Source organism: Symsagittifera roscoffensis, chromosome 1 (genome assembly GCF_963678635.1).
Source record: "Symsagittifera roscoffensis chromosome 1, txSymRosc1.1, whole genome shotgun sequence".
Classification (NCBI taxonomy): Eukaryota; Metazoa; Xenacoelomorpha; order Acoela; family Convolutidae; genus Symsagittifera; species Symsagittifera roscoffensis.
In genome coordinates, this window is record NC_087062.1 from 35,713,275 (window position 1) to 35,785,363 (window position 72,089).

General features: G+C 33.5%; 1 protein-coding gene across 1 annotated transcript; it reads left to right on the forward strand.

Annotated features, from left to right (window-relative positions):
* The first annotated feature begins 17,321 nt into the window (after positions 1-17,321).
* Positions 17,322-45,322, forward strand: LOC134856700 (uncharacterized). Its single transcript, XM_063872971.1, has 2 exons — positions 17,322-17,550; positions 44,832-45,322. The coding sequence occupies exons 1-2, from the start codon at positions 17,407-17,409 to the stop codon at positions 45,042-45,044; spliced, it is 357 nt and encodes a 118-aa protein (XP_063729041.1). The 5' UTR covers positions 17,322-17,406; the 3' UTR covers positions 45,045-45,322.
* The last annotated feature ends 26,767 nt before the right edge of the window (positions 45,323-72,089 follow it).

A 72,089-nucleotide genomic window follows, 5' to 3' on the forward strand; every position in this document is an offset into this window, starting at 1 on the left:
CTGAGTGTGTTGCAAAAAGGGGTCAAAATAGGGTCTTTATAGTGTTGTGCGTGCTCGGAAAACCCGCCGAGCCCCTTTAGAAAATCCGCCCCCACTCGAGAAATGCTTGGATCCGCTCCTGACAGTGGAAACTAGAACAAAAACAAGTAAGATTCATAAATCATCCGGGCTTTAATTTGGTTTACAGCAAAATAAAACTGAATTAAACAGATTTCAGAAACTAAACAAAACAAGTTTTAAAAACTAAACTTCAGAGATAAACTGCACTAGATCGCAGGGCGCATCGATTTAGGTTCACAAAAATTGTCTTTACATTTGATATATGATTTTTTGAGCCCTTTAAAATCTAATTTTTTGACCGCCGTTTTTGGTCAATTTTTAGATAGATTTGACCAAAGTTTTGCGTTTTTTCCCACAAAAATTTTGGAAAGTCGTAATTTGATGTCGTAAAAAAGTATCAAAATGTTTGATAGTGGCTGTTTCGGTCGTGATATGCTGAGCGTGATATGCTGTAAAAAGTACTAGGGCTTACAAGCAAAAAATAATGAAACTCGATAAAACAAATGATCAAGGAAATGAAATTTTTTGTATTTTTTAGTGAATTAGGTCATCAAAAATTCACACAAAAACTAATCTATCAACTACTGAAACATCGGAACGAAGTAGTTTTTTAAATAGATTATGTAAGCTTTTATATTTTTGACTAGAAATGTGATACGTCGATTGTGTTACAAAAAACGGTAGTGGCCAAGTATTTCGATGGAAAAATTGTAGTCTAAGAAGAAAAAGAGTTTTTTATGCTTTCAATTATGGGGTGGGCGGTCCTAGCAATTTTCCAGTCGAGAATTTCCAAGAAAAAATATGACACTTTTGTTGACCTTTAAAAAGGTTTATAACTTTGTTTTTTTTTAACTTAGAAAAAATGAATAGCGCCTCTTTGTCAAAATTTGGGTGTTTGCGCTGTAGTGTATTTATTTAGTTCATGTGAATAAAATGAAAACTTGGCGCTTTCATGAAAAATTGCTGCAATTTTTTGGCGCATCTTCCCCCTTCAGAATAATATTTTGCCTCCAAAAGCATCATCAGAAATTTTGAGAGTATGGGTTTCTAAAACTCATTGGAGCCATTAAATTTTTCGAATTGCGTATAATTGCGTATAATTACACATTGTATCGACCAAAAAACTTTCGACAACTAAATTTTTGAATCAAAACATGTTTTCATCCAAATAAAGTGTGTTTGACAAAAATGTTGCTTTTTTCCCCACAAAAATTTAAGATAGTCGTAAATAAGTACCAAAAGGTCAATAGTCGACAGTGGGTTGAGTTTCTGAGTAAGGATTGGGGCAATCGTCTGAAACCGCCGCTGTTTCGGTATAAGGAGATGCTAAAAAAACACCATGGCATAGAATCAAAAAAAGCAACTCAATGAAACAAATAATTAAGGAAGTGAAAATTGATTCCTTTGTATTTTTCTAGCTAATTGGGTCATCAAAAAATAAGAATATTTTTTCCTATTGACACAAAAGTTAATCGACAAACTACGGAAACAATGGGACGAAGGAAGTAATGTAAATTCTTAAATTTTTTTGACCGAAAATGTGAGACGTTGATCGTTTTACTAAAAAAGCCAACCAATTTCGATAGGAAAATTTTAGATTATAAAAAGAAAGAGATTTTTATGCTTTATATAAAAATATGAGTGGATCTAGCAACTCTGCAATCGAAGATTTCCACGAAAAAATTTGATACTTTTGCTGGCCTTTTTGAAAGGTTATCACTTTGGTTTTTATTTTTCCTTTGAAATATTTAAAACGGTTTCTTCGTCCAAATTTGGGTAATATTATAGCATAGCACACAAAAATATTCATAGCACACAAAATTTAGTCCCGAACATGACCAATTTGGCAATTTTCAAACCCCCAAAACTGTAGAAAAACAATCGGAGGTTAAAATCTTTTAAAACTTGAACATAGGAAAGCGAGCGATATTTTCAATGGGGTATAAAAAAACGTTTGTTGAAAACTATTGTTTCAATCGCCGAAAATTGACTGGATAAAAAAGCATACGAATATCACACATCCAGCTTAAGTATTCCGTTTTCTTCGAAAGTCAAAGCAATTAGTAATTTGAAGTATAAAAATAAAATTAGGTAACATGTACCATTTACTTAATCACTAGTAAAGGTTGAGAAATATTAGGTACTAACTGAGATTAAAATAAGAGAGCATCTAGGAACCCATTGAAATTTTTTCATAGATTGACTGCAATATTTCAAAAACTTAGCTGAACAATTTAATTTTCAATTAAATTGCATGTAAGTCTTGGCAAGTTTATAGGTAATAAAAATGTTACTTCGAAAACGATGACACTTTAAAAAATTCATTTTTGGTTTACTGACAATTTTTTTTTCGCATTTTTGGTTTACTGATAAAAAATTTCATTCATGGATTGCTGATCTTATCTGAAATTGCCTGTTTTTGGGTTGCTGATAAATTGGCTTATTGACCAATCATCCGGTTTTTTTTCCGACCAGTATTGATTTTCAAAAATAGAAATTTATGAATAATTTTTCTTAGAGCATGAAACGTAGAACTTTTTTTTCACTGTTGTCGCTTTTCTTACCCTTTTTCTATTATCGCAATGAAAAATCAGAACTCTTAGCCGGTTTAGTAATCACTCGAACTTGAACAAGATTGCGCGTTTTTGACTACCCTCTGCGTTTTGGTTAAGAAATGATAAAATTAATTAAGTAAAAAATATAGAAGTTTCATTTTCGTTCCAAATCTTACCGCGCTCAAAATTTCAGTAAAAAAGTGATCAGTTTTTTTAGTATTTATTTGACCCTCGAAATTTTCAAACGTAGTTTATCTCAGTTTGAATTTTAATGGGAAATGACATCACCCTGATTCAAACGTTTTTATTGTTCCGAATTTTGAAGAAAAACAGAAAATTTATGCTTGGTGTGGTTTTTCTATTTGGTCAATTTTCGCCAATCGTAATGATAAATTGAACAAAAAATATTTTTGTACCCCTTTGAAGATATGGACTTCCTGAGTTCAAAAATAAAAAAGATATTTTACCTCAGATTATTTCTTATGATGAAGCAGTAGCGGATTTAGGGGGAGGGCTATTAACGCGAAAGCGGAGACTTAATCCGTCTTAAAAATTGTTCTAAATTGCTCGAAAGAAGCTTTATTGCCATAGTTGCATAGTTGATTGGTTGCAAGGAGCGAAATCTATCCTTTTGTATTTTATATGGCGTGAGGGGGATGATTTTCCCAAGGAAAATACTGAAATTTTAGAAAAAAGATTTTCATTCTTTTAATTACAATAAATTTCGTTATGTTTTTACTACTCCATAGACCTTAAAAGACAGTCAAAACAGTTGAGGCTTCGCCATGATACGGACAGTCTTGTCTGTAAGATTCAAGATTAGCGGTGGCTTAAGAGAAAAGAGTGTCTGGTCGCTGAGGATTTTTTGACGTTGCTTGAGATTTTTATTAGGTTTGATTAAGTTTAACGCATATTTGCATCAACATAAAGAAATGCACTTAATGAAACAACAGTATTTGAACTCTTCTTTTTTGGTAAAATGACTCAGATCAAATCTTTCTGCTATTCTTGAGCAGCAGTTTTTTTTGATATTTTCAAATAGTTTGCAGATTTAATTTAAATTTTGATTGTCGAAAAAAAAACGAATATATTTCCAACGCAAATCGAACCCGCATATCTGGGCCTTAAATCGATTGTGTAAGGCTCCTAATTATTCAGTTCGAACTTGGAGGTAGAAAGTAAAATTTATTAACTTTTGTAGAATTCTTTGTTTTTAGCTTCAAATTTATGCAAAAATACGTGAACTGTAACCGGTAATTTTCAATGGTCGACGCACGCCACCAAAACTGTCGAGGCACCGTAAGGCGGCCAATACACAGCATATTGGAGTGCAGGTGCTGCTGGCGACCTTTTTTTGAGAAATTTGCCTTCGGAACAGAAATTTTGTCAAATTAGGGTCTTTATAGTGTTTTGGGAGAGCTCAGAAGATTTGTTTGGTCGCTCGCAAAAAAAAAGTCGACAAAATTTTCCAAATTTGTTTTTGAAAATCCGCACCCTCCTCGTTAAATTCCTAGATCCGCGCCTGTATTGGTAAGTTTTATCATATTGCTGAGCGCGTAACGCAAATTATTCTTGAGTGGCGAATTAGCCCGCAAAACAAAATCGTTCCAAATTAAGTTGAGGCTAGTTAATTGGTCGTATTAATTTCGTTCGACTCAAAATGTCCCTATTTGACAATTCCCAAAGTGTATAGATTTTCAATATTTTCTTTTCTCAAAATTTCTTCTACTTGAATTAAGGGACAGTCGGAACATTCAGGGCTTTGCGCTGATATACGAGTAGTTTTGTTTCCTCATAAAAAGGGCTCAAGGTCAGAGGAGTTGTTTTTCAATTTAAAATTGTAACTTGCGCTTCTGTTTATTCCTCACGTTGCATTTTACACCAGCCTATTTGTATCAAATCCAGCAAATCCAGATGTGTTTATTTGTCATTTGGTTTTTTGCAACAGACAATTTGCATTAAATCCAGTTCGAGATAGCAGCAGATTGAGGTTTTTTGTAGTCTTGATCGGAACTGCAATTGGAAAAATTGATAACATTTTCCCGTTCTCGAGATTCAAAATGTTTTTTTTTTGTTCCGACTTTTGTAACGAAAGTAACCGAATATTTGTGCTCAGGGTGAGTTTTTTTTCTTCAGACAAATTTCGACTATTTAACTGGCCATTTTTGACGATTTTGTTTAAAAATCTCATTCGAAACTATTGTTGTCCTGAGCTCAAATTGAAATGATATTTCACCTGTGACTATTTTCTCTCATTTCTTCGGCGGCTTTTCTCAATTGATGTTTTTTGAAATTTTTTTCTTCCAACTTTTGATTCGAAATCAACGGAATATTTGTGCTCGGAGTGGGTTTTTTTTCTTCAGACAAGTTTCGACTTTTTAACTAGCCATTTTTGATGAATTTTTTTTATCATTCAAAAGGTCTGAGCTTGAATTTGAAAAGGTATTTTACCTGTGATCATTTTTGTTCAGTTATGGGGGTTTTAAGTTTGCCATTGTGGCCAATTTGAGAAAATCAACGCGCGATACATTTCACGCTATTAACGCAAAAGCAGACACTTAATCCGTCTTAGAAATCGTTCTAAATTACTTAAAAGAAAAATTATTTGGTGGCCCAAAAAAAGGTCGACAAAACTTTCTTCATTTTTTGAAAATCCGCACCCTCCTCAAGAAATTCCTTGATCCGGGCCTGTATTGATAAGTTCAATCATAATGCTGAGAGCGTAACGCGAAATATTCAAATTAGCCCGCCAAACAAAATCGTTCCAAATTAAATTGAGGCTAGTTAATTGGTCGTTTTAATTTCGTACGACTGAAAATTTCCCACTTGGACAATTCCCAAATTGTATAGATTCTCAATATTTTGTTTTCCCAAAAATTCTTCTACTTGAATTAAGGGACAGTCAGAACATTCAGGGCTTTGCGCTGATATACGAGCAGTTTTGTTTCCGCTTAAAAGAGTTCAAGGTCAGCGGAGTTGTTTTTCAATTTAAAATTGTTACTTGCGCTTCTGTTAATTCCTCACGTTGCATTTTACACCAGCCTATTTGCATCAAACACAGCAAATCCAGATGTGTTTATTTGTCATTTGGTTTTTTGCAACAGACAATTTGCATTAAATCCAGTTCGAGATAGCAGCAGATTGAGGTTTTTTGTAGTCTTGATCGGAACTGCAATTGGAAATATCGATAACATTTTCCCTTTCTCGAGATTCGAAATATTTTTTTTGTTTCGACTTTTGTAACGAAAGTAACGGAATATTTGTGCTCAGGGTAAGTTTTTTTCTTCAGACAAACTTCGGATTTTTAACTGGCCATTTTTGGTGATTTTTTAAAAAAAATATCATTCGAAAATATTGTTGTCCTGAGCTCAAATTTGAGAAGATTTTTCACCTAAGATCATTTCATGTGAACATAAAGAAATGCACTTAATGAAACAACAGTATTCAAACTCTTCTCTTTTGTGGTAAAATGGCCGAGGTAAAAACTTTCTGCTATTCTTGAGCAGTTTTTTTTTGAAATTTTTTAATAGATTGCGGGTTTGATTTAAACATTACATGTCTAAAAAACAAACGTATACATTTCCAACGCGAATCGAATCCGCATATCTGGGACTTAAATTGCTTGCGCAAGGCTCCTTATTAATCAGTTCGGACTTGGAGGTAGAAAGGAAGGTTTATTAATTTTTGTAGAATTCTTTGTTTTTAACTTCAAATTTATGCAAAAATGCGTGAACAGTAACCGGTTATTCTCAATGGTCGACGCACGCCACCAAATTGTCGAGGCGCCGTAAGGCGGCCGATACACAGTTTATTGGAGTGCAGGTGCCGCTGGCGACCTATCGTCTCTGGAACTGACAATTTTTGCACACGTTCTCAAAATGTATTGGTGTTAGCAAACCCGGGTTTTTTCCATCGTGATTGAGTTCCCAAAATCTCAAAAACGAAGATCTGGAAAAAAAAATTAGATTTTGCTTCCAGAAAATGGAGGATTTAAACTAAAAGAGTACGCGTAATTTTTTGAATGTTTTTGATTGCGTTTTTGTTCCCACTTTCGTAACGAAAGTAACGGAATATTTGTGCTCGAGGAGGGCTTTTTTCTTCAGACAAATTTCGACTTTTTAACTAGCCATTTTTGACGGAATTTTTAAATATCATTCAAAAGGTATTGTTGTCTTGAGCTTAAACCGTAAAAGATATTTCACTTGTGATCATTTTTTGTAAAGTTATGGGGATTCAAAGATCGCCATTTTTGGCTAATTTGAGTAGTAGATGTTGAGGCTGATCAGGGGGGTGCATGGCGGACCGCATGTATTGAGATACGTTATAGATTTCCGGTCCGCCATGCTATGTATTAAGATTGGGTATAGAGTCTACAATGTATTGAGATAGGGAATACCGATGGTAAGGTTTCAGTGTGATGGTAAGTTAATGGTAAGAAAAACGTAATTTTTTGGTTTTTGTCTAGTTTTTTTGCAAAAATGTTGGCGCGTGTTAACTAATTTGTGAATATCGAAGGTTAATTACGTGTAGGTTGTGTAATGAAGGACTTTTGATTAGTTTTTTGATACATGGTAAGTCAATGGTAAGAGTTTTTGGGTAAAAACTTGGAATTTTTATAATAAATTTTCAAAAAAAAACTTCAAAACACGATAAGATTAGCTATTATTTAACCTAATTTATTAGATAATCTTATTTCTATCTTCTTGAAAAAATGCTGAAAACTACTGAGGTTTCGAAAAATTCAAATATTTTGAGAAAGAATTGCAAAAATTTCAAGTATTTGGAAAAAATTGCAAAAATTTTAAGTATTTGGAAAAAATTGCAAAAATTTCAAGTATTTGGAAAAAATTGCAAAAATTTCAAGTATTTGGAAAAAATTGCAAAAATTTCAAGTATTTGGAAAAAATTGCAGAAATCTCATAATTTTGATTAATGTATTGTTGTTTATGATCTAATTTTAAACATACTTTTACGTATTGATTTCAAAAATAAGCTAAGACTGTTTTTTAATTGGCATTATGTTGAGACAATGATACAAAATTTTGAATAATAAAATGACTTTTTCCACAATTTCTTCTCAAAATATTGAAATACGATGAAGTTTACCTTTATTTGAGCTAAATATTTGGTTATACAATGCTCTAAACACTGAAAAGAAGAATCATAGTAGCAGAATCATTATTGAAACTTCCGGAAAACAGTGAAATTAGTGAAATTTTCGAGAGAGTAAAATGAAAATTAATCAAATTTACATGAAATTTTCCATTTCGAACCTTTTATTTTGGTTTTTAATGTTTTTTTTGTCCAATTCAGGGAATTTTTAGGAATCTCAATTCAAATGAACATTTGGGTAATATTCTATGAAATTTCTAAATCAAACTCCATGATTCAACTCCTCCTCATTTTTTTTCTCATTGAATTACCCAAGTTTGTACAAAAATTACAACTTGTGAGAAATTTTTTGTGTTAAAAATTAAAAATTTCAGATTATTGATAAAAAATGAACAGTTTATTGCTAAAATTGTTTAAAATGGGATAAAAGTTTCTTAAAGGCTTATTCGATATTGGCTCAAATTCAACAAAAACTTCTTCATAACTGATGATTATCTCTCTTTTCAAGATTTTCGGTAGAGTTTTTCCATGTTTCAAGTTTATTCTTGCTTTCTGTTTAATACATGTTTTCGCTATTGAACACACTTTACTAGAAAATTTAGTCAAAACTGGAGAATTTAGGAGGAAAATAGTATCAATTGAACGAACAATTTGCTGGCTGAGATGAAATTAGAACTGATACCGTATGAGTATTACAATAAAAATTTTAAATACCTTCTTCAAGGTTCCCCTGTTCAGTTGCTATCGTAAACTATTTAAGCAAAAACACAACTTTGGGATCAATAACTATCACTTTTCTTGCAAAATAGTTATTAACTCGCTTTTTATTCTTAATTTATGATGGAAATTTTCTCAAGACTATCCAAGTGAGAAAAAATTGGTGCTAGTTAAAGCATTCAAAAATATATGTGTAAAATGAGAATATAAAGGTGTATTTTTACGATCTAAGAAGAAATTAGGAGCAGCTCTATTAGTTATAATCTGAAAATCTCTGGAAATACGCAAGGGAACTTAGATTCTAACATCTACAATATAAAAACTTCTGAAAGAGCGAGTCTCAAAAAATTGATTTAGCAAAGCAAATCAAGGTGCAAACTGGAACAATTGTGTAATTTTCCGACTTCTATTAAGAAAAAAACTATGTAGTAAAAATGTAGTAATGTTTTGTATATAGTGTTGTATATTCTATGTAGTATTGTGTTTGTATGTAGTTTTGTGTATTGGATATAGCAAGGAAATGTAGATCTTGAAAGCAAGTTTTTGATTGATGCTTTATGTATCTTCTTCCAAAAGATGTCGAATTGGGTTTGCTTCACAAAAATTATCCTCAAAACATTTGATCTTTCATATAAAGTACCTTATATATCAAATGATAACAATTTTTTCTAATGAATTACGCATAAATATAAGACTTTGAAAATTTGGTCGGATTTTTTCTCAAGATATACTTTTTAAGCTAATTTTTAGTAAAATTATCTCAAAACTCCTAAGGAATAAATTGAGTTTCTATCTCATTTTAGCATTTTCTCAGTTTCTGCTTCATCTACTATCTACCAAATGAATCCAATTTGGCAAATTTTTACTTGAAAATTGATTTTTAGATAGAAAAATGTATTGTTTCAACAAACGTTCAATAATCCGAAGCTGAATTAACACCATAAATCCTTTACTAAAAGCCTTTAAAGGGTTTTCTCAACCTCATAACTGTATGATGCTGTTGTAAATCTGAATTTCTATTTTAGACTAAATTTTTAGTTGGAATGATGTATATCATTATCTTAAAACTTTCAAAGTTTAGCAAAATATACATTTTTTAAAGATCATTTATCAATTTTTTTTCTGAAATCATCAAAAAAAAAAACAATAGAAAACATAATTCTTAATAACTCAAACCACATTATCTGCTTAAAAAGACTTTTTCTCCATTAACACTTTTACAAGCACTAAACAAGGAAAACTTCAAAATAGTAACTACAAAAAACCTTTCAATTAGTTGATGTTTTCCAAATGTCCAAGTTTTACAATTTTTAGGCGAACACTTAAATACTCATTAGCAAATGTTATGCACTCTACTACAAATTTATCACAACAAAGTCTCCGCAAGCTTGCAACCAAGGGAGTTTTTACTGTTGATTAAATGTTTTCGGATCGAGTTCCATGGAAAGCTTCACGACGATTTGAACTCGATTTTTGTTGTCTTTAACATCAATCAAAACCTTTGAAAAAAAAAATGACAGTTCAGGTAATGTAATGAAAACACTGTATAATTTCTGACTAGATTTGTTACAATTGCTGAGACCTTTCAGATTCAGTAAAAACTAATAATCATAGTAATTTCTATGTTTTTTTTAAATTAAAAATTTTACCTTCACCTGAAGTGTGTTTGGAGACTGCTGAGCACATAATTTAACATTATGCTGAAAGTGCTTCTTCTTGAAATGATTAGCGAGTTCCTCGCTGCTATAAGTATAAAAATTCCAGTTAGAACACTTCAAAACACCACAGGTTCTACGATGTCTTGGTGCATTTTTGTGAGTGTATTCCCTGCCACAATCAAGACATGCAACTCTTTCGTTTCTATTGAGTGACGGCATCTCAATAGTAATGAAAAATTAAATGGGAGATTTAAAATGTACCAAGTTCTTAGATAAGATGAGTTGAATAGCCTCAAAAAAAGAATAAAAGTAAATAAAAACAGCAAACTTATTAACCAATTGTTTTTAACGAGAAAGAAAATCAGAATGGATATGCTATTTAGCCTAGCTGAAATAAAAATCATCCAATCTAACCATGGAGTTTTCAAAAGTATCAACCAATCCGAATCGAGCATTAATTACAAGGAAACTTTTATATTTTCTGATATCAACCAATCAGAATCGACCTTCAATAGTCGTGTAATCTTCAACAAATTCAATTTCCACCAATCAGAATTGAGCCTCAAAAGTCATGTAAATTTCAACAAACTCAATGGCAACCTATCAGAATTGAGCTTCAAAGGTCATAAAATTTTCAAGAAATTTAATGTCAACCAATCTTAGTTCAGCTCTTCTTCTCATGAATTTTTCAACATTTTCTTTATAATTTGTAGAATTTGAGGATACTTTCACAGACATTATTTGTGTTAATAACCAATCAGAATGAAGTACTATGTTTATGAAACTTCTTAATCAATAAATTTTTTTGAATTTTTCCAACATAAATAGGATTTGAAGTTTGATACCCTTGTGGGATAAATGAGATTTCTTGTCTAATTTATATTGTTTTTTCGATATTAAATTCAAATTTTGAAATTTCGATCAAAATTTTTTCGATTTGTTCTATTTCTAACCAGTGAAATAGAAACTACCAAAATATACGTTTTTATCGTTTTCTTTTTGGTATATTGTAATATAAACAACCGGAAGTCTATTAAATTTGGATAAACGATTAAAAGATATTCTGACAAATCTGGATTTTGTATTTGTATCAAGTTCAAAACAGTAATCGAAATGATGTTCCTTATCTCCAATTTTTGTTTCATAGGCTCTTCCATTGTTTTGTTTTTTACTGATCGACCACTCAATCTGAGTTAACTCTTCTAAATAAAAACATTGTTGATAAGTCTGACAGTACTCTTCTTTTTTGTAATCTCCTCTCCATCTTTTTAACAAAACTATTGGACTTTTAATACAAGTTAAAACTAATACAATCTCCATCAACTTCATCTGTCCACCACTCTTGTAGTTTTTTGTAGTAGTTTAGTTTTAAAATCTGATAAATGTTCAATTCAGACATTGAAAACGCTTTTGATGGAAACATTTTTCTTACTGAAATATATGAAGAAACTTAAAAAACTCGAATTGTTTTATCATTTTTAAAGTATTTTGTAGTAACAGTCACCGTAAATATTTTTTAATTATTTAGAGTCTAATTAGTTTCAAAGAAATTCATGTAGCCAATAAAAACCTCAAATTAAGGCAGAAAAAAATTGCAAACAACCAATGAAAATCAAAAAAATCTAAAAAAAACAATGATACTGTTTTCAACTAAATATACATTCTTGTTTGTAATTTTCTTAAATTGAGGCAAAATTTAGCTAAATTTTGATGAAAACAGTTATAATTCATAAACTATATTTCATTCAAAGTACAGTTGACATATGCAACTTGCATCAAGTCTTCATTTTCCTTTGCAGTGAAGAGTCGAATCTGAATGTAGGGTGACTTGCTCACGTTGTACTTCTTGATTGTGACACACACCCTCCTCATGTTGTACGTTGCTATTTCATATACTCTATTACAGATGTCGAGCATCTGATCCATAGTTGATTCTCTGCCAGATTTGGCTTCATATATAGGTACGAGTCCAAGATTTTCAGCATCGTGAATAACAGTATTCCGTATTGCGGATATTGCTTCGCCTTCTTTTTCACTAAGATAGACTTGTTGAGACTTTTCAAATTGTCCCAAATCATTTATTGTTAATAGTTGATTTAGTGCAAAAATTAATGTAAAGTTTTTAACATGTTTGCAAAAATTGGTTTAATTTTTTTGCCATATTCCTAACAAAAATCTATAAAAGTATCTAGCAGATGCATAATTAGTTTCAATTTTAACAAAGTTTTACCATTGAAACTTCTTAATAAACTTTTCTATGATCTCTTTGTTCCTATCTCTTGAAAATAAATTTAGTAGGTGCAAAGAAATTAAATTACAAAGCACAAGACAGTAACCAATTTATTTACAAATCAAAGAGCTGTCGAGCAGCTGAGTTCTCAAAACTTTGCAAGTTCTCAATGGAGCGCAAAGCTGGTCTTGCCTCCATCACTGGTGGTTGTCTTGGTGGTTCGCTGACTGGAGTTCTTGACTCAGAGAACCCCTCATCCTCTTCGATTGTAATTGGGTTGTCCACAGATCCCTCTTCCCAAGGAAAGAGGAAATCGTCGATTGGTTGAGCCACATATCTAGAGTCAGGAATTTCGGGGTAGTTCATTCCCACATTTCTCCAAGTGGATTCTCTGTAGGGGTACTTGCGTTATATGATGTTCGTTGAAATCCCTGCGCATCACCTCCACCATATGCCAGACTTGGATTGGGATGTCCATTCGTGCCAGAAAAACTCCACAAACTGTTTCTCGCACATGGATTTGTACTGAATCAGCCGAAAATTCCACCGAGAACATAAGGTTGTTTTTTTTTGTACTGAGAAGATCGTTTTGAGCAATAAGTTGAGTTAATGAGTAAAAACAAGATTTACAGTTGAGAGGGAGAAAGTTGACGGTGGTTAAGTTGAAATTATTGTATTTAGAGCTGAGAGAGGAGGTAGTTGACGGTAGTTAAGTTGAAAATAAAACGATTTTTAATTAAGAGAGAGGGGTACCTTCAACTGGAATGTGTGGGTTTAACCAATCAGAATGGATTTTCCTTATTTGGATTGTACTCGTGTCCAATCAGATTTTAGTTTTCTTTTATGGAATTCTTATAGAAAACTCGTGTCCAATTGGAGACAAAGCTCCATTTTACACATTGTCGTTTCCAATCACAAAAATGTTCATTTTTGTTCAAGTTGTCGTTTCCAATCAGAGGAACCTTTCAAGGACTTAAGTCTTCCAAATAAGTAAAAATATACACAAGAGCAATCGCAAAAATAAATGACCAAAAGTTGTTTGCTGTAAAAATAAGAAATATTGCCAATATAAGTAACAAAAGAAGAAAAATTAATAAAAGTAGCATCTCTGCAAGTCTTCTCATCAAGTTAACTGAATTTTTTGTAAATAATCGATGAGAAATTGGAAATTGTTGATTTTTCAGCAGATATTCAAATTCTTTGATTTTGATGTAGATTTGAGATGATAACTCAAAGTTGATGAATTTTTCAAAGCAAATCTCTGGAAATCTGATACCAAACCTGATCATGCAAGATTTTGAACTTTCAAAATCTTTGAAAAAATGTAGGAATAAAGAACTTTGCTGGGGAGTTTTGACAAAATTGGGAGTTGGGTAGGGAATAAAAAGAGTCTTTGAAATATTATCGTACGACTTTTTTTATTAACTTCAAGTTTTCTGAAGTAAATAAAATTTCTTTTCTAGTCAGGTGTAACTCAGCAGTAAGTTTATAACTTTGATACGCAATATGTGGATCAAAAATAAATTCTTTAATTGAGTAAGTTTCCCTAAAGAGACCTTTACTTAGTCGAAGAACTCTATTTTGGACAACATAAACGTCCAAAAAATTGTGAAAAAAGTAAGAACAGCCCTGCAAATAAATGTCCATGGATTTTTTACTTCGACCGTTTAAATCATCTAAATCCTCTAGTTATACTGTTTGTGTTTTCGTTAACTTGTAAGCTGTCCGGCATGGACGATTGCTCCAGTAATTTTTGAATTGAGCAATGGGGTTTGGATTCAAGTCGACCTCAGAAAAAGGGGTTGTAAATATAGTACATATTTAGAACTGGATTATTTTCCAGGGACTACTAGTAGCTAAAGTATCTGCCCGCATCCAGTTTCAAGCGTTAACAATCGATTATATTACGATTTTAGTACCAGTCTTACTAAAGTTGAGAAAAAATCGGTTTTAATCAATTAATAATCTATTATAATCTCTCTTTTTAAAATCAAATTATAAATGATTATAATCGATTATAATCGATTATTTATTTGTCTATTTTTCGATAAAATTATAATCGATTTTAATTGATTATAATCCATATATTTTTTTCAAATTTCTATTTCATTAGTTTTGCGCAAAATCCCTTATAATCGAATATAATTGATCATAATCCCTTTTGTTTGTCCATTTTTGTCTTCGAAGTTGCATCTAAATTGCTTATATTTTATGCTTTTTGTGGGCGTTGGTTCCTATGAAAAATGAGAAAATATTTTTGTTCCGACTTTCGATAGGAAAGTAAGGAATATTTGTGCTCGGGTGGGTTTTTTTTCTTCAGACAAATCTCGACTTTTTAAATAGCCCTCATTCAACAAGTATTGTTGTCCTGAGCTTAAATTTGAAAAAGTATTTCACCTGTGATCATTTTTCGTAAAGTTATGAGGGTTTAAAGATTGCCATTTTGGCTATTTTGACCAACTTGGGACAATTAACGCGCGATTTAATTCGCGCTATTAACGCGTAAGCGGAGATTTAATCCGTCTTAGAAATTGTTCCAAATTGGTTGAACGAAGCTTATTTGCCATAATTGATTTGTTAGAAGAAACGAAATCTATCTTTTTGTACTTTATATGGCGTGTGGGGGGATAATTTTCTTTAAAAAATTTCAAATTTTACAAAAAAAATTTCATTTTCTTTTATTTTATTTAATTTTCTTATGTTATTACTGCTCCATAAACCTTAAAGGTCGGAACATTTGGGGATCGCCCTGATACGAGCAGCCTTGTTAAAATTTTTCCACTTGATTCAAATTTTAAAAGTTTTCATTTTATTTGTTCTTTTTTTCATTTCTTCCCCATTAGAGTTGTTTTGAGATGCATATTTTAAGCTTTTTTCAACACCAAAACATCAGCAAATTGATTTAGTTTCATGTTTGATTCGGAAAGTTTTTTTTTCATCTACTGCGAGAACCTTTCCACTCATATGAAAGGATCTCTATGAAATTTTTTTTTCGTGGTAAAACTTTGTGTTCAGATGAACCAAAGTGTTCAAGAGATCTCTCTTTTAGAGATTTTATTATTGACACAAAAATTATAACCCATAAGATATAATTCGAATACAGGAAAATTTTGGCAAAATAAACGATTATAATCGATTATAATTGATTTTAAGGGTTTTTAGTAAGAACTATAATCAATTATAATCAATTATAATCGATTATAAGAGATTATAAACTCTTGGAAAATATCACGATTATAATCAATTATAAATCGCATTTGGTAATAATAATCGATTATAATTGTCAAAAAATCATCATAATAATCCGTTATAATCGATTATTTACGCCTAAACTTGGATGCGGGTGTCTACATGCTGGGTTGGAATCCCGGTTGCAACCCGTTTTTTGCTCAGTTACGTATCAGTTGCATGTACCAGCTATTCTAATATGAATTGTCGTTTCTCCCTCATATTGGTAATTTTCTGGCGAATTTACTATTGTCTTAAATCAATCAACTGCTCTAATTGCTAATCAGAGTTCTTATGTTGTTTCACAAAATTATCTCAGCAGACAAAAGTTTTCAAAAATTTTGCACGATTTTCACACGATTTTTACATGATGTATAAAATTAGAAGATATTAGTTTTTCTTTCTTCAGATGTTTCTTCTCGCCTTGGTAAATCTCTTCGAAGCTACCATCTGAGGCTAGGAATTCAAGGAAATTAGGATTATATGTGCAAAATAACGCGTGTTCAGGTCTTTCTGCAAAATTAAGTATGACAAAAGAATGTTTGATGGAACATTCGATGGAGTCGCTTGAAGATATATTTTTAAAGCTTCAACCATTATCAGCTAAAGTTTCATAAGTGTTTAAGCTAAAATTCCATCATGGTGCGAAAAAAATTTCACTATCATTTTAAAATTCGATCAGTGAGAACAAATTGTTCCTGTAACCAGTAAAATTGTTGGGTGTCTCAAATAAATTTTGCCCTATAATATTACAGGTTCTATGGTTTTTCTTTTTGAAAAGCAAGAAAAAAGTTTCTCAGCGCCAAAAAGTTTTGAGGCTATCTTTACGCCGTTGAAAGTAACCAAATATATTTTATAGTCGTGTTCACCTGTAATAAAAGTCATAAGACTGAATTCGCCAGTTTTATTACCTGCTTGACACGTTAATGCCATGCTAGAGTGCCCCGCTGTTTTAAGTGTATACTAGAGATCTATATAGTTTCACTGTTGGGCTCTTGGCGTTTACTAGTATGGTCATTTGAGAAAGATTAGCATAGTCAATTGGATTCCACGGACGGAGAGAGCAGGAGTTCCTAAATTGAATGAAATATATTTTATAGAGTTATGCCTGCAAAGGGTTAACATTGTTTACATAGAGTTAAGCAAAACTTGGATTGAATTTGACAGAGAAATGATTGTCACAATTGATAGTTGTGTTTTTCATAGAGTTAACTTTTTTTAATTGCGGTTTTTTATTTCACCAGTTTTGTTATTTAAATAGAGTAGGGGCGGATTTTAGAACTGTTAAAATTTGATCACAAATGAAAATTTTTGGATTTTAAAAATAGAAGACAATCGATAGAAACTTTGAAATGTTTTTTTTTTGGAAAAGCCAGCAACACAGAATTGTAGGTCAAACTCTCTTTTTCGGCAGAACAACCTTTCAATTTGAATTCGATTCTGAGGCAATTAATCTCGGACAATACCGAAAGCAATACAGCCGGGTAGTCATAGGATTTCCTCAAAAGGACGTGAGCTCTCCAAAATACAATTTTTGTTGCTTTTTAAAACACTTTCTCCTGATAACAATATAAATGACGCTTTTAAATTACCTTTAGGGCTAATCAACGAAAAATCGATTTGGTATAATATTGCCAGCAAACCTTTTGTACGCGAGGTAAGGATGTCGAATTCATAAAAATGGGAATCGTCCTTAACCCCGCCCTCTCCTCGCCTTTTCCTGTATTCGCTACCCACTTCAGCGATAATTTTGTAATTTTTCAGGTTGTTTGAGAGATACCCCGAAATCCAGGCCTCCTTCTCCAAAATAGCGAACGTGAATAAATCCTCTTTAAACAGCAATGTCATGCTACATGCTCACAGCCTACACATCATGCACATGATCGGAAAACTGATACAGCTGTTGAATGAACCGGAGAACCTGCTGTCCAAAGTAGTCGAATTAGGCGAGAGGCACTTCGACCGAAAAGCCAACGACGAACTTCTACAGGTAACGTTAAAGGCACAAGTGGTGGCGAACGCAGAATTTTTTTGATGGGGAGGGGGGGGGGGGTTGTTTCAAAAATTTTTGTGTTATTTAGGCCAGTCATTTTGATGTACTATATTTCTGCCGAAACCACAAAGTGACAGTGTTTGGCAATAATTGTCCCAACCCCAAAGCCCCCCCCCCCCACCATCCCTTCCTCACCCCTAGGCACGCAACTGGACAGAAGTTATTCCTACGGTTGCTCTCTGCTCTCTCGAGTTTGATTCCGAAAAGCAACCAGTAATTTTGCACGCTTTTCGTTAATTTGTGCTACTATCAATCTTCTCATGTTATCAATTCTTCACAAATCTATTTTCAGGGTCACAACTTAATTCTTTAAAAAACACAATTAAAACTCTTTCGATTGACGCTTTTTGATGGACGATTTTTTCTTATCTTCGTTTTTACTTTGTATTTTTAGCCTAAGGTCTAAGGACAATTAAAAGAAATAAATTCTATTTACTTTTGCTTCAAAGGCTGTTTTGATGCCATTTCAAGCGAAAGAACTTCAAACTCTGTGAAGTCCTCACCTCCTGTTCTGACGTACTTTCAAATAGCAGTTAACTTTGCTGGTTGGAGGAAAAATTCAGCGAAATATGGTTAAGAGACTTGCGACTCTATATATTTTTAAAACACAATAGAAAAAAACCATTGAAAAAAGCTTTTAGCTCCAATCAATTTTTTTTTTTTACAAGATGCGAAGTAATTGTTGTCAAAAGACGGTTAACTGCTGGCTATTTACAGGAAGCTCAATTATTTTTTCAAAGAAGTGAAATTGGTAAGTATTTTTTTCTACATCGAGCAAAAAAGAATGAACTTAGTGAGCTTAGAAGAAAACTGAGTGAATTGTGGGAAAGAGGAGGAGCTACAAGGGCGGCGACCTTTTTAATCATGCCGACCGATCGAAACTTTTCATTTTCTTTTCTGCCTCCCAAAATATTAGCAATCGATCAATGGGGCGAAATAAAAGGGTACCATTTTCGGTGCTTTTTCCTGGTCATGAAAAAGGTTTTTTATTTTCATCAACTATAGTAGGTTATGACCTCACATAAAGACCTCACATTCTGTTTAATGCGCATAAATTTTCATTAAAAATAGGGCACTTTTCCGCTCTTAAATTTCAACTTCAAAAAAAAAAAACTGAACGTTGTCATAATGTAATGAAATTCTCTATGGTGAACAAAATAACTAATCTGAAAACACGTTTTTTTTCAAACACTACTGCAAAATATCACGCATTCAGCCAATAGCATGTAAAAACACACTGAAACGTGAAAACTTTCTGGCGAAATTTTTGTAAGTTTATGAAACAATTGCATTTAATTAAAGTCTTCATTTCAGTCTCTGTTAACCCAATATTTAGAATTTACACGGTAAAACGTATTTAAAAATCATATGAGGGGATAATGTAAAAAAGCCGTTTTCATTTTCTTTTTTTTCAACTTTATGGGGAAAAAGTTACCGAAAAATGCTAAAATAGCTACAATTAAAGAATTTAAAATCACGGTAAAACTTTCCAGATGATTTCTATCGAAACGTTAAACTCTACTGAAAGGTTCTCCTTTTAAGTTTGCGGTTTAACCACTGCAATTTGTGCTTGAATATTCTCAGAATACCTTTTCTTGTTTCATTATTGCCTCAGGAAAAAATTTTGTCACAATCTGAAATAAATTTGTTTTTTTTAAGACTAAATTGCATACAAAATGACAATTGAAGAGATACCGCGATGATTTCCCTTGAGTTTTTTCTCCCATTGTCAAAAAAGACCTCATGATAATTGCAATAGCCCCGAGGAATTCTAGAAAGAAAAAAGAGACTCTTTGTTAGCTCTCTATCACTTTTGCTCATCAAGATAAAGTGCAATTGCCTGTTTCGGAAGCGATAAGATTAGAGAGTGGAAATGAGCAAATGACAAATTTAGAAAAAATCAGGTTCTGATTCCTAACAAGAAAATAATGGAGGGTTTAAACAATTAGAGAAAGAATTGTGAGATTTAAAAAAAGTATTTCAAATGAAAAACCCAATCAATAAAACGTGAAAGATGCATTAAAATAATAATAATTTCATCTTAGGTATCTGAAATGGCAGTAATGGAAGCAGAACATACCAATCAATAATTTTACTTTTGAGGGAGGTTGAATTCGAATGTGATTTATCATGCGAATCCAGGTAACATCTAGAATTAGGTTTTTCCGCTCGCGATATACATATTTTTTGGGTTTCGACGAAAAAAAAACTCGGCAATAATTTTTGTATTGTTCTGAACACTAAACTGTTTTTCTTAATGCAGTTCTACCCCTAAACGCATCTATAACTATAAAGTGATACATTTTGAATTTACAAGGGTATCAATTACACCAATTAGCTTGCCCAAATTCGAACTAGATTGATTCTCAACCGTATAAGTTACCCGCGCTCGCGTTGAACTACAATCACAAATTTGTTTCCATTTTTTTTACAGTAAATACACTTGGAAGGACGTCTAAAGGCAGCTAGCATTTCAAGGGATCCTCAAAACAAAGTAAAAATTAGCAGTTTTTCCGTGCGATGCATGTTTTCACTGGAACAAGAGCAAAGAAAATGGTATATGCATCTATTTCAGAGCGGTAATTTACTTGATTCTGAAATATTTGAATCTAACAGTTTTTAATTTCATCATTTTAGCTCACCAAAAGTTTGTTGTTAAGTATGTATAAACCTTTCAAAAAATTTATCAAATGCAACAAATCATTTTCCTTTAGTTGCATATCTTCAGTTATAAAACTTTTATCAATTTTGATAAGAATTGAAACATTTTCTCATTTTTGTAGTAGTTGCTCTTAATTTAACCATTGTAATTTTTTCGACCGTTCGCAATTTTTTTGCTACTCATTTGAAATTATGCTATTGATGTTGATATTTTAGTCAACTAATAGACATAAAATTCGCTGCTTGATTAAGTTTTTGTAATCCTTTTTAATTTTTCGTAAATAATCATGTTTTTTTTAAAGTGAAACAAATGCGCAAAATGCAATTTTACGATCTTTTTTATTCTCCTCTGTTTTATTTGCTAGTCCACATAACAAAACTCCATATTTTAGCCGGTTTTTTACGCTTTACAAGGTCTAAATGAAAATTGAAGATTGAAAGTAATTTGTAGTGATACATTTTGGTCGTAAGCAATGAGAGTTTTTTTATTAAGTTACATTATATGCTACTTAAAAAAGCTTCTCATCAAAAACTACAACACAATTTTTTTCGTTTTTTCTGATAATCTTGCTTACGACCATTTTATAGATCCTAGAAAGTGGATGCTTAAATTTTACCATAAAAGGAATTTGCATTTACAAAAAAAATAACTATTTTCTTTAATTTTTTGTTTCCTGTCCAGTTGGTTTTTATTTTTACGCCAATCTTGACTCCAGTTTAGGGAATAGTCACAAAATGATGTAAAAATGTTTATATTATGTGCAAAAATTGTCACACGGCCGCTTATGCAAATATCAGGCCAACCTTTTAAATGAAAAAAAAAATTATTTCTCGTTGTTTTGATTAAAAAATGTTAAAATTAAAAAAAAAAATTTTCTCGTTGTTCTGATTTAAAAATGTTAAGTCTTTTATAATAATTTATGTTTGTGAGGTAAGATTTCAAAGTTTCATGGATCGGATAACTGAAAACGTATGCAGGAGTTTTTTGAAATCTTTAATATCTACCGTTTTGAAGACTTTTGAATTACTAAAATTTACTCGATACAACAACGTTGTTTGTAAATCTAACAATAACGTCTTGTAAAATATTTAATATTGCATCTACTATTGACCTCCTACTTCTGTAGACAACATGAAGCGGTGGTGTTTTTAATTTTTTTCATGACCAAAATAGCTTTTCTGATCCTAATTGTTTTTTGAAGACACCGCTGATAACAAGTAGCAATAAAATTGGCCTACAGTTATCATAAGCAAATTTGAATCCACTCTTATTGAGAAGAAAACACAACTGCTCGTATCAGAGCGAAGCCCTGAGTGTTGCGACTGCCTTTTAAAGTTTATGGAGCAGTAAAGCAGTAAAAACATAAAAAGTTACGTGTAATAAAATGAAGAAAAAAAACTTCTGAAATGTGAATTTTTTTAAAACAAAAATGATCTCCCCACACGCCAGTTAAAGTACAAAAGGTTAGACTTTGCTCCTTGTAACAAAATATTTATGGCAAATCAGCTTCTTTCAACCACTTTGAAACAATTTCTAAGACGGATTAAATCTCCGCTTATGCGTTAATAGCGCGAAATATATCGCGCGTTAATTGTCACCAATTGGCCAAAGTGTCAACTTTTAAACCCCCATAACTCAACAAATAATGATCACAAGTAAAATATCTTTTCAAATTCAAGCTCAGGACAACAATACTTTTAAAATGATAAAAAAAAATCATCAAAAATAGCTAGTTAAAAAGTCGAAATTTGTCTGAAGAAAAAAAAACCCACTCCGAGCACAAACATTCCGTTACTAATGTCGGAACAACAAAAAATTTAAAAAACATCAATTGAGAAAAGCCGCCGAGTTTTGACATGCTAATAAATTTTAATCCGTCTTTCGTAACGAAAGTAAGGGAATATTTGCGCTCCGGGTGGGTTTTTTTTTCTTCAGACAAATTTTGACTTTTTAACTAGCAATTTTTGACGGATTTTTTTTTCATCAATCGGAAGCTATTGTTGTTCTGAGCTTAAAATTGAAAAGATATTTTACCTGTGATCATTTTTTGTAAAGATATGGAGGTCTAAAGATTACCATTTTGACCAAATTGGAACCATTAACGCGCGATATTTTTCGCGCTATTAACGCATAGGGAGACTTAATCCGTACTAGAAATCGTTCCAAATTGATTCAAGGAAGCCTATATGTCATAATTGATTTGTTAATAGGAGCAAAAATTATCACGTTGTACTTAATATGGCGTGTGGGGGATGTTGTCTCAAAAAAATTTCAAACTTTGTTTGAAAAAAAAATGTTTACTTTACTTTATTACATATAAGTTTTACATGTTCTTGCTGCTCCATAGACCTTAAAAGGCAGTCGGAACATTCAGGGCTTCACCTTGAAACGAACAGTCTTGTATAGTTTTCAAAATGAGTGCAAATAGTTCGATTTTATCATAAGACTGTTTGGTGTCCTGTTTTAAGTTTGTTCAAAAATTAATGACTGTTAGCTTGACCTAGCAGTTTTGACAGAAGTCTTATTGAAAGCAGGTGTCATGTTTTGCAAGATCGGGACCTAAATTCTCAAATTGTTCATTGAACAACCATAAAGCAGTTTGGCTCTTCTAAATCTTTGGCTAGTTCAAACACTGTTTTTGAGCTGTTTTTGAGGTAGAAATTTTTCATAGTGCTATGTTTTTACCTTTTTCACTACTGCATTTACTTTATTTCAATATTTCGAGTACTTTTGCGACGCAGCGTCTGTTTTGTTTGCAAGATACTCTCGTGGACTAATATGTTTGGTTGATATGTTTTTTTACAATTTTTTTTCACTGTGTTATTAAGAAGTGAGTGTTATTGAGAAGTCAAAAGAAGATTTCTTCCTTGTTTTTTTTTCAAATATAGTTAATCGAAGAAAAATGTTGTGGTTAAGTTATATTTTTTTCAAATGTGCTCAAAAAAGTTTTTTTTCGAATTGTTTGCACTTTTTGTTTTCGTTCAAATTTTTATGCTGAGAAAAATCAAATAAAATTGACGCTCATTTTGAAAAACTTTAAAGAACAAAACAAACTAAAAAGCCTTTGTTTAAAGACTATTGGTCCAAAATTGAGTTTTTCTTCTTTGATATTTTCAGATGGCAGAAAAGTTTCCGTTAAGAAACGTTTAAATAAAAAAAGAGAATTTAGTTTGATTAAAAACGCCCCAAGCACTTCTGTAAAAGCCGGGAAGAAACGGATAGGTTATTTCTTTGGATCGGAAAAACAATTCTAGAGGTTCATAGAACTGCACCTGAGAAGCGTATTTCTAAGACAACCACCGGGATACTACTCACGGGCCAAATAAGGCATGATATTACTCCCTGGACAAAATCCCAACAGATATAGTCCCCTATAACCTATAATTAAATACCCCTTTAGAAAAAATCCCCCTTAGACTAAAACGAACGTTATTGTTCCGATTTTCGAAGAAAGTGAGGACTTTTTAGGATTGAGGCAGCCTTTTAATCAGACAATCTAACAAAGTTCTTTGCTCTCTCGGTGCATAGATCCGGTAATCTTTAAGGGCTCAGCCGCGTGTGCACAAAACAACGCAATACCCGGGATGACCAAAAACACTAGTCATACAATTTCCATATATGGAAAAATGCTAGTCATACACTTTCCATGCAATTCCATACGTACAGAAAATTGCATGAAAGGTCTATGATTAGTATTTTTTTCATATATGAAAATTGTATGACTAGCATTTTTCCATAAACCAGAAATTTTGATTTTTGTACATTTTAATTTCTCAAAAATTTTTGGTTGTGTTCGTAACCGAACACAAATGACATAAACCTTGGTTACTCAAACGTAGTAACAAAAGGTTTGGCCGTCTCGCATTAAAAAGGCATTGGAAACAGCCTGATATTTGTTACTTCTGTCTCACACAAATAATATAACGAAAGTAATGAACTTTTAAAATTTGGCAATAATTTTCAAAGATGATTATTTCTAAAATTTGAATTTTTAAATTACCAGACATTAATCAAGGCATACAAAAACATGTCATACAAAAGAAAGAGGAGTTTTAAGCGTTTTTGAAAAAAGTTAAGAAGAGAAGAGAAAAAAAAATCCAAAATTAGTATATCCAGGAAAAAATGTTTGTTTGAATACGAAAATCAGTTTGCGATTGAAAAAAAACACAAAAAAATTTTTGGGGGCAATTTCAAAAATACTTTGAAAAATTTTTGTCGTCGCCATCAAAAAAATGCTAGTCATACAATTTCCATATATGGAAATTGTGTGACTAGTGTTTTTTTTTCAGAAAACAAAAATAAAAAAAAAGTCAAAGTTTTCAGTTGTAGCGGCCCAAAAAGCGCTTAAATGTTTTGCCAGAGTTGAATTGATTGTTCAAAGCTTTTTTTCACATTTTTTTAAATGCTTATCATACAATTTCCATATATGGAAATTGTTTGATTAGCATTTTTTTCATACCATTTTTTTTTCCTTTTTTTTATGAAGAGATACCAATTTCGATACCAAAACAACTATAAAATACCTTTGAAATTCGATTAAACTCATTTTGCAAAAAAAGTATGAAATTTGTATGACTAGCATTTTTCCATAGACTAAGTGTATGAAATTGTATGATTAGCATTTTCGGTCTATGGAGGCTTCCTTTCTAAACCGCTGGTTTCATAATTTTCATTGACAAATTATCAAGTACTTCAAAATTGTTCCTAATTGAATTGAGGAAACAAGCTAACTGGTCTTATTACTTCCATACAAGACACAAACTGCCTTGGTACAAAGAGTTTTACTGTTCCGACTTTCGTAACGAAAGTAACGTAATAATTGTGCTCGGGTTGTTTTTTTTTTCTTCAGAAAAAGCGATATATTAATTCTTCTTAATTTGTCTAGAAATCGTTCTAAATTGGTTGAAGGAAGCTTATTTACTATAATTGATTTGTTGCTAGCGAAATTTATCCCTTTGTACTTTATATGGCTTGTGGGGGTATGGTTTTAATAAAAAATCTTAAATGGTAAAAAAAAGTTAATTTTTTGTTTGTTACTTTTAGTTTTTTCATGTCATTACTGCTCCATAGACCATAAAAGGCAGTCAGATTGTTCAGGGCTTTGCCCTGATACGAGCAGCCCCGTTGTATTTTAACTAAGATTCCAACTTTCGAAAGAAGAAGGAATATTTGCGCTCGGCGTGATCTGTACTTTTTTTTCAGAAAATTTTTGATTCTTTCGCTTTTCAGGAGTTTTCCAAGTTTTTTTTTACAACTTTAACGATCTCAGCTCATAGAATTATTGTTTCGACTTTCGATACGAAAGTAACGGAATATTTGTGCTCGGGGTGGGCTTTTTTCTTCAGACAAATTGCGACTTTTTAACTAGCCATTTTTGACGGATTTTTTTTGGATCAATCGAAAGGTATTGTTGTCCTGAGCTCAAATTTGAAAAGACATTTTACCTGTGATTATTTTCCGAGAAAATATGGGCGTTTGAAGATTGCCATTTTGGTCAATTTGAGACAACTAACGCGCGATTTATTTCGCGCTATTAACGGGTAAACGGAGAGTTAATCCGTCTCAAAAACCGTTCCAAATTAATTGAAAGAAACTTATTTGCTATAATTGAATTTTTACAAGGAGCAAAATGTATCTTTTGGTACTTTATATGGCGTGTGGGGGGATAATTTTCATTAAAAAAGTTTCGATTTTCAGAAGTTTTTTTTTCATTTTGTTTTATTAGTTTTAACTTTTTAATATTAATATTGCCCCATAAACCTTAATAAGCAGTCGGAACATTCAAGGCTTCGACCTGATACCAGCAGTCTTGTTGTTCCGACTTTCGATACGAAAGAAACGGAATATTTGTGCTCGGGTTGGGTTTTTTTTTCTTCAGACAAATTTCGACTTTTTAACTAGCCTTTTTTGTCGGAATTTTTTTATATCATTCGAAAAGTATTGTTGTCCTGAGCTGACATTTGAAAAAATATTTCACTTGTGATCATTTTTTTCGTGAAGTTATGAGGGTTTAAATATTGCCAATTTGACCAATTTGGGACAATTAACGCGCGATATAATTCGCGCTATTAACGCGTAAGCGGAGATTAATTCCGTCTAAGAAATTGTTCCAAATTGGTTAAACGAAGCTTCTTTGCCATAATTGATTTGTTACAAGGAACGAAACCTATCCTTTTGTACTTTATGTGGCGTGTGGGGGATGATTTTCATTTAAAAAATTCAAATTTTAGAAAAAAAAGTTTAACTTTATTTTATTTCTTTTAACGTTTTTTAATGATATTACTGCTCCATAAACCTTAAAAGGCAGTCGGAACATTCAGGTCTTTGCCCTGATACGAGCAGTCTTGTTTCATTTGTGATCATGCGTTAAATTATCTTGGTGTAGAAATTGCGTAGTTTTCATTCTGTGACTATTTACGCGCGTTATAATTTGTTCTTCGAACAAATCGCTGATTTAACCTGGCTCAAAAGCGGTTTCAGCTTGTATGGAAGCAAGCTATTCGGAATTATTAATATGTTGTTTGGCGCTAATGAGATCATTATTTACCTCAGATAGATTTTGGAAAACATTTTCAAAAAAAGTAATCTAAAAAATAATCATTGTTTGGTTTCTGAAAAAATTAATTAAAAAGATGATTTGTAGCTTGAACGTCAAGGAGCGATCGGAGCTTGCAAAGTTTTGCACTGATACACACAGTTTTGTTTCCTCAAGCATAAAAACAACACCGAAAGGTACATTAACATAGGATACCATTAGAACTGATACTAAAGATGAATTGTTAACTGAATCATGTAATAAGTGTGTGATGAAAGCCAAAATTGGACTGCGATAGCTTTCAAATCGTTGGTCTTCTTATAACTAAACTCTTAACGTACAATGAGATTCGTTGTAAAAAGATTGGATTTGAACTTATTATTGCTGAGTTACAGGGCAACCAAATTGTTTTTCCGAGCTCTGTTAAATCCCTAAAAAGAACATTTTTGGGCCAGTTTTTGGGTCGCGCGTAAGTTTTTGAAAAGACAGGCTAAAAAAAATTGTTAGCCACTTTTTGAACAGTTTTGATCAAGTGTTTTTTCTCCCCCTCAAAAGTAGTATACACTGGCTCCTCCAATAAACCAGCAAAAAATCGAAGTCTAAATACAGAAACAAAGGAGGACCATTTGACAAGTCAGGGGGTCGCACGACTGAAACAATGTGTAAACCCACTCCCCTATTTAAACTACTGGTTTACTAAAGCAAACTAAGCTAGGTTAAAAGAATAAAAGTAAATGTATTAAATTACAACTGACTGTTGACTAAAAAAAACAATAGTGACGCGAAGTAAAGCACAACTGCCTGGTAACAAAATAATTGGTAGAGGTCAAGGTTAGTAACGTAAAAACACACAATCACAACATTCACATTTCCCAATACAAGAAAAAAATTATATCTGCACTTGTACTAAGTAGCCAAAACAACACACATACTCCATTTTTCCTTCACCCCACGGGATACGAAGTTTGAAGCAAAAAGAGTCAGTTTATAGCCTTAATGGAATTTACAAGAGAATATACAAATGTAGACGGAGAGGAATATGAGATACAATGTACAGGCTACATACAATGCGATACAGACTTATACAACAAATGAAGCAGAAAAAAAATGATATATAAAATTGTGATTATGCATAAAATAAACAAATAAAACAATAAAGAACGAACTAAAAATAACCATTTCGATAAAATTCGGTCAAAAAGAACCAACCAATGTGTTTACAAGAGTGAGTAACTGAAATTATTCTGAATTTAGCAAACGAATGTGGATAAGCCAATGGTAAATAAAACGGTACATATTCATTCTGAATAAGTTTTGAGAGTTTCAATTCGCTGTGTTAAATTTTTGATGAAAATTATCTGCTTCCGTCCGATTTCCGTGTCTGTTTTTGAGGAAATATGGCTCCTTCCATTGTCTTTCTCCTCCAATGGGAGTTCATGAGCAAATGAGCATAAAACCTTTGGTTTCGAGTTTATCGATGATGTGGTTAAGTGGGATCCTTGTGTTGTCTCAGCCACTAAGGTTGGTCTCATTTGGATGTGCGCCAATGGTGACAAGAATGGTGAGGGGACTCAAAGGTGTCGGTGGCTTGTCATCTGTTGGTTGAGGTGAATGCAATTAACGGTGCCTCTTCTGAACCCACAACGTCTATTGCCGCAACGAAGGGTAACACTTGCTGGATGAAGCGCCAATAGAACTTCGGAGGCCCTGGATTCCTTCTTGGACGTGACGTGCTGCATGATGGGATGTCTAGTACTAGGTCTGTTGGCTTCTCAGGAGACCTCGCTATAGCAGTTATGTTCTCGCTCGTACCCGGAGTTGATGAAGTGAAGTTCAAGATTGGTTGATTGCCAGAGATGGTTCATCTTGAAAGATCCTGCTTCGTTTGAGTCCTTCCTTTTGGTAAGCAAATTTCTCTTTCTCTTCACTGCTATTTCATTATTATTAACTAACGTATTCGGAAAAATCGTAAGTTTACTAGGAGCCATTAGTTGGTTTTTCTTGAACGCAAGGTCCGTTTTTCTTAGTAGGTGGCCATTATCTAGGATTATCGTAAGTTTAGTGTCTGAAATAGGTTTTCCAACAAGGGGTTTAAAATATGGTCAGCCTTTCCTTCTGTTCACTGTCTGGCAATACTATTTACCTCCTTGAGTGAAGGGGATCGACAACGGGGCTCTCGGTGCGACCTGCTCTGTTTTGTCCGTTGGAACGCTCTCGTATCCTCTAGTGTCAGGTATGGTTTCCTCCAAGTATCGCTGATCTCTGCTGTCGTTTACCACCAATCCTGGGCTATCTTTTTCGAAATGATTGACTTCGCGTTATCTAAATCAGTGGCGTGTGAAACTAAGGATTTCCAGAAGGTGTTTTGCGATCTAATAAAATGTTTTAAGAAAGGTGTACATCCAAAGGATGGTTGTTTCGTTGAACAAAGGTTCCAAATAATTTTATCGATCGAGTCGGTTTAAGTTCGTTAAAAAACATTGCCATAAGTTTCGACTGTGTAAATTAGACATTTGTACGACTCCATTTGATCTATGATCTCCCACCTTACACAAAATTAACATAAAACTAATCTTCTCGCAGAAAATTTTGAATTCATTGGAAAGAAAACACGACCAATGGTCCACTCTGATTGGTTTCGGAAATCCATTAAAACTTCAGTAATCCGTCTGAAATGTAAGTATAGAAGACGCTGAACTACTATTTACTACCTTAGCAGAAGGAAATTAGGTGAACCTATCTAGGCAAAAAAGTAAATATTTTGATGTTTCCCAGTTTTTATCCAATGGGCCTGCGAAATCCAGGTCCATTTCTCCGTTAGGTTCTGATAAGTCTCGTAATTTCTGCGTATTAGTCGCGCCCAGAAAAATTTTAAGCTTCTTATCAGCTTTTATACACTGCACACAGTTTTTTCCGTGATGATAAATTTCTCGGTATAAATGAGGCCACCAAATATTTTTGGCCGGATCTTTAATCCCGAACTGTCCTGGATGGGTCTGATGTAAAAGCGTCATGAACGGGGATCTAAGGGCTGCTGGGATGAACAAGTCGTCGAATTATGTTCCTTCCTTCAGATGGATGTTCCATTAAAATGTCTTCAAATAGGCCCCGAATCTTTCTAGTAGTCATCCTTTTTCCACATCTTCTTCACCCATTCTGATAATTTTCTTTGAACAATGGTCCATAAACACAAACGGGGTGAAAGTAATTTTATTTCCCCTTAAATTTGCAAGTAATTTCTGGTGCTTTTTCGGACATAATGTCGATCTCAAACATCACTGAAATTCCTTAATTTTCAGCACGAAGTGATTATTTAAGCGATTGTACTGAGGCTCAGAAGCCTGAAAATTCAGATTTGTCTTCTTAATTCAAATTTGACAAAAAATGATATTTTTGAAGGTATTAAAAAAGGTGAGATTCGTCTGATAAAAAAATTTGGTTGAAAACAGATTTGGAAAAATTTAACGAAATGCAGCTGCTCCTACAAGACTCTGAACGCGTGTGATTGGAATTGCAATTTGGCAATCAGTCTGTTTGTAATTAGGAACATTCTCGAAGAACGACCGTTGATTGTGTTGTAACTTTTTGTATTTTCCAACTATTGGTTTTACCCAATCTAAGTTTGTTATACTACTTACACTGGGTACATCCACTGGATTATCAACCGACAAATCGTTCTTTATACAATTATCCTTTTTACAGTCACTATTTACGATTATGGTTTCTTCTAGAAACTTTCACTATTTGTTGTCATAATGTGAGGTTGGGAGGGCTTTTCCTGAGGGTAATCTAGACAATAGATTGGAAAACCCCGTTTCTTTCCCTGGGATATGTTTGATTTTGAAATTAAAAGGCCAGAGTTGGTTTATCCAAAGAGTCAGTCTACTCTTTCAAAGTCTTTTGAAATGATTGTGTTTGTTAATAATTGTATTCGAATGAACTTTTTAATTACACGAATTCGGAAGAGATACGTTGTTCACTGGAAGTAGCGGTAGTTTTTGCGCGATTTCTATTTCGATTCGAGGTAAGTTGTCGTTTCCCACGATGTGTCCAGTGGTGATAAAAAATGGAGTTTCTTCTAAATTCAACCATTAGATGGTTTTCTGACTAAATTTTGTGCGATAACGTTTATTGTATCGTTAGTGAAGCCGCAGTAAAGTGCCCGGATTTTCTGATCCACGGGTAGAATTTTCAGCTGAGGGTCTTTCAGGTTTAGCTCACTGAGCACGTTCTGTTGCAGGAAACTTCATGGACTAGCTGAATTACCAGGAATATTCTTATTTAAAATTGCGTCCTCATCTAATCCGATATTTACAAGTTTCCTCGTTTCTAGGCCATTGTCGTCGTAGATCGTTCACATGTTCATCACCGAGTAATCATAATTGTCGCTCATTCCCTCCTCTGTCCAGGCATTTATCAATCTACAAAATTTTTCTTGTTGGTTCACTTGTGGATCAACAGGAGAATACGGCTAATTCTGATTATTCACATTTTCTTCTACACTATTTACAACTGGCCTTCTTCATTGTGATTTACAGATTCTTCCAAAGTGTCCTTTGTATTTACAAATGTTTCATATTATTTCCGTTGCTGGGAAACGTTCAAATGTCCTTTGGTAAAAGCATTTCCACATTTCATTCAAGGGTTAGACTTTTCTGTATTCAGACTTGGTTTCTTTTTTACTTATTAAAGTTTTGTACACTCTTCCGATTTTGTTGTTTTTGGCGGTAGTCATGTTTTTTATTTTGAGTTGATTATAGCGGCCAACCTCATCGATAATTGCTTGATTAAGTGCATACGCTGGATTTAGCGTTTCCGATAAGAGTCTCCGTTGGAGTTCACAATTTCTCATATTGAATACAGTTTGGTATTTGTCTCAATTTCTTATATTGGATATTGAATATGAAGCCACTCCTGTTCGGCGTTAACTCCATTTTTGCACGATCTATCTAAATCCGAGAGTGCTCCTCAAAACTGTTCGTAGGACTGTCTACCCTTCTATTTTCGGCTCAATAACGTGTACCGTTTAAACGTAGTATTCGCTGGTTCAACAAATTCTTCGTCCAGAAGATCGAAAAAGTCTTTGAAGGATAAAATTTTCACCCTTGGCTGTTTCGTATCTCCTCATCCCCCCGGCCAAAAAAAGGATGGATTTTACTTTCTTGTCTGCTTCGTTTCTCCTCATCTCCCCGAATTTTCTTTTCTCCTCCGCATTTTCGTTGGCTCGTGTTACTTCTTTGTTTGTGGCCTCCCTGGTTTTTCTTTGCGTTTCAGTTTCTGAATCCTGGGTACCTTCTAAAATAGGTTTTATCATATCCGACTCCAATGGTTATTTCAGCTTATCTCTACCCAATTCCTTATTGGTGTTGATGGCCGAGTGGAACTCGTAGATCCAATTAGTCCATTGGGTGGGTGGTTCTACAGTATGATATGGCCAAAAGTAGGAAATTCCCCTTCAGGTTCGAATCAGTTGCTTGCGCCATAATAAGAAGTGTTCAAATACCACTGGTTTACTGAAGCTAACTAAAATAGGATAAAAGAATAAAATTTTAAACTAAAACTGACTGCTGCCTAAAGAGAGCAATAGTGACGCGAAGTCCAATGAACTTCGTATAAAGCACAACTGATTTCTAACTAACTAGTTGCTAGATTTCAAGTTTATTAACGTAAAAACACGCAATCACAACAGGCCGCAGGCAAGTGTTTGAAAATACAGGCTAAAAAATATTTGTCACTGTTTGGACAGTTTTGATCAAGTGTTTTTTCGTCGCGCTCTCCCCATCAAAAATAGAATACATTGGCATTTCCATTAAACCAGCTAAAACTGGAGGTCTAATTACAGCAACAAAGGAGGATCATTTGAGTAGTCAGGGGGTTGCATGCCTGAAACAAGGCTTAAACCCACTTCCCTATTTCAGCAACTGCTGAGTTATCTTCTCCATAATTTAGTCTACAAAAGTTTGGACCGGCCAATTAACATGTGTGTCGATTAGCATGTCCATTTACAAGATGACTGCATTTTGAAGATTTGTTGTTCGCGTTTTTTCTAGTCAAAATTGCAATTTTTAGCCAAGTTTTTAGTAATGGGAAAGTGATTCTATATCCCCTAAAAAATCAAAATTATCGAAGTTATTTGAATTTTTAGGTTATTTAAAAAGTGAAATTCTATATCCCCTAACAAATCAAAATTATGGAAGTTATTTGAATTTTTAGGCTATTTTTTCGTCTGCATGCAATCTCAGTTAGAGAAATTAGCGCATGCTAATAGGCACTCACGCTAATCCTAGTCGCTACTCTTCCTACAAAAATTTTTATTCAACCCGTAAGTCCTTACCAATTAAATTTTTTTATTGCCCGGTCAATCTGCACTGATTTTTGCCGTTTGTTAAACGAGCTAATGTTCTCCAAGCGCGGCCCCCCATAATTTTTTTCTGAACAAACAATTGGCTCAGCAAATTGTTAAATTTTCTTCTAGGTTTCACTCCAAAACAAAACACTATTCAAGCTAATTGCGAACAATTCGCAAATAGAAGTGAAAATTTTCAAGTATCCTCAATTTTCGGAACTGTTAATCACATTTTTAGTTTCGGCCTTATTGTACTTCGGCACTGTTGAACGCCCCCAGCGTGAGTTATCATTCCTATTAATTCCACTTACGACTCAGATCATAATACTTAAAAATTGATATTAAAGACTAAAATTCATAGTTAGTCAAAATTTGAGTAACTAAAAACTGTTCGTGACCAAATAATGGACAGTGAGAACATTCAAAGCTTTGCCCTGATACTAACGGTCTTGTATATATTAGTTTAGACAACTCGCAACAAAAGGCACCGTGGTTTTTGCTATGTTGCGGTGATTTTATTTTCTAGTTTCCGTCGTTTAAAATTGGAGGGACATAAGACCCCCTTTTCTATTTTGCGTTCAACTTGAGAAGATAATCAAATGCGTAAGCCGGTCGAGTAGGTATGAACCCTCTACCTTAAAAACGAGACAAAAATAAATAGACAGTTCCGTTTCAATTACATAACAATTAAATGTCAGCAGTTACGAAGCCATATGCAAACTTCAAACACAAACAGGCGCGGATCTTGGAGTTTCTCGAGGAACCGGGCGCATTTTCGAAAAAAATTTCAAAAATTTGGTCGAATTTTTTTAGACGACCAAATTGATTGTCTCAGCTATCCTATATCCTTATAAAGAACTTTTTTCGGTCATATTTTTTTGCGCAGAAGGCAATTTTTTTTAATAAAGGCTAAAAAAACGTTTTTAAGTACTTTTTGGAAAACTTTCGGCGCGCTCCTATCATTGGTATACATTGGCGCCAATGGCGCCTATAGAGTCAGTCAAAAATGAATATCTCAAAATAGTACAAAGGAGGACCCTTTGGGTCAGCAGGCGGTCAAATTCCTGAGGAGGGGAAGGCGTCCCCCCTATTCCGCTACTGAGTACAAATGTAATTTGAACTGATTGGGCTCAATTTGGGCTGGCTTATATTTTTGGCTCATTTATTCTTCACATTTGATATATTTATAGAAGCAACAAAAATGAATTCTAAAACTGCATGAAAAATTGGAGCTGTCAGCAGCCTCTGGGAACCCCGTACCAAAATACGCTCAATCAAGTTCTCCTGTCTTTTTTCAATTTAAAGCCAGGAAAAGATTGATAAAATTGGAGAGAAAGCTTGATTAATTACGCCCTATAAAACTGCTTCCAAACACCCAGCGCAGTGCGCAATTCAAGGACGCGGAGGTGTCAAGGGGATGGGCTTATACGTCGTCTTCAACATAGGGCCGAAAAACATAGGACAAAGCGGACGTTTAGATCTCTTTAACTATTCTACCCCTTTTGAGAGGGGGTTCGTCTCAAGGTATCATGGACAGTGAATAGTCCGGTTATTTTTGAGAATTAAATGTAATTATATTTTTTGAGGCTCCGAGGAGCTCTGCAAAAACAATAGTGTAAAGCATCAGTACTGAAATTTGTAGTTAAACTCAAATCTAGACAATATAATGAATCAAATTTTATATATCAAATAAATCAGAATATATCAAAACTGGAAAAGTCATACAAATTTCATATCGGTATCAGTCTTGTGACATGTCTCTTTTTTCGCTGTAAATGTCTGAACCAGACATGTACCAGAATGATAATTATGGAAAAAATCAGATCTTGAGTCAGATGTTATCAGACCTGAAGTACACCTGGGACAGGCCTGACCATACCTGGACCAGATATGTTCATCGAAAAAAATAGCACGTGACAAAATTTCAATTTCGGCTCTTTTTCCTCCCCCCCCCCCCCCCCCCCCCCACCCACCTCACTCAAACATGAATTTTATGAACGAGCGGTCTTACAAGGTTAATTATGGAGACTAAATATGTTTGTCATGGCCTAATTAGTCTACATGCCAATTTTCATGACAATCGGACAAATTGAACGGTAACTTCAAATATAAAAATTTGCAGGTGGGGGGAAAAGGAAAAAGAGCCTCAATTTCTTTTCGAAAAAAAATGATTTTAAAAAAAATCAATTTTTTTTTCGTTTTTCAGAATAGAAAAAAGTTCGAGAAGGGAGTTATGGAAGGGTTTACCAAATGACGTACCTTTCTTATACCCCATTTAATTCTTTATTTTTTCTTCTTGTATTTAGCTGATGAATTGACCTCAGCAAAATGAAGGTGGAAATCTTCACAATGCCTGTGCGTAAATGCTTGTGCAAAAAAAGTGACAGCCGTGAGGATAGAAATATAATCGGAAATGGCATTTGTGGTAGTGACAATAATAGTCAATGCCAATTAAAATCGATGGCTAAAAGATCACTTCAGAGTTTGACAAAATAAGCACAGACTGAATCAAAATGTATATTTCTAGAACAAAGCAGAAATGAAGAGGCAATAAAGATACCGTAAACAGGCATGAAAAAGAACCAATTTTTTAATTCAAATTCTTAGGCAAAGAATTTTAAGTGCAAGTTTCCGGCATTGTACAGAAAATACGTCATTTCTGACCAGGTATAGTCATGTCTGACCAGGTATAGTCATGTCTGACCTGGTATAGCCATGTCTGACCAGGTTATAGTCATGTCTGAGCAATAATAGGCATGTCTGGCCAGGTATAGTCTTGTCTAACCAAGTATGGCCATGTCTGACCAGGTACAGTCATGTCTGGCCAGGTATAGTCATGTCTGACTCAGGTATAGTCTGCAAACGCCAGAAGTGACCACACTGGAAACAGATAAGCAAAGAGCTGAAAAACAGCTAGTGTCTGCCCGCATTTAAGAAAAGTGAAAACACATCGATTATGATGGATTTTTGTGGTCTAACATGTTGTAAGCATAATCGATTCCCATGCTACGCTCAGACAACAAAATTGGACTAAAAATGGACTTTAATCCATTTTTCTCTTCAAAACAAACTGCATTATAATTCATTTGAAGTCCATTATAATGGAACATAAAATGAGTAGAAAATTTTTTTCCAGTTTGTTTTTGTTTTCATTCGTGCAAACTTTTGCAAGAATTTCTGCATTTATCAAATGAGTTAATCGGAAAATTTGCAAAGCGAGTGGCCTAATCCATTTCTAAACCTAAACTCAATTTGCAAAAAGATTCTGTTAAGCTCTCTCCCCCTAACGGTTGCCCTTTTGCTCTGCTCCCCCCAACCTGAAACCTTACGATTGCCCCCTAACGTGTGCCGCCCTAACGTTTGCCCCCTAGCGTTCCCCCCCCCGTTTGCCCCCCCCCCCAATGTGAGGGGGGGCTTGATAAGGTACAAAAGCTGGGGGTTAATGGAAGGGGGTTAGTCCGCTTCCAACTTTACCAGGGGGATAATGTAAGGGGGGATTAGTCCAATTCCAACGTTGGGGGGGGGGCTTGTAAGGGGCAAATGCTTGGGGGGGGGGGGTAATGGAAGGGGGAATTAGTTCACTTCCAACATTGCCACGCCCCTTCCCCCAAAGATTCTAATAATTTAAGAAAATTGATGAAAGGAACAAAATTCGCCTCTTTTCCACTTTCCCACCCCCCTCGAAAAACTACAAAATTAAGCTGTTTAGAAATTATTCACACGACATTTTGCATTTTGCTGACAGGTTTTAATGCAATTTACATTGAGAAAAATCATTTTAAATTGTTCCAATTTTTTGAATTTTACAAAAAAAATTAAAGGGGGAACTGTAAAAGAGCCCAAACTTCAGTTACAGTTCTTGAGTAACATCAAAGAGTAACAAAAACACCAAAGTTAGGCAGAAAAAATTTAGATTGAACAACAAGTAACCAACTTTAGTTTAAAACGTAGGAAAAACTTCATGTGCGTTAAAATTCGCATCTGAGTAAAGTGGAAACAAATCGATTGTAATTTAATTTCATTGTCAGAATCCAAAAAATATTAAAAAAAGCAATTATAATGGATGAAAAAATGATTTTGTTGCCTCGAAAAATAGTAATTTTATAATCCATTTTTAATTGATTATAATCGATTTGTTTTCACTACTGTGGACGTTGACAAGGAAACTCATGAATTCAATTTTTATTCATGGAAATCAAATGCGGATGACATTTGTATGATCAGACGTGAAACTGGGAGGAAAGTTCGATACGGACTTTAATAAAAACGTGACACGCTAGTGAATTGTTATGTTCCCCTAAACCTGATTTCTTCCTGTTCATGACACTTCCTGAGCCATTTCTTTGTAGTAAAAAGCATCAAAATAGTAGTTTTTGTTGTTCCGACTTTCGTAACGAAAGGAAGGGAATATTTGTGCTCGGGGTAGGTTTTTTTATTCTTCGGAATAGTTTCGACTTTTTAACTAGCCATTTTTGACGGAATTTTGTTTTATATCATTCGAATGCTATTGTCGTCCTGCGCTTAAACTTGAACTTGAAAAAATATTTCACCTGTGATCATTTTTTGTAAAGATATGGGGGTTTAAAGATTGCCATTTTGGCCAAATTGTGACCATTAACGCGCGATATATTTCGCGCTATTAACGCCTAAGGAAGACCTAATCCTATTATAAATCGTTCCAAATTGATTCCAGGAAGCTAAAATGTCATATTTTATTCGTTAATAGACTCAAAATCTATCACTTTGTACTTATTATGACGTATGGGGGGATGTTTTCACAAAAAAATCTTTTTTTTTTAAATTATTTTAACTTTTTCTGATTACGTTTGAATTTTTCATGTTATTACTGCTTCATAGATCTTAAAAGGCAGTCGGAGCCTTCAGGCCTTCACCCTGACACAAGCAGTCTTGTAACCTTATATTTTCAAAAATTTGAGGAACAATTTTGGTGAAGTTTTTCAAATAAGAATAGGTCGACATAAAAATAGTGCTTTCAGGCCGAAACTATCTTATAATATCATAATTATATAAACAAAATTTATGCACGATGTGTTCTTTTGATTTTTACTCACTGGTTGTCACCCGCCGCCCTTCTAACGACCTTTACCCGCGATAGAACGGGGCCTTTAGCCGTGATGAACATTTAACAATTTAACTTTAACTTCTCAGGTCCGGAGTGGGAGTCAATACGACATTTTTTTCAAAAACCTTTCTTTTGTTCGAAAAACAATTCAAAATGACTCCTTCTTTTCAACCGTTTCCTCCACGTTTTTTTTCCGACTTTCGATACGATAGTAACCGAATATTTGTGCTCGGGGTGGGTTATTTTTTCTTCAGACAAGTTTCGACTTTTTAACTAGCCATTTTTGACAGAATTTTTTTTATATCATTTGAAAAATATTGTTGTCCTGAGCTTAAATTTGAAAAGATATTTCACCTGTGATCATTTTTCATAAAGTTATGGGGGTTTAAAGATTGCCATGTTGGCGATTGTGACCAATTTGGGACAATTAACGCGCGATATACTTCGCGCTTTTAACGCGTAAGCGGAGATTTAATCCGTCTTGGAAATCGTTCCAAATTAGTTGAAAGAAGCTTATTTGCCATAATTGATTTGTTATAAGGAGCAAAATCTATCCTTTCGTACTTTATGTGGCGTGTGGGGGATGATTTTTATAAAAAAAATTTCAAATTTTAGAAAAAAAATGTTCATTTTGTTTTAATACATTTAATTTCCTAATGTTATTACTGCTCCATAAACCTTAAAAGGCAGTCGGATCATTCAGGGTTTCGCATTGATACAAGCATTTTGTTTTCCATAAGAACATTCAGTTGATATTAGATTTGTATGTATTTAATAAGCTGGAACTTTACGCACAATTATGACCTTTTTTCAGATTTCGGAATAATATTTATATTTTCAACTTCAGAACCAAAAACTAAGTCATCAATTTCAATTTTCGTTATCGTGCTTGTTTTGAGTGGGGTTAATTTTGTGAAAGTTTTTCTGAAAATCGTTCTTAAGCAGTGAAGTTGTACACACCTGTGCTGTTATAAAATTTTACATTTCCTTCAAAAAACATCATATTGAGGCCAAACTGTGCACTGGATAGGTGCACCGTTGGTGTGTGTAGAAGGTCAATAAAATCTGAAATGTAAGTTTATTCCCTCTGAGCGGATTCCACAAAAGAAAAAGGGTTACGCAAAATCGTGATGTATAATGTAGTGATGCAAGAGCATTCCGGTAATTCTAAGTGATTTCCGCAAAAAAAAAGTGTTTTCCCAAAATTCGGCCGCTTTTGGAGCAATTATGAGCGATAATACATTTTAGCGATTTTTTCATGGAACCCAAAAAAAAACATACGGGAAAAGCCGTGCTGCTGATTCACTGACGATTTGGTCTGCAAATAGTAAAGTTGGCAGGTCGACCTCCTTTATAATTTGGCAGGTCGGCCTCCTGGCAGGTCTAAAATTTTTTTGAAAGCATTACACTTCAGACTGTAAGAACTGCCAGCATGTTTCCTATTTAGGGGCGTGTGATGTTAAATAAACCAATCAAAGTTGCAAAAAAAGGACAAAAGTTTACTTTAAATTTTTCAGCAAAGTTTTCCTGATAATAAGCAATAAAGTGGAAGTTTTTGTCTGTAAAATTGAACTAGCAGCAGACACTTTTCTCTCAATATAATAATTCTCAAATGAAGCAACCTTTTTAAAGTTATATTGAATGAAAGCTATCTTTGAACTGCTAGCTCTGTGCATACTAGGAACATAAAGTTTAAGTCAATTGCGCTTTTTTCTTTTTTATTGGTCTTTTTTCTATAAATCAAAAACAAATGAAAAAACAAATTGATGGTTCGACGCAAGCATTGGTGCTAGTCATTTGAACACGTTAAATTAAAAACAAACAGCGGTTTCTAAGCAAGTATCTCAGAGTTTGTTTCACAGAATGAGCAATGAAAGGACAATTCGTCAGGCTTTCGAATAAAATGAGGATTTTGTATACTTTGTATGGTTAATTTTTCATTAAAATATATTTTTTGCTGGAATCGGTGATTTTTGCTGGAATCGGAGTTGTGTTCTATGCTTGATCATATCCAGGGGCATCTCTAGGATTTCCAAGAGGGGGGGGGGTAATGGCAGATTCTCAAACAATTTCGAAAATTTTGTTGATCTTTCTTTTTTATCGGGACTTTTTGGAAAATTTTGACCAAAAAAAGTTGCGCTTTAGAAAAAATTTAGAGTCCGTCACCAAAAATGGATATCTCAAAATAGTACAAACCGGGGACCCTTTGGGTCGGCAGGGGGTCAATAGCCTGAGAGGGGGGAAGGTGAAGCGTCTGCCCCCCCCCCTCCCTAAATCCGCTGGTGATCATATCTCAGCTCTGTACTATAAAAACTGCTCGTTTTGAGGAATCAATATATGATGCAAAAGCGTAACACGAGTTGTTGCGGCACCCAAAATTGTTCTGAATTGAAATTGGGCATTTTATTGTTCCAAGAATTTTTAAAATTTGCAAAAAAATTTATGCTCTCGGGTGGTTTAATTTTCAGTCAAATATCGGCTATCAAAACAGTAATTTTTACCAATTATTCTTATTTCTTATTGAATATTTTGACTCGCTACATTTATATAGACATTTTACCGTCAAAAGTTTTTTGTGATGATCTGGGGGTGTGAATATCGCCAATTTGACCGTGCCCTGGTCCATTGTTTGCGTGCTGAAAACTTATGTTGCTGAAAGCGTAACGCAGTTTAATTATGAAACCTGCATTTCATTAAGTTTTAAAACTATTAAGACTGCTCGTATCAGAGCGAAGCCCTGAATGTTCCGACTGCCTTTTAAGGTTTATGGAGCAGTACCCGCACTGACAAAAATGGTTTCGGATCGATTTAAATTGATTTTAAATCGTATTTAAATCGATCCAAATCGATTAACAATGTACATTTTACGAACTTAAATTGATTTTAAATCGATTTAAGTCGATTTTTTTGAAACTTTTAAATCGATTTAAGTGTCTAAAAAATCAATTTAAACCGATTTGGATGGATTTTCCGACTCACTAAAATCCATCCGAAACTCACTCAAATCATTTTTTAATCGATCTTTTTGAAATTTTTAAATCAATTTAAGTGTCTAAAAAATCGATTAAGATCGATTTGGATGGATTTTCATACCCACTAGAATCATTTTTTTGCTAACAAGGCGAAAATAACACCCTTTAAAAATCGTTAAATTTTTTTATTCTCGATTTTTCAAATATAAACACTCGTGCCATATGTTATAAAGTTCAATAAAATTATCTACATGAATCAAATTTTAAGCTCGAAAAAAGGCAATGTAATTATAGAAAATTATTGTAAATCCTAGGTAACAAACAAGAAAAGGGTCAGAAAAATTAAAATTTGATCTCATTAATATGCAATTAAATCATAGAAAATTTTGAAGATAAATCAGATTTCGGGCAAAATTTCGGATAAAAGGAATCAAGAAACGGATCATTGTAGAAATTTATAGAATTTTATCGATATTTTGACCATTTCGCTTGGTCTTTTTTATGCTACAATACGCTATGGATGTAAAATGAAAAATGATAGGCAATGAATAAATGCAATAAAAATTCGAAACTGATAAATCTCGAAGGCAAAAAATCGATTTAAATCGATTTTAATCCGTTTTAATCCCCTTAAAAATAAAAACAAATTCAGACGGAAAAAAATGCATTTAAATTGATTTAAAATCGATTTCGATCATTTTTTTAGCTGGGATTTAAGATCAATTTAAATTGATTTTAAATCGATCCAAATCAATCTTCATCTTTTTTATTTAATCTTCGTACTTTTTTCATACTAAAATCGATCTAAATTTAATCAACGTTCTTTTTTCACACTAAAACCGATCTAAATTTAACCAACGTACTTTTTTCATACTAAAATCGATCCTAATCCATTTTTGTCAGTGCGGGTAATAACATAAATATCATTAACAAAAAAAACGTAAAAAAATATGAACTTTTTTTTTTAAATTGAAATTTTTTCCATGAAAATCATCCCCCCACACGCCATATAAACTAAAAAAAGAATAAATTTCGTTCCTTGTAACAAAACAATTTTGGCAAATAAGCTTCTTTCAACCAATTTGGAACAATTTCTAGGACGGATTGAATCTCCGCTTACGCGTTAATAGCGCGAAATACATCGCGCGTTAATTGTCCCAAGTTGGCCAAAATGGTAATCTTTAAACCCTCATAACTTTACGAAAAATGATCACAGGTGAAATATGGTTTCAAATTTAAGTTCAGGACAACAAAACCTTTTGAATGATTGAAACAAATTCTGTCAAAAATTGTTAGTTAGTCCGTCACCAAAAATGGATATCTCAAAATAGTACAAACCGGGGACCCTTTGGGTCGGCAGGGGGTCAATAGCCTGAGAGGGGGGAAGGTGAAGCGTCTGCCCCCCCCCCTCCCTAAATCCGCTGGTGATCATATCTCAGCTCTGTACTATAAAAACTGCTCGTTTTGAGGAATCAATATATGATGCAAAAGCGTAACACGAGTTGTTGCGGCACCCAAAATTGTTCTGAATTGAAACCAGGCGAGCTAATTGGGCATTTTATTGTTCCAAGAATTTTTAAAACTTGCAAAAAAATTTATGCTCTCGGGTGGTTTAATTTTCAGTCAAATATCGGCTATCAAAATAGTAATTTTTATTAATAGTAATCCCCTTAAAAATAAAAACAAATTCAGACGGAAAAAAAAGCATTTAAATTGATTTAAAATCGATTTCGATCATTTTTTTTAGCTGGGATTTAAGATCAATTTAAATTGATTTTAAATCGATCCAAATCAATCTTCATCTTTTTTATTTAATCTTCGTACTTTTTTCATACTAAAATCGATCTAAATTTAATCAACGTTCTTTTTTCATACTAAAATCGATCTAAATTTAACCAACGTACTTTTTTCATACTAAAATCGATCCTAATCCATTTTTGTCAGTGCGGGTAATAACATAAATATCATTAACAAAATAAACGTAAAAAAATATGAACTTTTTTTTTTTAATTTGAAATTTTTTCCATGAAAATCATCCCCCCACACGCCATATAAACTAAAAAAGAATAAATTTCGTTCCTTGTAACAAAACAATTTTGGCAAATAAGCTTCTTTCAACCAATTTGGAACAATTTCTAGGACGGATTGAATCTCTGCTTACGCGTTAATAGCGCGAAATACATCGCGCGTTAATTGTCCCAAGTTGGCCAAAATGGTAATCTTTAAACCCTCATAACTTTACGAAAAATGATCACAGGTGAAATATGGTTTCAAATTTAAGTTCAGGACAACAAAACATTTTGAATGATTGAAACAAATTCTGTCAAAAATTGTTAGTTAGAAAGTCAAAATTTGTTTGACTAAAAACACACCCTCGAGCACAAATATTTCGTTACTTTCGCTACGAAAGTTGGATAAAAAAATGAAGGTTTCGACGCTTTTACAGAAGTAAGTAGACTCTGAGAAAAATACTGGGAAGTTTTTGAATACACCTGGAGTGTTGACTGAAGCGTTTTTTTAATGACAAATCACTCCCCCTCATCTGACCTTTTTTTGTGGCAGTTCAATTTGTCTGGAGATAACAAGCCAAACAACTATTTAGTTGCTTCCCTCAGCGTGATCGGATTAATTATCTTTAAAGATAATTCAAAAGAGGCTGTTGGGTGATGGCTTGTTCATACGAGATATGAACAAGCTATCCCTGCTCTAACAACTAATTAATTTGAAACAGGAAGAATTATCCAAATTTTTTTTGTTTATTTTCTTCGCGGAACAAAATTAAATTTGAAAAAGTCGGAGGAAACAGAAAATTTGAATGAAAAGTTGTTGATGGAGTCAGATTGTCTGTAGTTTCTAAATTGGGACAAGCTTTTATTCTCTAAAACAAAAAGGTCAACTTCAAAAGATTACGCTGGGAGACATTTCTTACCTTCAGCATTTCATTAGATAAAAGAACTGTAGTTTCCTAAACAGTTGATGAAAATAACAAGACTCAGAGGCTGCCCTTAATCTCTTAAGCCATTTTGTAAAGAAAAAAAAACAGGAACCTCCAGTTCTGTTTGCAGGCAAAAGAATTATTTTCACCAGTTCCTGCCTTTAATTAGTTTAGGTCAGAAAATAATTACATTTAAATCCCACGTTTTATGCTGCGGGATTTCTCATCTGATGATTTAAATATATAATTATGAGTTCGGTTACGTAGCAGCATTTAGACAACCGCGTATTCGTACTCGTCAGTCAGCAGACAAATACTGTATTAACCAATCAGAATCGAGATGAGAAAGCAAACTTTAGAAATAAATAATAGTTACTTATTTATTTCTTCCTGTCTCGATTCTGACTGGTTGAAACAGCATTTGTCTGCTTACTGACGAGTAGGACTACGCGGTTGTCTAAATACAGACCGCACTCCATAAGTTCATGCCGTCCGTATACGAAATGACGGTTCTTGTTCAAATAATAAAATCAAAGCATCGAAGCAAATATATTTTTCACATTTTAGAGTTTTTAAGCCCCGTATTCAAAACGAATTAAAACTTTTCTATGATGGTATCCTATCTCTAGAGGAAAATTTGATGACGCAGAAAATCAGTTTTTATAAAACAAATTTTCTGCTTCAGTATTTCTGTCCCGCCTACGTGGAGGCAATGGCTAAGAAGGGACAGTGGAAGAAGAAGACTATCATTGCTTGGGAAAAGTTCTTCGATTTCATTCGAGCAGCTATGGTGCATGGCCTCAAGAAGCGAAAAGGACACTCATCCATATCAAACACCACATCCGCATTAAATACTGCCGCTGAAAAGAACCACAACTCACCCTCCTCATCCCAATGACTCATCCGACCCATAAACTTACTCGCATCCAAATTGATGATCAGCCGAAACTGATGATTATACAGCAAAACCTGTTTGAAATGTAATCTGTACTGAACTGATGTGTCAAAACATAATCACGACGTCACTCGATTTTCTTATTTTGGAGTGAACGGATATGCTTTGAAGTCAAAACCAGCTTTCTAACTGCGTTTGTTTTTGTATGAACAAATTTTTTCAAAAGATGTGTATGTTTTGTGAACCATCCTCTTTTAAGTTTTATTCAATTCCAGAAAAAGTGTCCGCTTAAAATAAAAAAATTATATGATTTGTTAATTTTCCAGATTTTTTCAGGAAGGATATTTACTGAGCTCACTAGCTGGTGTTAAGGTACAACGTGTGATAGAGGGGCCCATGAATGTAAAGGGGTCCCTGTGTAAAATTGTGCTTCGAAAGTGTTCAATTTATTGCCACTGTGATGCCATTTAAAGCGTCAAATATTTTAGCGCAAATGAGGCATGTTAATTACTTTTGGGGAAAAAGTCTTGAAAACGATGGAGCAACGTCCATTGAAACACTATACTTTCTATATTTGCGTAGAGTTAGAGTGATTTGGGACCCCTCTGTAATTTTAATGAAGATTAGATTTCAGGGGAAAATAAGTTAGATTTGAACTTTGATGTCTTCAACATCTTTGATGAAATTTTCAAAAATATTAATGAAAACAGGTGCGGATTTGGGGGGGGGGGGGGGGGTATTGGCGGACGCCCCCTTCCCTCAGGGATTCGACCCCCTGCCGACCCAAAGGGTCCCCCCTTTGGTACTTTTTAAGAAATCCATTTTTGACCGACCGACCCTAAAATTTTTCTAAAGGCGCCTTTGGCGCCAATATATACTAACTTTGAGGGGGAGCACGCGCCAAAAAAAACGCGATTTTTTTGTCAAAATTTTTCAAAAAGATTTTTTGACTGTTTTTTCAAAAAGTTGCCTGCGGCGCAGAAAATTTAGCCTATATAGGGGCAAAACAGTGCTTTGGGAGAGCTCGAAAAATCAATTTGGTCGACCAAAAAAAAGGTCGTCAAGTTTTTCGAATTTTTTTTGAAAATCCCCCCCCCCCCCGTCGAGAAAATCCTAGATCCGCCCCTGAATGAAAATGTTTTTTAAGTCTTCCCCTTACACTCAATATATAATATCTTTTGAATCTACTAACACATTGTTTGGACCAATTTTCTTATCTCAAGTCAATTGGGAATAATATCTGATCTTGGTAATTTCACTGGTCTGCAAAATTGCACAAAAAGGCAAATCTCAAACTCGTTACGAAAAATGATCAGAGGTTGAATATGATCACACTATGAAAAATGGTGGTATGAGAAATGAGACCTACATTTTTCACGGTTTTTTTAAAAAAAAATTAGCTCAGGCATCACTTTCGTTCAGATGCTATTGAAAAATTGGTCAAAAACAGTTAATTAAAAAGAATAGTCTGCATGAAAAACACCGCCGCAAGCATAAACATTCCGGCGTCACTTTCTTGGAAATACGGAACAATGAGTGGTTTTTCAGGAGTTAATTACTTCAACAGAATACGACGCCGATTCAATAAAGTACGTTTGATGTTGTTTCTTGCTTTATTTTTTAAAAGCAGATTTTAGTCACAAATCTGCCTAGTTTGTCTATTCCATGTTATATTTTTCAGCCCAATATTGAGACACGGAAGTCAAGGCAAAACACTAAAATCCTTATTTTAGTACAATCTAACATGCTATATAAAAATTAGCATAGCGATAGTTACAATAAGCAACACTCTGAACACCAAATTTTCATCTATTCAACTATCAATTTCTAAGACGCCAGGAACCGGAGAATTTTTTTTTTTCAGTAATTTCGTCTTGGATTAACGCTTTCAATTTGTATATTTATAAAACCTTTTCTAAAATATGGAGACGGAATTTGATATGGAATAATGAGTGTATTCTTCAACCGTATAATTTTGTTCTTTTCATTCTTTCAGTTACTTGAATATGGTTTAATGAAGGTGTAATCTGGCATAAAATCTCCCGGGGGCTAAAGAAGGCGGTCCTTTTCACATTTCTAGTGATATGAATTCTCCTCCGGTCTGGTAGTTAATAGCACCCGTTGAACTGAGGGACTGATATGATCATGGTTGCAATTACAGATAAAACGGACACTTTTAGAAACACACCCTTCATAAGGCTAACTTAGAACGACGATAAAGTTCTGCCCGGAGAAATATAGTTAAACTTGGATAAACGAATGAGTTGAAAAATTTAAAGCTTTTCAAGCTTGTATCAAAGGAAGTACAATGTGGTGTCCTCTGTTTCGACCCCGTAACATTTGACCCCACCAGTTTTTAGCTCAGATAATTTCACACTATGTATTTACATAGTGTGAAATTAATTTTTTTTGTTGTTGCTGCTGTTGATGATATTTTGGTTGCTATTGTTGTTTTGGTTTTGTTGTTGTTGTTGTTGTTGTTGTTGTTGTTGTTGTTGTTGTTGTTGTTAGAGTTTTTTGTTGTTGTTGTTGTTGTTGTTGTTGTTGTTGCTGAAGCTTTTTTGTTGTAGTGAAATGTTCTGTTTTAAGGCAAACCATTTGATCGTAAGCAAGCGATGAAAAACATTTTACACAAAAAAATTCTAGGAAAACGCTTTCTTGCCGTCATTATAAACAGTCCCAATTATCTAAGCTTGAAAAAATTTAAGGAAGTGCTCAGAAATTTGGTTCGATTGGCGCCCAAAGCTTTGTATCCGGACCCTAAAATAATTACGTGTCGCATTGCAAATGTGCTGGCTCTCACGTTGCTGGAACCTGATCTAAACTATATTTTATGATTGGATAAATTACATATTTTACCACTGTAAAGTATTTAATATTGACCAATCATGATCCATCTAACCAACAACCCACTTATTTGTAAGTGCTGAAATTACTTGTAATTTCAGCACCAGAGAGATTTGAATTTAACTTAGAAATTAGTTGTCTCTCCAAGAGAACTTCAGCAGCCGCAACAAACCAGTATACCCTAGATCTATTGAGCCTAGCAGAGACTAGTTAAACACCCTGAGACTAGAAAGTATAAGAGTAAGATTAGGATCGGTATTAGACTAAGAAGTTGCACGAATCTATCCGGCCGAAAATAAGATAGCGTGACGAGCAGACGGTGTACCCTATCCGAAATTACTCTATGAGTTAACCACATCGGTTCTAACTCATCTGGTGCGACCATAAGTCTCGAATAAGACCTTAATAGCTTAGAACTAACCAAAAATAGATTAGAATTCAGACAAAACATTTTCAAAATGTTATACGATAATAATTTAATCGAAATGTCTCTACGACTCAATAGATCAGAGCCGATATTCCGAACAATAATAGAACTATCCGGAATTGGAAGAAGACCTCTTACAAGAGACGACATACGACAAAGTAGAAACTTACCATATAGTTTTATGATAGTACGGCAAAAGCCAACACAAACTTTTATATTGAGAATCTTATTAGCAATGAATTTAGATTTTCATCTGCAAACATAACATTTTGAAGTCAATCTTCATGATCATTTCAGGCGCTAAACAAAATTATTATTGTACAATAACAATTGATAAAAAGATCTCAGATCGTTTTCTTAATTTCTGCAGTCTTATATAAAACATATTTGAAAAATATTTATTGAAAATGAAAAGAAAAATTAGTAGCATGACAATAAATTGTTAGTAATCATAAATCATCTGTTGTCCCAGCTTCATCACTTAAACATAACAGCAATCATAAGCTCACTAATACCATTAGAATACTAAATCTTTTTCTTAAATAAATTAGAACCATTTTAAACTTAAATTCACTTAATTTTAAAATCAGATCATCAAGGCTTATCCTTGGATCTCAATTAATTCTCTATTTCATTAAATTTAAAACCTGATCATCAAGGCCTATCCTTGGATCAAAAAGAACAATTTTGTTCTCCCCCACCCACTTAGCAAGTGTCTAACGATACACTATCCAACCCTTCCAAAAGACCCAAAATTAATAGAAATTTTTAAAAAAAACTAACCATTCAAATTAAGATAAACATTGAAAAACTTCGGTTATTCATCCTTCACGTGAACCCTCCTCATACCAGACCCAGAATAGATCTTAGACTTAGTAAGTTTAAAATAGTATCTAACGAACTACTTGCGTTCTAATTATACCTGAACCTTGTGGATCGATTTACTATTCTCCAACCCTTGAACACAATCACTACCCCTAAGTAAGATTAAGTAAGTTAACACCTTAGCTTAGACTAGCCACGAGAAAGTAAAAAATCATTCTTCGGAATCTATATACTTTTCTCTCCAACCCTAAATAAAAAGACCCAGGTTAAGCTAACCAAAAAATCGTTAGGACTAACAGTCTAAGAAAATAGAAATATCTAACAACTTTCTGCATCTCTCATCCTAAACCTTATGTCATTCAAAAATCTAGGAAATAAGTAAACAATCGTTTTACACAACTGTGAGATAGATAACAAAAAATACGATCTTGTCATCACACCTCATACACAAACAGTTGGATACATTAGAACAAAACGACAAACAATAAAAAGAAAAATTATAAGCAAACAAAGACAAATCACACGAAAAAAATTTTCAAAAAATAGAAACGCATTTTCCGAATCAGAAGCCAGCAATTGAGACGAACTCTACAAATTAAAAGAATCAATTGATAAAAATTGTCCCATTCACGATCAATTATATTTTTCCTATTCAGAAACAATTCAAATTCATCAAAAAGAGGAAAAAGAAGAATAACTGGTATAACTGGAATCAACCAATAAGACACATTGATAGCTATATATTAGCAGTCATCAAACGAAAAAATGAGCCACACTCAAAGTGACGATAGTCCAGATGACGAAGAAGTTTACCCCTTCCTCATAGATGCACCCGATAATAGAGGGCAACATGATTTTTGCAAGAATTTACTTGTAAATTTGTTTGATCCCGGAATCAGTCCATGTAAATAGAATTCCCAGATGAAAAAATCAAAAGACAAATTATTGAACATTATTTGAAAGACATATGTAACTTAACACAACAATATGGAATCTACACCATAGAATTCAGCACACCATATACGAATCATCGTAAATATGTAATTCAAACAGATGATCTTGAATTAGAATTTTCAAAAGTATTCCTAGAATATATCAAAAGCATACAATATCATAACTCATAAAGAGCAAACTCTATATTCACTAATGAAGTTTTTGCAATAATATATACCTATATCTCTATATTAGAAAAAACAGAATTTCAAAGTATCTCACCAACTGAAACATCCAAACATACAAAAGTACGACATGAAATCTCATTATTTTCAACTTTTCTACATATAATCAAAGAAAATTTCACTAAAGACGATGTTTCACAACACACAAAACATGACTTACAAAAAATGTTGGCATGGTTTATAATAGATTATTTCACACTTAATTTAGACTTAATTTCACAAGCAAGAAAAAATTTCAGACCTCAAAATTCAAATGATGACACTGCCATTACAGAACAATCAGACTACGTTTGGGACCCTGAATGGTCTCATGCTACATTTATAAATATCCCACAATCTTTCTCAAGTCAAGCATTAAGTACAATATCTTACCACAGAGATTATGTAAAAGTAGTACCACTAACCATTGATGCAACACCATTAAACTACAATACATTTTTATCTGATACACGAAATAACAGTTTAAATTCGATCGTCATACACAATGAAAACCTTAATTGAACTAGAAATCTTACACAACAAGATATTCAAACACCATCACACTTCATAAATGAAGAAATTGTCCAAACAACAACAACTACACAACAAAGTATTTCACCAATACACCCAAATTTAACAACACCAAGAAATACAAATACTTCACTGACACAAGTAACCTTACAATCAACCGTTAAACCTTCGGTTGTTCCAAAATATTCACATATGGATTATCAAACATATAGACCAATGACAGTACAGTCAAAAACACGAAAATCATTCACAAGAAACACCTTTGCAGAACATAATAATAATTATGCTCACAAACAAAAATCAAACTACCCCCCACGAAAAAATAATAATCATGTATGTTCTCACTATTGGGATAACCCAATGACAACCACCAACTCAGTAAATTTTCAAACTAATTCACATCCTCCACAGGATCCTAGTGAAAATTACCCATTCTTTTAACAAAATAAAAATAAAAAGCAAGCACCTCATCATACGGATTATTTATCATCTGATGATGATTATTTACAACCAGACATTTTTGCACCATATACCCAGGAATATCGCACACAAGGATCCCGACGACCTCATACATACAATAGAATTTTTTCTCCAAACCCAACAGATACACGAAATCAACAACCAATACATATGCCAAATCCAACTAATACACAATCTTTTCAACCGATTCAACCACAAAACCCAATGAATATGCACTCATATCAACTAACTCGAATGCAAAATGAAATAACGCTTCCATATTACCTTCAGCAAGACGAAATAACAAAAAATCAACTTTCACATTTTTCACAAGTGCCAAATGCCGCAGAATCACTACAGATGACAATGAATCCATACCTCATGGGTGAATCATCAAAAAAATCCATTAAACCACTGATGGTATTTACGGGAACAGATTCTCAATATTCTGTAGAAGATTATTTAAATGCAGTAACAGCAAATTTAATTTTAAATATAGGACCTGATCCAATTAATACGCCACTACATCAAAATTGGATACATAGACGCACAGCATTGATACAAACAACCTTAGATGGCGCAGCCCAAAAATTGTTTTCAGTATTACCTATAGAAATAAACTCAGACTGGAAAAGATTTACACAAGAATTTTCAAAAATGTTTGACTCCGAAAGAAATAAACAACACCAAAGAGTTTTATGTAATGAATTTCGCAGATTACCAAATGAAACCATCAAACAATTAGCAGTACGTATCGAAACACTAGTTCGAAAAGCATATTCACTTAATACACATGACTATAAAAACACAAAAATGACAAAAATTTTAATGATGACCTTAACACCTCATTTAAGGAAAATAGCAATAAAAAAGAGAGCATCTCATCCTTCCTCAATTCGAGAGCCAGGTTTAAATTTTCGAAAACTAGTAGACAAACTAGAGCAAACGGAAATCACAATGAAACTTGAAGAAACAGAAAATCTAAAATTACAATATGTTAATCGAATTGAAACAAACACTACGCATATAAATAACATACAGGAATCAGATACAGACCTGGTTGAAAAAATCACTGAAATACTAATTATTTATGAAAAACATCCAAATTTTAAAGGCAAACCATCTTTCAAAAAATGGTGTAATTATTGCCGACGATACGGACACAGTATTTCCGAATGTAGACAAAAACAACAAGATAACCAAAATAAACCTCAAAAGCATAAAGAACCAAATAAATCGTTCTATCAATATATGAAAAAAGATCAAAATCTACCAAACAAAAATATATATAGTAACAGCAGTTCAGGAAAACCACTTCCGAACAACACCAACTACACAAGGAATCAATCACCATATAACTCAGGTTATAGAGGAAGATCACCAGAACGAAGAAATACACAAAATTCTTCACAAAATAATTATATCGATCAAATAGTCAAAATAACTATTCGAGATCAAATTCCAATGCAACACAATTTGTTTCTAGATCCAGTTCCCAATCAAATCCAAGAAATAAACGCTATTCCAATAATCAATCACGAAACTCATCATACAACAGAAATAGAAACTATTCACATAATAGAAATAGAAGTTATTCGAACAATCGAAATCAGAATTACCCGAACAATCGATCAAGAAATAACTCGTATAATAGATCAAACTATCACAGATCAAATGACAATTATCAAAACAAATCACGGAACAATTCACAAAATCGAAATTCAAGTTATAATAACCGTTATAGAAATTATTCCCAATCACCACATAGGAGTAATAACCATTATAATAATTCTAAACATCGATACAGAAGTAGTACACCAAAACATCAAAGACATATTAATCAAGTACAGTCAAATGAAGAAACAACATCAGACCCACCAGCTATTGATGACACAGGAAGTAACGAACTACAATTAATCAAATAAACTGTGGATCATCAGATACAGAAAGTGATACAGAAAATACCATCTCCGTAAATATGATAACAGTCAAAAACGACTATGAACCTATCATATATGAACAACTTTTTACATCACATATATATGAAAATTAATTCGAATTCCTTCACAATTATTATAATGAACCCATTAATACTACACAAACTGCACAAGAAATAAACGCGGTAATTAAACCCGATGAAAAAGACAAAACAAAATGTTCAAACACAAATCAAATTTATCAAAATATACAAAAAGAACAACCCAGAGAAAAAATTTTGACAATACCGTTTCTCTTAGAAAAACCAAGAAACAAAGAATTTCAACCACCATATCTTGAAATTGATTTTTTAATTGATTCAGGAGCAGAATCAAACATAATTAATATTCCCACATGGAATGAAATCAAAACATTACATCCAAAATTAACGCCTCTTGCAACATCTAGTAAACTAGCAACAACACAAGGATCAACATTAGTAAATTATGGAAAAATCCAATTATTCCTTCTCCCCACAAGAACAATGGAGCAAATAAAATTCTAAACAAACCATTTAAACAAATACTTCATATTACTGATATTAAGCACAATATCCTTGGCATACCATTTATATCAAAATATATACCAACAATCAACATCCTTAATAGTAAAATACTAATCAAAGATAAGTACACAAAAACAAAAAATACAGCTCTAACATTTTTTCAAAGATTAAATAAACAACCACCATTCTTCTCAAAAATTTATCCAATTTATAACCAACAACGGAAACACCTGAAACCACTATCAGGAAATATATAATTTTTCAATAAAACAAGTTCACCAATATGATAAAAGTCAAAATAAACAACAACTTTTTATGTCAGACTTTGAATTTAAACCTATTCACAAGTTTTTGAAAATCACGATTTCATCTATAAAATATTTGAAAAACTCGAATTCCGACATCATTTCGTTACACGTGTATAACAATACACCGTATCAAGTAACATTACCCTTAGGACTTTTAGGATATTGCAAAACAAACGCTACAATCTCACCCATACATGAAGTAGCCTACCGCAAAAAAAATATACTCCAATTATTAGATATTTGCCAATCCACAATTCTTAACGAAGAATTATCCATAAATAACATAATAAATAATGAAAAGAGAAACATAGATTATTTCCCAAAAATAACCATATTTTAAACAAACATTCAATATAACAAATTACACAAAAGAACAACAACAATTTTTAACGATGTTTAATTTTGAACACTCACAAATTACACAAATCGAATTTGACAAACTAGCAAAACAACTGTTAAAATATTCAACAGTCTACGCAACATCAAAATTTGATATTGGGAAAATCAGTTCATCACTACATCTCCCGTGAAAACCTGACGCAGTTTTCAAAAAATAAAGAGCTAGTAAAGTACCAATTCATTTACACGACAAAGTAAATAGATTACTAGATATTTTAGAACAATACAAAATTATCTCACCAGTAAATAAAGAAGAACAACCAAAAGACAACATATTTATTGACCCTGTTATCCATAAAGGAGAATCATTAAAAATAGTTTTAGACGCTAGATACCTCAATTCACTAATTGACGAATCGAAATGCAATTGGCCTAATGAACCAATACAAGTTATCTTAACAAAAATAAACGGAAAATACTTTACAACCGCAGATATGATTAGTGCATACAATCAAATGCCACTAGATGAACAATCACGAAGATTAACACAATTTGTTATTGGAAATCAACAATATGAATTTAATCGCCTATTCTATGGAATATCCATAGGACCAGCAGCATTTTCAGCTTTTATGAGCAAAATTTTTCGACCACTAATACTCAAGAAAAACGCAATCACCTATTTAGACGATGTTTTTATGCAATCACAGACAAAAGAGGAAATGTTCAATGTTTTAGAACAATATCACCAAATACTTCATAACGAAAATCTGAAGGCCGCCCCCGATAAATCACACTTCTTTTTGACAAGAGTTAAATTCTTAGGACATAATATAGAAAGAAAAACAATCACTCCATTGAAATCACGTATAGACGCTATTCAAAAACTCCAACCACCAACAAATAAAAAGAAAATCCAAGAATTCCTTGGAATGTTAAACTTTTTAAGCAAATATGTTTATAAAATGCAATTATATCTACGACCATTCTATAATATACTTAGACAACAAAATAATTTTGAATGGAATACAGAACATCAAGCACAATTTGAAGAAATTAAAAAACTTTTGACCGAACAAATTTCAAGCACATTTCCAGATCCAAATCAACCATTCTATGCAATTCGCAATGCTTCAAATTTTGGCATCGGCGCAGCATTACTACAATCACATAGTGGTACAAATAAAATGAACCTTATATCAGCAAATTCCCGATTATTCACACAAGCAGAGCTACGACTCTCAACTCTAATGAAAGAATGTACAGCTATAATTTATACACTTACAGAATATGAATTTCTGATACTTGGATCAAAACATCCAACAGTTCTATTCACAGACCATAAACCAATCATTTTTCTCTTTACACAAAAGTCAAATCCCAATCACCGAATTTATAGATTTCAATTAATTCTAATGAAATTTCCAAACTTACACACAGTTTGGACAGCAGGAAAGAATCTTGCATTACCAGATACATTAAGTCCAAATACACAACCTGAATTACTTACACGAAAAACTAGAGTTGAACTACCCAAAAATATTAAATTTTACCTTGCAAAAGACGAAACATCACCCCGACTAGAATGCAAATATTCAGTAAAAACTGACATTGACCAATCACAAATAAATAACCTACAACATTTCCCACTTTACTTAGATTGCCAAAATAATCACTACGAAGTTGATCTACTAGGAACATCAACTTTCAAACCAATTCCATACTCACAATGGATAAAAAATAACACCCAACAAAAACGAGTAAAACACATAAAAAAGACTTTTTTCCATTAATTGAAAAAGAAAATTTAACTGATAAAATAAATTTATCAGGACCACAAACAAATGATTCAAAATACACAATAAATCAAGTTTTTGACCTCCATGACCCACTTGACACAATTCCCCTATCAAAATTAGAAATTGAAAATATTTTTCTCACTCAAACAGATAAAATTACACTTGAACTCTTGAAACAATATCAAAATCTTGACCCAGTAATTAGACAACTAAAATCATGGCACAAATACAAAACTAAGGCCGTAAAAGCAGATACCACAATTTTAGGAAATAAAACACTCCTCCGATATTTCCGAAAATTTAGTAATACAACAATTATGGAAAACACAGACCTTCTAAAATATCAATTAAACGATTTTACAGTTCCCTGTCTCCTTTTAAGTATGATACTAATAGCTTTTAACATTTCACATACACAAAACACTAAAGGACACTCTGGATCAGAGAAAACATATTCAAATTTTACACAAAATTTTTATTTCCCAAATGCACCAATTTGGATAAAAGTACTATGCAATGATTGTATAGTATGTCAGCTAAATAAACCTTATCCAAATCAAAAACAAATAGCACAAAAACAAGGTTTTAAGGGACAAAGTTTATATTTTAACCATCGTATTTCATTCGATACAAAAGGACCAATTTCACCATCCTCTGAAGGAAACTCCTACATCATGGTAATTGTTGATGCATTTACACATTTTGTAGCACTCAACCCAGTACCACCTTGTAACGGTTATTATGCTAACAAAGCACTTTATGAACACTGGATAGCTAAATTCGGATTACCCGAAATCTTAGTTACAGACAACGGTACAGAATTCATAAATAATGAAATCATCTTACTATGTCACTTATATAACATCAAACACAAACCACGTACATCTCATGCACCTTGGACAAACGGTTTAGTCGAAGGTATGGACCGTTCACTACAAGAATATCTTAGATGTATCATAAATGGAAATGATACAAGATACACAGAATGGTCAGCAGATGTAAAATTATTTCCCTTAGCATATAATTCTCAAATTACGACAACTCTAGGAATGTCACCATACGAAATGATTTTTAATCAAAAGCCACGTAAACCAATTATGTTTACAGCAAACTCTCACAAAAATGCACAAGGTCATTGCCAACCAAATAAAGACTCAGTTTGTTATAACCTACTTTTACACACGCATTACCTTCACCCACAAATCCTTAAATTAGCCTCCGGTACACACACCAAATGGATTTTAAATAGAGATAAAAAACACAATGAAATTTACCAAAGGGTAACAAAAAAATTGTTACAAAGGCAAAACATTAACGAACAAATTAATTCACGCTTTACACCAACCTCAGATTTAAAAATTGGAACAATTGTCTTAATACCTAATTTTAATACACAAAAAGGAATTTCCAAAAACTACAACCCCTTCGCAAAGGACCATACCAAATAATTGCCAAACCCACTGACGTAACATATAAAATCACCGATTCAGACCAAAAAGAAATTGTTCAACATCGGAACAATCTATTGCCTTACTACCCAAAAGAATACGCACTACGCGAATTAACTCAATTATTTTCTTTCACAGGTTTAAAAGTTATTCAAAATCACCCACATACGGAAAAAAAATAAATGAACAAAACGACATTCATCATGGAAAACAAAACACAAAACCAACTACAACCCAAAACAATACAAAAAAGCTAGATCAAAAAATACCTCAAAAAGAAAGGAAAAATATGAAAATGATAGAAAAAATTTTACCACAAGAACAAATCGAGAAATCAGAACATAGAGAGTCATCACGACTTAGAAATCAACCACGTAAAAACTACAAAACATTCATCCCACAATCTAAAATATTGAAGAAAGTTGAATTTCAAAAACAATTTTAATTTTAAAATTAAAAATCTTTGCACCTCTCAATCATTCTAAACTTTCATTTTTCAAAATAAACTGCTGACAAACACGCAACAATTCTAGTTCAAATTTAGCCAATAGGAATCATTCAATCCGTCACCTTCTATAACTATAACAACAACCAATTAGACAAAAGATATTAAACTCCAGGCATATCTATAACTATAACTTTACAACCTCCAGGTCAAAAATAAGCAAACCACTCAAACTTGACAACTAAAATAAATACCACCATAATATCATAACCCTCTCTTATCTAATAACGCAAAGATCAACAATATTTTCCCAACGTAGACCTCAAAAACCCCCAAACCAAAAATGATAAATTAGCCTAAAGTAAAAATACGACCATATTAATTTAGCCTAAAGTACAAAAATCTCAAAAATACCCCAGATCACCTAACAAATAAAAATAAAGCAAAGAAGACCTCCCGAACACCATAAAATTAGCCCCCAACAACTTTTCACAAAACTCAACCCACTTGTCAAAAAATCAATAAATAACTCGACCACACTTGAAAATCGCCACAAACAACAAAAAAATATTCGACCAAGAAATCATTTCTTAAATGCTCTTCTCTCGATCAGTAAATATCTTTAAACATACAATTTTCAACATTTTCATAAACTTTTCTACAATACTTAAACTTTTGTTCATATTTCTCTTTGATACGTTTGACACTTTTATAATAATTTTAATCAATTTTTGCAACATTTTTTAAATTTTCTACTTCCTATTTGAAATCTATCTCCAACTTTCCCAAATCATTGACCATATTCACAGGTACGATAACCCAAAGTTTATTTAAATGATACGAACAATTTTTAGTAGAACAGATATTTTTTTACTATTTTTGATTTTTTATAACATTTTTATCATCCCTAATATTGACAATGTGCAAATGTATAAAAAAGGCAATAATCACATTCGCCTTAGCAAAAATCCTTTTAATTCTTTTCCTTGAAGAATACTACAATAAACATAAATTTTTTCACTAGGAAAAATCAATCAGAATACCTTCAAAAATTGCTAACCAACAATCACACAATCAGTCTTCACCGACATCATCCCAAGAAAACCCGACAAAACCTACAACTACCCAAAACCCCCAAACATCCACACGAATTTCTTTCCAAGATAACCTATACACTTTTGAAGAACGACACGCTCGCTTATCTGAACCATTAGAACCAGTTCAGCGACAGGCACCTCTAAGTGAACCAACATATAACTTGTACCCAACATTACACAAGAATTAAGTAGAATAAGAAGTATTAGTCAAAACCAAAATACACTTGAAATAAATAGACAAATTATACATCCACGACGAAATAGAAATTTCCAAACCCCCCGAGTTCATTTTGATATACCCCAATTCCCATCACCAATTACTCCAGACAAAAGCACATTACCAGAAACCCCTACACTTCTTTCACAACGTAGCACCTCAAGTATACCCTCAGATTACTTAGGTTCAACACCAACATCTGAACAAATACGTGACAATCCCTTTAACCCCCCCAACCAAACATCACGACTACCATATTGGACAACACACTCAATCACACAAGGTGAACCAAATTTAATAAATGACCCAATAGATATTTCTACGGATACAACAACATCATCATCACTACCAGAAACATTATCACTATCATCAACACCATCAATAAGCCAGATTTCACCGACGCCTTTCCCCCTAAATTTTCCAAATAACCTCGACGCTAGATATCGAGAACAATTATCAACAAATCTCCCTTTAAGATTAGATTGGAACACGTTCACAGCACCCCCACCATTATTTGGACAACATCCAGAAAGTAACCGACTCCACAATAGGGTACTCCATAGACTACAATATAGACAAGACATTCGTGACCATAACATCCAAACACTCCAACAAAATAGCCTACAATTAAAATTCGAAATCACGGTTAAACTTAACAACATTGTTCAACATCCTTACCCATTAAACCCACCCAATATAACAGCTCAATCGCTACCACCACCATTTATAACAACTGATGTAATATATAAGTACGACAGATATACCAAAAAGACAATTGGTTACATCACATTGTATAACCCATACTCAGGATTATCATACACTTGTATATTCTAAAAATATTGATATTTCAACAAATCTTTTTTCCAATATTTTCCGATCAAAACACAAATCCTTCTCCCCGCACAGGACCCAAGGACTTATTAGTAACACACTACGATTGTGAAGAAAATGAACAAAAAACACTACACAAAAATGCAATAAATCAAGTATCACAATGCGAAACGGAACCACAAGCTATAGAAACTACAAATGTAATAGCGACACTGTATTCAAAAACCCGAGCAACAACAGTCGCAGGATATAAATTTACAGCAACATTTTCCGAAAAGAAAGTACATTGTTCACAAGTTTCAAACGGAAATAAAAACCGACTTGACCACGAATCATTCTACCAAAGTAATATAGAACGAATTCTACATCTAAATCCCGATGATTGTAAAAACGAGCTACTCAGATTAGATAACACAAGAAATAAAAACACCGACAGAAAACTAGTATATTTTCAAATCTTTGCCGATTCTGTACATCAAGCAGAACTTGAAAGATATCAAGGACATATACAACTAGATGAAAAATACCCATACAACGGCGCACACGGAAGATTAACTTATGACATACACGATCAGCACCGGATACCACACATTGGTATAAATAATTCATCAAACTGCAAAGCAGACACAAAAAACAAAGGATATCAAGAAATAATGTTTTTCGATTGGAAAACACAACTTGAAAAAATACAACTCACACGAGATTTATCCGACAACACAATGATCTATCAAGGAATTAGATTACCTTGTAAAAACGATCAAAGTTATTGTGATCCTACAACAAGGACACAAGCAACAATTGTTTGGTTTCCCGAAGATACATGCACAACATTTCAAGTAGCAAAAATATTTCAAACACCGCTTGTCCCCTTGGATCCCTACACCGCTCATATGGGCTCGAATGATAAAATTTCACGAAAAATATTTTATACAATCAATTCCATATGAACAAGTCCATCCATCACGAAAACAAAGTACTGATTTTCGAAATCTCCATAATGTATAAAATAAATTAACACGTTTCCAAATATATCAAGAAACAGAAATTGCATGCAAATACAGAAACCAACTTTACAAAACACAATATTCTGAAAAACTAGTTGAATACGAAAAAGGTTTCGACATGACCACTGGAAAAAAAATTGACCCTTATGCCACAGCTCACCCTCTACACGAAGGAACATCATATATACCAGTTAACTTTCAAAAAAGCAATGGACAACCTGGTGGAAAACTAAAGCCACATGATACTAGAAGCACACGTTTATAAGACCTATCACTAATGAATAACACTTATTTTGGTAATATCCACTATGATATCCACTTAGATATGAAGTTAGACTACACGATTAGTCGAATTTTTCCAGAAATGTCACTCTCTGAATTAGAAACACTTCACCAACTATGCGAATTAGAAAGGACACAAATCCTACAATCACTCGCACTAGCAGTATTAAAAATAGCCTACGCAGGATATTTATTATCAGGAAATAGATCAAATTTTCTAGACTACGAAGGAAACATTCTATGGTTTTATACCTGTACCAAAAAAGTATCACCACTATATGTTTTTGAAGATAAACGATGCTATAAAAGAATCCCTATCTTTTATAAAAAATAAAGTACATTTCGTTGACACACTTTCAAGACGAACATATTTCTGGGATACCGCAGTCCCATGTGGATCAGAAAAAAGCCACAATGTAGTACAACTGAACCCTGATGAAGATAAATATTATCTTCTTACCCCATACCCCACATTAATGCAATCACTCAAAAAATTTTCACCCGAAAGGATTAGAGCTATTGCTCGAAACCCAAATATCGACTTACAATCAATTGGAATATATTCAAAATCAGATATCCAACACCACATTCCAAGAATTATTAACACAAATGGACACTATACAAAGACAATCAATTGATCAAAATCTACGAAAACTTGCCGAAACCGCAGGATTTGCAGATATTCATACTCAAGATTATAGCGGATACTTTAAAGACATTAAAGACTATATATATCTAAACGGTGAAAAATACAGACCTCAAGATATTTCACCTATAACTATTTTAGCTTTGTTACCCTAAAAAATGAAATTCTCGATTTTCTAGGATGGCCCTATTACATCTTAGAAAAATTAACCATCCTATACGCAATGTTTAACTTTATAGGATTTCTTTTTTCACTTCTAAAAGAAATCTATAACACATGCGCCATACCTACACAAGTAAATAGACAAGCAAGTGTAGCACGCATACTATTTGCAGGATTTTTTGGAATTTTTTCATCATCAATAAATAAAATTCTTCTAGACGCACAAATAAAAGAATATAATACAAAAATAGCGACAAGACAGAACACATATGACGAAGAACATAATAACATAGAAGTAACACCTACCGCACCACAGTTGCCACCCCTACCACATAACCATCCATTATCCTAGTCCCACGTAATTTCCGAAACCTAGCAATAACACATAAACTAAATTTTAGACCAAACATATCGCAAAGTCCCATACAACATATAATGACACATCATTCACAAAATGATAATACATATGAACAAATTATAGAACAACCCCAAACCACCGCTTTTCAGTCTCAAAATAATCATTTTTTTTAGCCCACGATGAGCCGACAACTTGGATCCCTACACCGCTCAAATTCCCACCCAACCAATCTCCACACTCCAATCCCAATAACCCCACTTTTTATTTTCCCACCACCCAATTTTCCAACTATTAATATATCATCAAGCATGAATTCGGATACTAACTCAGATATTTCAGTTTTATACTCCATCTCACAACTTAATAACTCTGATATAGAAACCCCTGACGAATTTGCAGACTCCGAACCATCTCCATCCAATAATTTTCAAACCAACTCCTCAGTTTTTTCAAAACCCCCTTTTCAACCAATCCCGCCAAATAACCCACTCCCATCGATTTCTACACCCTCTTATGCTTCACAAGTCACCCCAACCTACTCTTCATTTCATTCAGACCGATCATCCAATTCTCCAGATGCTCCCCAAATCTCCCAGGAACTAGATAATTTTATCACCCTACAACAACAACCCTTCCACCTTGAAAATTCCACCATAAATCAAATTTCATCCACAATAGAATCCTCAAACCCACCTACTCCTACACCCTCCTCAGCTTACACTGCATCATTAGCACAATCATCCACATCCACCGAAACATCGACTAGCACTCACCGAGCTTATCGCACTTTTAAACAAAAATTCCCGAATCATCCATTCCCTACTAAACCCAGAACAGCCTGCAAATATATTAATCACCCACAACACACCAACACGAAAGATTTTCTAGCAATCACCTTACCCTCATTCCCACAATATACTTTAAACACATCTAACGACACTAACGACACACGTAGTTTTGTAGATGAACATGTTTTAATGACGACACTTCACTGGACAGCGTAATACCATTTTACTAATCCCCTTTGCCTGCCACTATCTAGTACTCATAATGATATAGAAAAGAATAAAGATATGTTATATAGACTCACCGCAACACTAACACCTAGACAATTTACTTATGTAGGATATAGAAAATTACTAAAAACATTCACTGCACCTCGAGCTAATGAATTTACAATAGAATATTACGACCATTATATCACCGAACTAATCAAGACCAATTTCTGGATGACGACCGCTTCGCTAACCCACAACTAACAGAAAGATTCTTCATCAAAACGTCATATGTATTCACACTTAATATTTTTGATAGAAAACATGATCACATCATTTCTGAAGCACTAAATGATATTCAAGCTTACGAAAGTTTTAAAGAAAAATTTCAGTTATTTTCACTAACCTTTCACTTCCTTGCACGCGATTTGCACTGTTCACACGACATTATGTTACGCACTAAACAGACTCATACATATACATACTATCGCTTCAAACAAAATCATTTTGATTTACACACTCCATCAAGACAACCACACCATCGTTTTCAGTTTCTTAACTCGAAGTACACTTCACCATTTTTTCTTAATTTCACCTATTGCATCAAGGATACTAACCTCCAAGGCATTCTCCGCAATTATGACCCAATAACACCAATTGTATATATTTTGTCCCATCACGAAGACCTTTAACGCCGAAGAATCCAGACCCTTCCTTATTCCACATGAATTTATCCAGCCTATAGAAATCCCAATATTAGAATTTATTCACAATACTAAATATAATGACAAAATTATAACCTCATTCAAAACACAACTTATGAGTTTACAGTAGGCACCGACGAACTAAAAACCATTAGAGCACTTCAATTTCTTTGGCCACTGCTCCAAACTAAAAACATCATTCCCATACTAGCAAAATTACTAACAAATTCGGACATGATACACGACATCTTCCCCCACGGCTTTCTCCCAGACAATTAACAGGTAAGTATAATTTAAAAATATTCTTGACAAACGAATTTAAACTAGTACTAACCATTCTTTATTCATGTTTCTTTTACATTTTTAGTCTTCATACCACGATCATCTGCAAAAAACAGAAAAGAAAAATAAAAAATAAACTTGTTAAAATTCTTCTAAACTTCATTAATATTTTACACAAGATAATATGATAAAATTCATATCAAATGTAGTAAATTAATTTATAAATTGTTTCCCCATAAAGCAGTAAGTTTATTTGAAAATGAAACGATAAACGAAACAGTAAACGATGAAAATTTATAACTTTAAATTTCCCCCAAAAAATAGCAGTAAAATTGAAATTCTATGTAATAAATTGATACAATGAAAATGCAGTACTAACCTTTTGATATTTTCATTCATTCGCACAAGAATTCTATCCAAACTCGCACAGCTCGCCCACGAAGAATTGTTTAAATAATGATTTTAAGTTTTCACACTTAACAACTCTAACACACGATAACAAGTTTCAAACTTTTCTTTAACCCGGTTGGAAAGGAATTATATACTAAACCAAACTAACCAATGCAGCTTACTAAACACCACAAATCATAAAATAACAGCATGACTAAGAAAAGAAAACCAACGGTACCCAAACCGGATTAACCCAGTTTAAAACTGGATAATTTATTCTTTTGAAGACTATTATAAAGTCTAAGAAAGAAATAATAAAACACAAAAAAGTCGCAAGACAAACCCATAACAAAAACAATTTGATTTTTGAAAAAAGGGCACAACCAAAGAAACATAAGAAAGACCAACATAAAACCAACATAAAACGTCCCAACATCACATAAGAGGACCTCTCAAAGAAATCGCACAAAATCATACTCCCACTCCTGGCCTAACCCACCAGAGAGGACGTCCTGAGCATGCTCTATAGCCGGCCTAACCCACCGCGCTACATCCACGTTTTGTGACCACACTTCTATTTTTAATAAGAGGTACTCAAGGGTGAGTAACTCTTCAAAATAACCGAACTAAAACAAAATGCTTTTGTGAAAACAACTAACTAAATTCATGATTAAAAAACCGAACTAATAAAATTTTATAAAATGTAAATCATACCCTGCAGTATATAGATCAACACACAACAACAAAGACAAACATCTAAAGAAAAAATGATCCCATCACACTCGAACAAGAATGGCTAACCACAACCGATATGCCGTCCACAATCACAACTCAAAGGATTTAGAGTACAACTTGGCTTCGCAGAAAAGGACTTCATTGAACTAGACCAATGACCACCTCGATGTTCAAGTATACGTACAGATCCGAGTTACACACGATCTCCACGCCATTCCCAGACGAGGTTGAACACAAAACAAGTTCTCTACATAATACAGAAAAACCTGTCACAGCAAACCATTTTGAAATCAGATTGATTTCATTGGGAAACACAGTCGTTGTCACAAGAAGACACAACGATTGATGCCCCTCACTCCAGCGTCCTGGAACTTCTCTAACAAGAGAAACCGGACAAGAATATGATGTTCGCCAAATACCAACGTTCATCATCCATCCTTTGAATTGCAGAAAGATAATTCTAAAAACTCTGTAAAACCCGAATGGGTGGAACCTGATCTAAACTATATTTATGATTGGATAAATTAGATATTTTACCACTGTAAAGTATTTAATATTGACCAATCATGTTCCATCTAACTAACAACCCACTTATTTGTAAGTGCTGAAATTACTTGTAATTTCAGCACCAGAGAGGTTTGAATTTAACTTAGAAATTAGTTGTATCTCCAAGAGAACTTCAGCTGCCGCAACAAACCAGTACACCCTAGATCTATTGAGCCAAGCAGAGACTAGTTAAACACCCTGAGACTAGAAAGTATAAGAGTAAGATTAGGATCGGTATTAGACAAAGAAGTTGCACGAATCTATCCGGCCGAAAATAAGATAGCGTGACGAGCAGACGGTGTCCGAAATTACTCTATGAGTTAACCAGATCGGTCCTAACTCATTGCTGCAAAAGTTTGGTGCGAGTTTGATTCAACGAGATTCAAAGCCTTTGTGGACAAACACATGGAATTACCGAAAGAAGGTTCCCTGTAAACAACTGCGGATGCCGTGAAACAGGAAAGGAAACTGATTACAAAGTTTGAGATTATCAGTTTGAGTAAAATAAAAAAAATTGACCGCAAATTGAACTTTTAGATCAGCTGTCTGTTGTTGTTTGTTGTCACTGTTTTGAATTCATTCTTTCAGTGCTGTCTTTGCAATTTCTTAGCGCTGATTTTGAGATTTTTCCGAATTTTTTTGTCTTTTTAGTGCTATTTTTGCATTTTTCAGTGATGTTACAATGCTGATTTATCTCTGTTGCAGTGCTGTTACAGTGCTGATTTGTCTCTGTAACAGTGCTGTTTTTTTTATCGCTGATTTATATCTGATCAGAGATCAATTGACGCTGGTGCAGTACTGTAACAGTATTGTTTTTGGTACTGAACAGTACTGCAACAGTACTGATTTTATCTGCAATATCAATCCGGGATGCTTTACCACATATTTTTCATTACTCAAAACACTTTACTCAACTGCAATCAGCTAATTAACAAAATGAACAGGCATTTTGAATGAATTAACCCTGAACGGAAACTTTTAATTCAACAAAAATTAGGGTTCGGTTTTGAACAATATTGATTTATAATTGCGTCTGACATAAGCCCAAATTAACTCCAAAGTTTTGAAGTAGTAGCTATTTTTTCTTTAATTATCAGCTAACACTTAACATTACATGAATATAAATTTCAAACATAAGTGCAGCGTTGAAAAATTCTTGAAATAATCTTGAGAAATTCTCGAATAATCTTCTTCAACGTTTTAAGCAAACTAAATTTGAACATAACACTGTTTCTCTGAACATGAATTCATTCAAAATAATTTAGCAAAAACTGAACAACTGCGCGAACAATTATAGCAAAACTTTGAAATTTACAGACATCGAAACTTCGAGCAGCGCGGCTGACTTGACCACCAGTTTTCAGCAAGCAAACTGTAAATCTAATCAGAAACCCAACTTAAAATCGTTTCTAACAAAATACTTCTCCCGGATTTAGACAGTTTGTCTTGAACAATTTTGTAACATTTTTTAGATACACTTGTCACTTGTCCTTTGAAAAAATTAAATTTCCTCAGATTTTCATTCGGCTTTTATTGTTCCGAATTTCGAAGAAAGTGACGGAATATTTGTACTCGAAGTAGTTTTTTTTTCAGACGAAGTTCAATTTTTTATGTCAGCGGAAATGGTTATATCATTTTTATATCATGTTAATATTATTTTTATATTCTGAAAGGTATTGTCGTCATGAGATCAAACTTGAAAATATATCACGTACTTCACCTGTGGTCATTTTTAACAAAAGATATGGCGGTTTAAAGATTGTCATTTTGGCCTATTTGGGACATTTGATGAGGGATATTTCGCGCTTTTAATGCGTAAGCGGAGATTTAATCCGTCTTAGAAGTCGTTCAAAATTGGTTGAAAGAAGGTTGATTTGCCATTATCGATTTGTTACTAGTAGCAATATCTACCACTTTGTACTTATATGGTTTCATTTAAAAAAATTTTTTTTTTGAAAAACTCATCAATTTTTAGTGGGCGAACACTACTTCATAGAAATTATAAGGTAGTCGAACTAGTCTTGTTCCATTTTGTAATAGACGCCTCCTGGCACCGTTTCTTGGGAAGCCCTGAAATGCAAACCGACTCAAATTTACAAACGAGGCAAATTGCGCTGTTAGATTTTTGTCGGATGTCTTTTCTCAAAAATGCGGCGAAAATTTTTGTTGAAAATGACTCAATTTACGATTGCTTCTTTTATATTGGTAACTGTTTGAAAGCAATCAAAAACTGTTTGAAAGTTTTTTCTTTAAATTGAATTGAGTTAGTTCATAGTCTTAACAACCGGATACAGTAGCGTAGAAAGTATAAGACATGTTGGAAATAAAGTTGCAATAAAAAGAAGCCGGATAAAAACAGGTTATGAGGAGACAGATCTATAGAGCATCAAATGTTTCACGTTGTGGCTTTAAGTTTGTATATTTCAAGACCTTTTCAACATTATAGGTAAAACTTTGGTATGAATTCTTGAGTATTTTCAAACAACAATTATAGATCGAATATACACAAAATCTATCATGGATTTTGCATGAAATAAGATTGAAAGGAAGCGGTTAATTGGAAGAAAACGAAGATTTTGGTCTAAAACACTCGATTTCTAATTGAGTTTGAAAAAATCGATTAAAGACAAAATTTTCAAACATATCCCACGTTTTTCTTCAATTTTCAGCTTACATTCATCAAAGCATGTTTGAAAGCATTTAGAGAAGTGTAACATTGAAAGACTAATGAAAAATGAAAGATAAACCATGAATATATCACAATCCTCATGTTGACTTCTAACTTTATCCTTTTCTAACTATCTCTGGACACGAATTTTACCACAAAATTGTATAAAAGTCATCAACTGCGAGAAGTTTCATAGCAGAATTTTGACATCTAGAGAGATCCAGTACTCTTTGAGCAAGGGTGTGACCATAACGTCAAAATCTCGGCAGACAAAACTGATGCCCAAAACTTTATGAAAGGCTCCAGCGAAAACTGCATGACATCTTTGGCAATAGCAAGCGCAGTTCAGATTTGCGAACCGAATATTTTCGTTCACCTAGAGTTAGTCTGATCATAACTTCAAAATGAAAACTAAATCACTAGAATTGCTGAATTCGTGATTTCAAAAATTTTAAATTCGTGAAACCAACGAAGTTTTAAACAAATGCCTTTTTTAAATTGAAATTCTTTTCTCTGAGCTAAGCCAGCTTGTCCTTATCATTTTTCTGTAGTTGATTTTTGTAGAGTTTTTCGGCAAGATTTTTTTGTCAATAATTTTATCTGAGAAAAGAAAACTTTTTTTTTATTCCTTTTCATTTCAATTACCAAATCCAAATTTTGTATTAAGTCCCTCTTTGCGCCGTTTTGAGGAAGGTCTGAAATGCAAATTCATGACTCGAATTAATAAATGAGCCAGATTGCGCTGTTTTTCTAATGTTTTTTTTTATAAAAACTATGCTTTTGATTATTTTGTTAAATTATTTTGATTATTTGGGAATTGTGTTTGCTCAATTAATGTTCACAATAAAATGAAACAAAATCAAACAACAGTTTTTTTTTGCTGTCATCAAAGATAGTAAATTCTTTGAAACGAGTTAGTCGATAGTTTTAACAACCGAATAAAGTAGCATAAGTAATGGGTAGAAAACTTAGGAAAAATATTGTAATAGAGTGAATGTGTATGGAGGGAAAAAGGGCGGGTAAAAACAGGCGGGTGTAAAAACAGACAGATCTAAAAAGAATTAGTGAAATCAGAGAAAAAAATTTAGAAGTCAGAATTTTGAGTTCCCACGAAAATTAATAAAACCCAATAAAATTTTTGTATTCGCAGGCTAAATTCTGCAAGCAAATTCAACAATTTTATTTTAACTTTGAGATCAAGAATAACATTTTTAGTAGTTTTTATATAATTGTGTCCTTAACACTTTTGAAAAGCTTCCGGTTTGTATTAAAATGATGCCAAAACCGTCAAAATAAGTTGTGAGGCAAACTACCTATGAGCTCTTTCTGTAGAACCACTGTTGTTTACGCCTGGTTGAGAATGACTAGCCTTTTTTCTGGATAGTTTTTGGGCTATATAAAAACACTTAAGTCTCAAGCACTGAGCGCCTACCATACCATAGCGATTCTCCAACTTCTGTCTTTTGGTTGAAAAGCCGAGAAATAGTCACTTTAACGCCACTTCCCCAGCACCGCTTCCATCTAAATCAACATCTCGAGTTCTTTTGAAGTTTTCTTTAAATGCTCTCAGGAAACAAAAGCCTTAGATAGATGCCTAGTTGTGGCTTTATATCTAATTAAAAATCTACATTGTGAATCGAGAAGTTATGTCAAAACAATTTCACTAACACAATACACAGTGAAAAACTCAGTTAAACAAAGAACACGTAATCTTCCATTCCAATTACAATTTTTATTGCAATCACAAAAAAGTAACAAAAAAATTGCTGTTTTTCTTTTTTTTTTGTTTGAAACTAGAGAATTGTACCGCCTGTAGTTTGAATGACCTGATGTTGACCGTTCGTAGATTATTGTCTGGCCATATATCACCAATGAGTCAAAATTTTTAAGCAGGTTGATTAGTTTTAGCTGGACTTTGAGTTGAAACACCGAGTTGAGGTATTTCACCAGTAATACCCACGTTTCGACCAACTCGACCCGAATTAGCAATTCCTCATTAGGAGGCAAAATTGTGCACTGGCTAGGCGTACAATTTTGTGTCTGCGTGTTCCTGGATTTCAGAGATTTTAAACATGCATGTACCTGGATTCGAAGTCGTTAAACATGTTCCAAACTGTATGTGGATTCCAGGAACAAAACTTCCGTGGATTCCGCGTACAAAAACTTGTAACGTAATTTTTGTCGGCTCATCAGTTTTGTTCTGGGTTCTGCAAATGTAAGTGGATTCTGCAAGTTAACGCGGATTCCTTTACAATTTGCCAATTCCGCTTACAATTTGCGGAATCCGTTTACAACTTGCGGATCCCACTCACAGTTTGCGGATTCCACTTACAGTGGCAGGTTCCAATACTGCTTAAGTTTGCTACACACATATATTATTCTTTCTTCATGGATTCCGCAAAGTTGAGTGTTTTTTGAGCAATTTTGAGGAAAACAGTGTTTTTGCTATTCATACGATGAATTCAAAACAGCAAAGAAGATCAAAAAAGTTGCAATATTGCGGATTCCGCTACTACTCTGGTTTTGGCCTGTTCTGAAATCCGCTTACAATTCACAAAATGCATAATTTGGCCTCGTATTGTTTGATGGATTCGAACAAAGAAAAAAAATAAGACCGTGTTAGACTCAAACGTTCTATGTTTCGACCAACTCAAAAGAATGAAAAATATTTTTGTTTGTTTTCGATTCAAACAAGCTACGTTTCGAGCGAGTGAACCCAAAAGGGCTGCGTTTTGAACGACAATAAAAAATGCGTATTTTTTGACAGACTCCTTCAAATCTGGCCGGGCCGAAATTCCCGACTCATGTTTCAATCAAAATGGGTCGTAAAAATGGGTCGTAAAAATTCATCTTTCCGCAAAAGGCTTGAGTCGCACAAAGTCGCAACATGGGTCGCACAAAATTGAAATATAGCTAATTTGGGTCAGGCAAAGTCGCAATATGGGTCGCTCAGAGTCGCAACTCGGGTCACGCAAAGTCGCAACATGGGTCGCTCAAACACGCAACATGGTTCGCGCAAAGTCGCAGCATGAGTCACGTATAATAAACTTTCGAGCAGCGTAAG

Coding starts and splice junctions, on each gene's coding strand:
- LOC134856700 (XM_063872971.1), top strand. CDS start 17,407: ATGCTACATGCTCACAGCCTACACATCATGCACATGATCGGAAAACTG. Junction 17,551..44,831: donor CCAACGACGAACTTCTACAG/GTAACGTTAAAG, acceptor TTTCTGCTTCAG/TATTTCTGTCCCGCCTACGT.